The sequence below is a fragment of the Salvelinus alpinus genome, chromosome 22, assembly GCF_045679555.1.
Source record: "Salvelinus alpinus chromosome 22, SLU_Salpinus.1, whole genome shotgun sequence".
In the NCBI taxonomy this organism is placed as follows: domain Eukaryota; kingdom Metazoa; phylum Chordata; class Actinopteri; order Salmoniformes; family Salmonidae; genus Salvelinus; species Salvelinus alpinus.
The window spans coordinates 46,585,952-46,658,040 of NC_092107.1; the positions used below are offsets into that span (position 1 = coordinate 46,585,952).

Genomic DNA, 72,089 nt, shown 5'->3' on the forward strand with positions numbered 1-72,089 from the left:
AGTATTAAGCCTTATAACTGAAACTGGGAATAAAGAGAGACAAACATTGGATTTCACAAAGCTCTACTCTATCCAACCCTTGATGAAAAGACATTACCCAAAATGCCACAATTACTGACACTGGCCATTAAGCAATCGACAGAGAACAGAAAAGGGGGTTTATATATGAAAGGTTTGAATTCCCAGGGCCCATTTCAATGCTTTACAAACATGGGAAGAAAGTCATTAGGGCTGAAAGCTTTTTCTGTCTGTTTGCCTGTTGGTTGGATTTCCATTAAGGTTTTTAATAAGACTTGGTGCTCCTCTCCCTGCCTCCCTCTCTCCTCCCTGCCTGCCTCCATCCCTCCGTCCCTCCCTGCCTGCCTGCCTCCGTGCCTCCCTCCTTCCCTGCCTCCGTCCCTCCCTCCATCCCTCCGTCCCTCCCTCCCTGCCTCCCTGCCTCCCTCCCTCCCTCCCTCCCTGCCTCCCTGCCTCTGTCCCTCCCTCCATCCCTCCCTCCCTCCCTCCCTGCCTCCCTCCCTCCCTGCCTCCCTGCCTCTGTCCCTCCCTCCCTCCCTCCCTCCCTCCCTCCCTCCCTCCCTGCCTCCCTCCCTCCCTGCCTCCCTGCCTCTGTCCCTCCCTCCCTCCCTCCCTCCCTCCCTCCCTCCCTCCTCTGCCTCCCTCCCTCCCTGCCTCTGTCCCTCCCTCCCTCCCTCTGTCCCTCCCTCCCTGCCTCCCTGCCTCCCCCTCCCTCCCTCTCCCTCCCTGCCTCTGTCCCTCCCTCCTTGCCTCTGTCCCTCCCTCCCTGCCTGCCTGCCTCCCTGCCTCCCTCCCTCCCTCCCTGCCTCCCTCCCTGCCTCTGTCCCTCCCTGCCTGCCTCCCTGCCCCCCTCCCTTCACAAAAGTGAAATAAACACAGTAAACAGTACACACGCTCCAAAAGAATAAAGGATATCATATCTACATGCAGTGTTGTAACGATGTGCAAATAGTTCAAGTACAAAAGGGAAAATAAATAAACATAAATATGTGTATTTACAAATGTGTATGTTCTTCACTGGTTGCAATTTTTCTTGTGGCAACTCTCTCTCTCTCTCTCTCTCTCTCTCTCTCAATTTCAATTTCAATTCAAGGGGCTTTATTGGCATGGGAAACATGTTAACATTGCCAAAGCAAGTGAGGTAGATAATATACAAAAGTGAAATAAACAATAAAAATTAACAGTAAACATTACACATACAGAAGTTTCAAAGCAATAAAGACATTACAAATGTCATATTATATATATACAGTGTTGTAGCAATGTATAAATGGTTAATTCTTGGAACTATAGGGGGTGCTGTTCCGCATTAGCATATTTGGGTCTCCAAATTAAACTGCCTCGTGCTAAATTCTTGATCGTACAATATGCATATTATTGTTATTATTGGATAGAAAACACTTTCTAGTTTCTATAAGCGTTGGAATTTTGTCTCTGAGTGGTACAGAACAATATCTACAGCACTTTTCATGACAGGGGTCAGATTTCAGAAATTTTTACCCCTGATCTGGAGTCTGTTTTTAAGGCGACAGTGAATGCTATGAAGAAACCGACACTGCCTACGTCTTCCTCTGGGTGTCTGTACGTCATCACGTTTTGAATGGAATCGATTGCACAATCACAGCCATTATAAAAGAACAAAACGTATAGGTACCTCCCTTTCTCGTCGCGCGCCTGAAGCGTGAAGGACATCGGACTTGCCTCATTCCAAATCGTTGTCTAACCAGCAATATTTCTCCGGTCATGTTTTCAGTCGTTATAGTTGTTAAAAACATCATAATGTAGTTAATTTGAACCGTTTTATAGCAATTTATATCCGTTTAGTGCGATTCTGAGGAATTTATTTGTCGTGCACTCTGAAACTTTGGACACGTTTTGTGGTCCCGTTCGATCGTTAGTGGATATTTCGAAGGACAGAGGACATCTATCGACCAAAAGAAGATTACAACTTAGAAAGGATACATTGCCCAAGAATCTGATGGAAGAACAGCTCAAAGTAAGCAATATTTAATATGATAAATCGTTGTTCTGTCGAAATATTTTAAACGCATATTTCGCCATTTTGTTTGTTATCGCGTCACTTGGCGAACCCTGTATTGAAAAGTAAGGATAATTTTAAAAATGTAAGTCAGCGGTTGCATTAAGAACTAATTTGTCTTTCGATTCCTGTCAACCCTGTATTTTTTAGTCAAGTATATGATTAGCTTTCAATTAAACTAGATCACTCTGATAGATGACGTCAGACATATTGAGGCTTGATTTCCTAGTATTTTTATTGTGTAACCACGGTTTTGTATGGCTAAATATGCACCTTTTCGAACAAACTGTATATGTATGTTGTAAAATGATGTTACAGGAGTGTCATCGGAAGAATTCTGAGAAGGTTAGTGAAAAAATTAATATATTTTGGCGGTGATTACGTTATAGCGCTCTTTGGCTGGAATCGATGCTCTGGTAACGTTTTCACATGTGGTATGCTAACTTATCGATTTATTGTGTTTTCGCTGTAAAACGCTTAGAAAATCTGAAATATTGTCTGGAATCACAAGATCTGGGTCTTTCCATTGCTATGCTTTGTCTATTCTTATGAAATGTTTTATTAAGAGTAAATTGGTCATACACGTTGCTCTCTATAGTAATTCTAGTCGTGTTGTGATGGTCGGTGCAATTGTAAACTGTGATTTCTACCTGAAATATGCACTTTTTTCTAAGAACACCTATCCTATACCATAAATATGTTATCAGACTGTCATCTGATGAGTTTCTTTCTTGGTTTGTGGCTATCAATATCTTAGTTTAGCCTAATTGGTGATAGCTAGTGGTGGAGAGAGAAAATGGTGGACAAAGAAAGATGGTGTATTTTGCTAACGTGGTTAGCTAATAGATTTACATATTGTGTCTTCCCTGTAAAACATTTTAAAAAACAGAAATGATGGGTTTATTCACAAGATCTGTATCTTTCATCTGGTGTCTTGGACTTGTGATTTAATGATATTTAGATGCTACTATTTACTTGTGAAGCTATGCTAGCTATGCTAATCAGTGTGGGGGGGGTGGGGGGTGCTCCCGGATCCGGGTTTCTGAGGCAGTAGAGGTTAAAGCACACAAGTTAAAATAAATAAACATAAATATGGGTTGTATTTACAATGGTGTTTGTTCTTCACTGGTTGCCCTTTTCTTGTGGCAACAGGTCACAAATCTTGCTGCTGTGATGGCACACTGTGGAATTTCACCCAGTAGATATGGGAGTTTATCAAAATTGGATTTGTTTTCGAATTCTTTGTGGATCTGTGTGATCTGAGGGAAATATGTGTCTCTAATATGGTCATACATTGGGCAGGAGGTTAGGAAGTGCAGCTCAGTTTCCACCTCATTTTGTGGGCAGTGAGCACATAGCCTGTCTTCTCTTGAGAGCCATGTCTGCCTACGGCGGCCTTTCTCAATAGCAAGGCTATGCTCACTGAGTCTGTACATAGTCAAAGCTTTCCTTAAGTTTGGGTCAGTCACAGTGGTCAGGTATTCTGCCACTGTGTACTCTCTGTTTAGGGCCAAATAGCATTCTAGTTTGCTCTGTTTGTTTGTTAATTCTTTCCAATGTGTCAAGTAATTATCTTTTTGTTTTCTCATGATTTGGTTGGGTCTAATTGTGCTGTTGTCCTGGGGCTCTGTGGGGTGTGTTTGTGTTGTGAACAGAGCCCCAGGACCAGCTTGCTTAGGGGACTCTTCTCCAGGTTCATCTCTCTGTAGGTGATTGCTTTGTTATGGAAGGTTTGGGAATCGCTTCCTTTTAGGTGGTTGTAGAATTTAACGGCTCTTTTCTGGATTTTGATAATTAGTGGGTATCGGCCTAATTCTGCTCTGCATGCATTATTTGGTGTTCTACGTTGTACACGGAGGATATTTTTGCAGAATTCTGCATGCAGAGTCTCAATTTGGTGTTTGTCCCATTTTGTGAAATCTTGGTTGGTGAGCGGACCCCAGACCTCACAACCATAAAGGGCAATGGGCTCTATGACTGATTCAAGTATTTTTAGCCAGATCCTAATTGGTATGTTGAAATTTATGTTCCTTTTGATGGCATAGAATGCCCTTCTTGCCTTGTCTCTCAGATCGTTCACAGCTTTGTGGAAGTTACCTGTGGTGCTGAGGTTTAGGCCGAGGTATGTATAGTTTTTTGTGTGCTCTAGGGCAACGGTGTCTAGATGGAATTTGTGGTCCTGGCGACTGGACCTTTTTTGGAACACCATTATTTTGGTCTTACTGAGATTTACTGTCAGGGCCCAGGTCTGACAGAATCTGTGCAGAAGATCTAGGTGCTGCTGTAGGCCCTCCTTGGTTGGTGACAGAAGCACCAGATCATCAGCAAACAGTAGACATTTGACTTCGGATTCTAGTAGGGTGAGGCCAGGTGCTGCAGACTGTTCTAATGCCCTCGCCAATTCGTTGATATATATGTTGAAGAGGGTGGGGCTTAAGCTGCATCCCTGTCTCACCCCACGACCCTGTGTGAAGAAATGTGTGTGTTTTTTGCCAATTTTAACCGCACACTTGTTGTTTGTGTACATGGATTTTATAATGTCGTATGTTTTTCCCCCAACACCACTTTCCATCAATTTGTATAGCAGACCCTCATGCCAAATTGAGTCGAAGGCTTTTTTGAAATCAACAAAGCATGAGAAGACTTTGCCTTTGTTTTGGTTTGTTTGGTTGTCAATTAGGGTGTGTAGGGTGAATACATGGTCTGTTGTACGGTAATTTGGTAAAAAGCCAATTTGACATTTGCTCAGTACATTGTTTTCATTGAGGAAATGTACGAGTCTGCTGTTAATGATAATGCAGAGTATTTTCCCAAGGTTACTGTTGACGCATATTCCACGGTAGTTATTGGGGTCAAATTTGTCTCCACTTTTGTGGATTGGGGTGATCAGTCCTTGGTTCCAAATATTGGGGAAGATGCCAGAGATAAGGACGATGTTAAAGAGTTTTAGTATAGCCAATTGGAATTTGTTGTCTGTATATTTGATCATTTCATTAAGGATACCATCAACACCACAGGCCTTTTTGGGTTGGAGGGTTTTTATTTTGTCCTGTAACTCGTTCAAGGTAATCTCTCTCTCTCTCTCAAATTCAAATTCAAATTCAAGCTGCTTTATTGGCATGAAAAACATTGTGTCAATATTGCCAAAGCAACAATGTATACAATATACATTGTAATACAATTAAAACAATGACAAATAATAATATAGAATGGCAGTAAATAATAATACAAAATTAAATATAAAAATAGTAACAATAAAATGGTAACAGTCAATAGTCGAATGTTATGTATGGTGTAATGCACCACTACCACCACCACCATCATTAAACTGCTATCATTACCATTACCACCCATACCATTACTATTTGGAATGATAAACAACAATAATAATACTAATAACAATAACAGTAAAAACAATAACAGTCATAATAAGTAAGTTACTGCTTACTATGCAGATGTTATTTTTCAGTGTCCCTCAGGCTATGGCAGGCAAATACATATTTGGCTGTAAGAGGAGCCATTGCTCCTTCGCCCATGAGTATTTTTAGTTTTTCCTCTGGGTTTAATAAGTTAAAATTTGGAATAAATGTAGTCATTTCTGTGAATAATGAATCTCTTGGTGAGGAATATTTATCACAGTAAAGGAGAAAGTGCATCTCTGTTTCTACCTCCCCTGTCGTGCAGTGACCACATACACGCTCCTCTTTGGGTAGCCATGTCTTTTTATGTCTGCCGGTTTCTATTGCCAATCGGTGGTCACTCAGCCTGTACTTGGTAAGGATCTGTCTCTGCTTCGAATCTCTGACAGAGTAGAGATATTCAGCCAATTCATATTCTCTGTTTAGGGTCAGATAGCAATTTAGTCGGCTTTGGGATTTTGTTTCGTTTTTCCAATGTTGTAAATATGAGTCCTTTGATTGGTTCATGATTTTGTTTATTGGAATTCTTTGTTTTGAAGCAGTGCTGGTGTCAGCTTGGTTGGTTAGGTCCAACACCAGCTGACTGAGAGGGCTCGTTTCTGGGCTCAGCTCTTGGGTTTGAAGTGCTTTAAATTGCAGACTCGAATTTGGGCTTGAATTTAGATGTAGCCAAAATTTTAATGATCTTTTCTGTATTTTCATTATTACTGGAAAGCGGCCCAATTCTGCCCTACATGCATTAGTTGGTGTATTTCTCTGGACTTGTAGGATTTTCCGACAGAATTCTGCATGTAGGGTTTCAATTGGATGTTTGTCCCACATTTTAAAGTCCAGTTTATTGAGTGGCCCCCAAACCTCACTTCCGTAAAGAGCTATTGGTAGGATTACACTGTCAAATATTTTGGTCCAAATTCTAATTGGGATGTTGATTTTGAATAATTTCATTTTTATTGCATACAATGCTCTGCGGGCTTTTTCTTTGAGTGCATTCACTGCCATATTAAAGTTTCCCGATGCAGATATGGTCAGACCAAGGTAGGTGTAATTTTTTGTGTGTTCAATTATGGTGTTGTTCAGGGTGAATTTATATTTGTGTTTCTGACATCTGTTTTGTTTTTGGAAAATCATGATTTTAGTTTTTGGGAAATTTACTGCCAGGGCCCAATTATGGCAATATTGCTCTAGAATATTAATGTTCTGTTGAAGACCTTCTTTGGTTGGTGATAGAAGTACCAAGTCATCAGCATATAGCAGGTATTTCACCTCTGTGTCAAATAGTGTGAGTCCTGGGGCTGGAGAATGGTCCAACATGTCTGCTAATTCATTGATATAAATGTTGAAAAGATTTGGACTCAAACTACAGCCTTGTCTCACACCTCGACATTGTGAAAAGAATTCTGTTCTTTGGTTTTTGATTTTTATTGCACACTTGTTTTCTGTGTACATACATTTTATTAAGTCATACACCTTACCACCAAGCCCACTTTGTAGAATTTTGTAGAATAGCCCTTCGTGCCAAATAGAATCAAATGCTTTTTTAAAGTCAATAAAGCAAGCAAAGATTTTGCCCTCTTTTTTTTGGTGGACGTGTTTATTAATTAGTGTGTGTAAGGTGTATATATGGTCAGTAGTGCGATGGTTAGGGAGAAAGCCAATTTGACATTTAGTTATTACATTTTTTTCTTGAAGAAAGGTTTGGATTCTTGAATTCAAAATGCTACAGAAAACCTTTCCCAAGTTACTGTTTACACAAATTCCCCTGTAATTATTGGGGTCTGATTTGTCTCCACTTTTGTGGATAGGGGAGATGAGCCCCTGGTTCCAGACATCAGGGAAGCAGCCAGAAGTTAAAACCATGTTGAACAATTTAAGCACAGCATTTTGCAACTCAGGTGTGCTGTTTTTCAGCATTTCATTTCTGATGTTGTCTAGACCACAAGCCTTCTTTGATTTAATAGATTTGAGCTTTTCATTTAGTTCTTGTTGGGTTATTGGGTAATCTAATGGATTTTGGTTATTTTTAATGACTGATTCAAGGATGTTCAATTTTTCTTTAATTTCTAATTGGTTCTGTTTTAAGTCTTTTTGTGGGATGTTTTTGTATAGATTATCAAAATAAGTTTTCCAAATTCCTACATCTTGTATGGCTAATTCTTGTGGCTTTGTTGTGCTTAAATTGTTCCACATGTCCCAGAACTGATTTTGGTCAATTGCGTTTTCAATTTCATCAAGTGTCTTGTTGGTATAATTCAGTTTCTTGCGTTTCAGTGTATGTTTATACTGTTTCAGAGTTTCAAAGTATTCATATCGTAGCTCTGGGTTGTTTTGCTGCTTATGTTTTTTGTTTGACATTTGTCTTAGGTGTTTTCTAATTGTTTTACATTCATTATCAAACCATTTGTCAGAAACATTTTGTTTTTTGTTTCTGATGTTGCATTTCTTTGGTTTTCTCAAATTTGCTTTCGATGCTGCTTTTTGGAATATGCAGTTGATGTTTAGAGTAGCCGAATTGACACCATCTTTATTGTTTTGGTATTGTGAGTTATTGAAAAACTGTATAGAGTTCATCATTTCTTTTGAGTTCAATGTTTCAATGAATCTCTCTGCACTGTTTGGAGCCCATCTGTATGATTGGTTTATGTTGAATAGTTTATTGGGCAGTTTTTTTGAATGAATATTGCCGGTTAATTTCTTCAAGAACACGTTGATCTGACTGTGATCTGACAATGGTGTCTGTGGTCTGACAGTGAATGCACTAATGGAGGAGGGGTCAATGTCCGTGATGGCATAATCGACTACACTTGTCCCAAGAGCTGAGCAGTAAGTAAACTGACCTAAAGAGTCCCCTCTGATTCTACCATTAAGCATGTACAGGCCTAAGGCTCGACAGAGATGCACTAACTCCTTCCCATTTTTGTTCAGTATTTGGTCAGGACTGTTTCTATTATTTATAATAGGGCTGCTGTACAAGGAGGGGTGACCAAATATGTGGTGGTTACCTCCCGCATCAGTGTAGTCAGGCTCAGAACCTGTTCTTGCATTGAAATCTCCACAAAGAAGCACTTTACCCTCTGCCTGAAATGTAATGATTTCTGTATGGAGATTGTCAAAAAACTGATCATCATAATATGGTGAATCTGAAGGAGGAGCATAAGCTGCACATATGTACACATCATTGTCACAATAGATTGTACCTTTGTTAAGTTTTAGCCAAATGTGACTGGTACCTTTTTTCATTTCATTCAGTGCCAAGTCCTGCTTATGCCAAATGATGATTCCACCTGAGTCTCGGCCCCGTTTAACATTTTTATGTTTGATTGATGGTAGTAAGCTTTCTCTATACCCTGAGGGACACTGAGTATCTATGTCTCCACGACACCATGTTTCCAGTAGGATTATGATGTCCTGTCCCTGGATGTTTTTAATAAATTCTGGATTTGTTGTTTTATAACCAAAATGTGAAGAGTAAAGTCCCTGGATATTCCAAGAGCTGATAGTTAATGATCTCATTTATAATAAGTGATATTCACTGGTTTGAGTAAAGTACATTGAAAACAATACAAAATAATATATATATATATATATATATACATATACATACATATATATATACATATACATACACACACACACACACACACACACACACACACACACACACACACACACACACACACACACACACACACACACAACAACATACATACATACATACATACATACATACATACATACATACATACATACATACATACATACATACATACATACATACATACATACATACATACACACACACACCATTATATATAAATATTATTATTATACCGGTGCCAATAAAAAATTAAGAATAGTTGTAAACAAATGAATAAGAATGGAATAAGACTGCATAAAAAATAAGTACAATGCAATCTGCAACCCTGTGTGTGTGTGTGTGCGCGTGCGTGTGTGTGCGTGCCCGTCTAGCCCAGTAGTCTGCATATTAGTTGCAGTAGTTGGCGCACCTCTCCTATCTCTGATTGTTCTAGGTGTCTTTTGCCAGAGGTTACCTCAGCATATGTAGGCTGATGATCTGAATGATACATGGTGTGGACTGCATCATGTGGTGTACTTCTCTGAAGGACAGTGTTCTGTCCGACCCTGGAGTAGTGGTCAGAGCTGTGTTGTGATGGGCCAGGTCCAGTAGAGATGTGTTGTGACGGGCCAGGTCCAGTAGAGCTGTGTTGTGATGGGCCAGGTGTAGTAGAGATGTGTTGTGATGGGCCAGGTCTAGTAGAGATGTGTTGTGATGGGCCTGGTCCAGTAGAGCTGTGTTCTGATGGGCCTGGTCCAGTAGAGCTGTGTTGTGATGGGCCTGGTCCAGTAGAGCTGTGTTGTGATGGGCCTGGTCTAGTAGAGCTGTGTTGTGAAGGCCCTGGTCTAGTAGAGCTGTGTTGTGATGGGCCGGGTCTAGTCGTGCTGTCCTGAGACGGGTCTGGTCTCGTAAATCTGTGTTGTGATGGGCCTGGTCTAGTAGAGCTGTGTTCTGATGGGCCTGGTCCAGTAGAGCTGTGTTGTGATGGGCCTGGTCCAGTAGAGCTGTGTTGTGATGGGCCTGGTCTAGTAGAGCTGTGTTGTGATGGGCCTGGTCTAGTAGAGCTGTGTTGTGTTGGGCCTGGTCTAGTCGTGTTGTCCTGATGCGGGTCTGGTCTCGTAAATCTGTGTTGTGATGGGCCTGGTCTAGTAGAGCTGTGTTGTGAAGGCCCTGGTCTCGTAAATCTGTGTTGTGTTGGGCCTGGTCTAGTAGAGCTGTGCTGTAATAAGCCGTGTCTCGCTCTTTTCTCCTGGGGATGGTGGAGGTACTGTTGTTTCAGAAGGTGGGGCGGGGGACCTCTGTTGCTGGGGTGATGGGTGTGTGGGTCCCTGCCAAGTGTTGCATCTTTTAGGTCCTTGGCAAAGGTTCTGACACTGTCCTGATCAAGATGTACATCATCGTATAAGTGTTGACATGTCAGAGTGGGGTGGTGAGCCGTTCTGACGTTGAGTAGTGAGGCACAGTCCACAGTGATCTGTTGATTTATTTTGTCGATCAACTGTCCTGGGAAGTCTTTTCTTGGTAGGAGGGTGGACACAACTATATTGGTTGTTGGGAACACAGCCTGTGCCCGTTCTGCCACTCTTCTCACTGCCCCAGATACATCTTCACCTTTGGCATGAAGGTCGTTTGTGCCAGTGTGGATGATGATGTTGTCGAGGGTGTCAATCCTGGTCTGACTGAGTAGCTGCATTGCACTGTCAGTTGTAGGACACCAGAACTTATACACCTGGTGTCTAGGGAATAATCTTTCCTGGACTAAGAACTTCCCATTTGAATCAATAAGGATTGCAGTTGTGGGTGACTGTCTGGCTGGAGCAGACTGGGAGGATGGTATTCTGACCTTGGCTGGAGCACACTGTGTTGGAGCAGACTGAGAGGCTGGTTGGCTGACCTGGGCTGGAGCAGACTGAGAGGCTGGTTGGCTGACCTGGGCTGGAGCAGACTGAGAGGCTGGTAGGTTGACTTGTGCTGGAGCACACTGTGCTGGAGCAGACTGGGAGGATGGTATTCTGACCTTGGCTGGAGCACACTGTGTTGGAGCAGACTGAGAGGCAGACTGAGAGGCTGGTAGGTTGACCTGGGCTGGAGCACACTGTGCTGGAGCAGACTGGGAGACTGGTATTCTGACCTGTGCTGGAGCAGACTGGGAGACTGGTATTCTGACCTGTGCTGGAGCAGACTGAGAGGCTGGTTGGCTGACCTGGGCTGGAGCAGACTGGTAGGCTGGTGCAGTGTCATCAGGCTGTGTGGTGGAGGCCATGCTGGTCTCGGGTTCTGCTTGTGTTATGCCAAGCTGGTGGACATGTTCTCCAGATGCAGAGGACATAATGACTCGCTGCTGGTTGAGGAGGTCAATGTACCTCTCTCTCTGCTCTAGCTGCTTTCTTGTTGTGCTCAGATGGTCTCTGAGGTCATCATTTGTCTGACTCAGTTTGTCCATTCTGCTTTCTAGTTTAGCAATAGATGCTCTGCTCTCCTCCTTGAACTGTTTCATCTCTTCTTTAAGTTTCTGGACAGTGTCCTCCTCTTGAAGCATGTTCTCTCGGAGTTCTATGACCTCTGCTTCAACTAGAGAGAGGGTGTTGTGGAAACGTTGCATAGCAGGTGTTCTTGGTGTTGTAGGCATGTCCTTGGCTCTGTCTGCTGCAGGTGAGGTAGGTAGAGGGACACTGAGGGCTTCTTGCTGGGTCACAGAGACCGCTGGGGCCTGCTTTTCACCGTCATCTCCCTCCTTGACTTTTTCCTCAGTTTCTGAGATGATTTCAGCTTCTGCTTTTAGGGTAGTAAACCTATTCTCAAAAGCCTGGAGGCTTGAATCATTGCCTTGTATCAATACAGTTCCATTATTATATACGTTTACTGTTTGATATGTGTTGCTATGGTCAGCTTCTTCAAAAATGCTGATCTGACATCCTTGGCTGATGCCTCTCTTTTTTGAAAAAGGGAAATGGTTGCAAATAACCCTTTTCCATATGTGCCCTCGTTTGGTATTAAAAATTAAATTTGCTCTTGTTTTGCAACTGGTAAGATCTGCAAACAGGCATTCATGGTTCTGTCCCATCAACAAACCTTTGAAACTTTTCTTAGCTTTCTCTGTTTTGATGTCTGGTGGGTAAACAACTTCCATAGCAACGCTGGTAATGTTGGCTGATGTTGCAATAGAAGTGTTGTTTCTTGTTTAATTGTCTTTTATGTCTTTAGAGGACTGCTTCACCTTGATGTCCCCTTTCCCTTTTCTTCTGTCCTTATTTTGTCCCACTTTGTCCCTTCTTCTCTTCTGTCAACTAGACACTCCTTGTTAGCTAGCTAGCTTCTTTTCAGGAGAGTCCTTAGCAACTGCCTAGCAACAGGTAAACAACTTAGCTAGCTAAGAAAACTGTATAATTGTATGAAAAATTGTTACTTTTTCAGAATCCTTTCTTCTTTGTTTGCTGCTTGTTTGGTCTCCTATTCTGTCTAGCAGTTTTCTTTTGTTTTTTTCAATGTACTTTACTCTAAAAACCATATAAATCTCAATATTTTTAGGAGCTCATCTTTTCAGCTGCTGCTGCTTAATTTGGAACTCCGGAACTCTCTCTCTCTCTCTCTCTCTCTCTCTCTCTCTCTCTCTCTCTCTCTCTCTCTCTCTCTCTCTCTCTCTCTCTCTCTCTCTCTCTCTGTCTCTGTCTCTCTCTCTCTCTCTCTCTGTCTCTGTCTCTGTCTCTGTCTCTGTCTCTGTCTCTGTCTCTCTCTCTCTCTCTCTCTCTCTCTCTCTCTGTCTCTCTCTCTCTCTCTCGGTCTCTCTCTCTCTCTGTCTGTCTCTCTCTCTCTCTCTCTCTGTCTCTCTCTCTCTCGGTCTCGGTCTCTCTCTCTCTCTCTCTCTGTCTCGGTCTCTCTCTCTCTCTCTCTGTCTCTCTCTCTCTCTCTCTCTCTCTCTCTCTCTCTCTCTCTCTCTCTCTCTCTCTCTCTCTCTGTCTCTCTATTTGTTTGTGTATCATAATTCGTTGGCAGGAGGAGATAGACAGCTAATCCTATTTATCTCTGCTTCTGTTCCTAATTTGTCTCTCGTGGAGACCCAGAAGAAAGATAGAAGGGAAAGGAAAGAGTGAGATTAGAGGGAGGGAGAAAGAAAGAGGGAGGGAAGCATGACAATGAGCCGGAGGAAGAGATGAAAAAGAGATGGAATAATGATCTTGTCACCCTCTGTTTGAGTCCAGCTCCAAGGTCATGTTCTGTGTCCTGAATGTTTAGATGTTTTATGTATTCTCTCTCTCTCTCTCTCTCTCTCTCTCTCTCTCTCTCTCTCTCTCTCTCTCTCTCTCTCTCTCTCTCTGTCTCTCTCTCTCTCTCTCTCTCTCTCTCTCTCTGTCTCTCTCTCTCTCTCTGTCTCTCTCTCTCTCTCTCTCTCTCTCTCTCTCTCTCTCTCTCTCTCTCTCTCTCTCTCTCTCTCTCTCTCTCTCTCTCTCTCTCTCTCTCTCTCTCTCTCTCTCTCTCTCTCTCTCTCAGGGTCGTTGTTCCAGGGACAACTGTAAGTACCTACACCCTCCTCCCCACCTGAAGACCCAGCTGGAGATCAACGGCAGGAACAACCTGATCCAACAGAAGAACATGACCATGCTGGCACAGCAGATGCAGCTGGCCAACGCCATGATGCCCGGCACACAGCTACATCCTACATGTATGGTGAGATAACACACACCCATGGACGCACACACACACACACACACACACACACACACACACACACACACACACACACACACACACACACACACACACACACACACACACACACACACACACACACACACACACACACACACACACACACACACACACACACTGGATCCAAGCCCAGCATATAGTGCAACCAGACCCAGCCAGGCAATGATACCAAACAGATTCAAAGAGACCTGCCATTGTCCTCTGAGAAACATCCAGTCGTTTACCACTCACCTTTCATCCATTCCTCTTTTGTTCTGTTCTCATCCATTCCTCTTCTGTTCTCATCCCTTCCTCTTCTGTTCTGTTCTCTTCCCTTCCTCTTCTGTTCTCATCCCTTCCTCTTCTGTTCTGTTCTCATCCATTCCTCTTCTGTTCTGTTCTCATCCCTTCCTCTTCTGTTCTCATCCCATCTTCTTCTGTTCTCGTCCTACCTCTTCTGTTCTGTTCTCATCCATTCCTCTTCTGTTCTCGTCCCTTCTTCTTCTGTTCTCATCCCTTCCTCTTCTGTTCTCGTCCCTTCTTCTTCTGTTCTCATCCCTTCCTCTTCTGTTCTGTTCTCATCCATTCCTCTTCTGTTCTGTTCTCATCCCTTCCTCTTCTGTTCTCGTCCCTTCTTCTTCTGTTCTCATCCCTTCCTCTTCTGTTCCTGTCCCTTCTTCTTCTGTTCTCATCCCTTCCTCTTCTGTTCTCGTCCCTTCCTCTTCTGTTCTCGTCCCTTGCTCTTCTGTTCTCATCCCTTGCTCTTCTGTTCTCGTCCATTCCTCTTCTGTTCTGTTCTCGTCCCTTCCTCTTCTGTTCTGTTCTCGTCCCTTCCTCTTCTGTTCTCATCCCTTCCTCTTCTGTTCTCATCCCACCTCTTCTGTTCTCATCCCTTCCTCTTCTGTTCTGTTCTCGTCCCTTCCTTTTCTGTTCTCGTCCCTTGCTCTTCTGTTCTCATCCCTTGCTCTTCTGTTCTCGTCCCTTCCTCTTCTGTTCTCATCCCTTCCTCTTCTGTTCTCGTCCCTTGCTCTTCTGTTCTCATCCCTTGCTCTTCTGTTCTCATCCCTTGCTCTTCTGTTCTCATCCCTTCCTCTTCTGTTCTCATCCCTTCTCTCTGGGTGGGAAAGGAAAGCAGAGAATGGAGAGGTGGTGGACAGAGAAGAGACAGCAGGATGAAACAGAGGAGATTGGAGGTGGTGGACAGAGAAGAGACAGCAGGATGAAACAGAGGAGATTGGAGGTGGTGGACAGAGAAGAGACAGCAGGATGAAACAGAGGAGATTGGAGGTGGTGGACAGAGAAGAGACAGCAGGATGAAACAGAGGAGATTGGAGGTGGTGGACAGGGAAGAGACAGCAGGATGAAACAGAGGAGATTGGAGGTGGTGGACAGGGAAGAGACAGCAGGATAAAACAGAGGAGATTGAAGGTGGTGGACAGGGAAGAGACAGCAGGATGAAACAGAGGAGATTGGAGGTGGTGGACAGGGAAGAGACAGCAGGATGAAACAGAGGAGATTGGAGGTGGTGGACAGGGAAGAGACAGCAGGATGAAACAGAGGAGATTGGAGGTGGTGGACAGGGAAGAGACAGCAGGATGAAACAGAGGAGATTGGAGGTGGTGGACAGGGAAGAGACAGCAGGATGAAACAGAGGAGATTGGAGGTGATGGACAGGGAAGAGACAGCAGGATGAAACAGAGGAGATTGGAGGTGGTGGACAGGGAAGAGACAGCAGGATGAAACAGAGGAGATTGGAGGTGGTGGACAGGGAAGAGACAGCAGGATGAAACAGAGGAGATTGGAGGTGGTGGACAGGGAAGAGACAGCAGGATGAAACAGAGGAGATTGGAGGTGGTGGACAGGGAAGAGACAGCAGGATGAAACAGAGGAGATTGGAGGTGGTGGACAGGGAAGAGACAGCAGGATGAAACAGAGGAGATTGGAGGTGATGGACAGGGAAGAGACAGCAGGATGAAACAGAGGAGATTGGAGGTGGTGGACAGGGAAGAGACAGCAGGATGAAACAGAGGAGATTGGAGGTGGTGGACAGGGAAGAGACAGCAGGATGAAACAGAGGAGATTGGAGGTGGTGGACAGGGAAGAGACAGCAGGATGAAACAGAGGAGATTGGAGGTGGTGGACAGGGAAGAGACAGCAGGATGAAACAGAGGAGATTGGAGGAGAGGTGGTGGACAGAGAAGAGACAGCAGGATGAAACAGAGGAGATTGGAGGTGGTGGACAGGGAAGAGACAGCAGGATGAAACAGAGGAGATTGGAGGTGGTGGACAGGGAAGAGACAGCAGGATGAAACAGAGGAGATTGGAGGTGGTGGACAGGGAAGAGACAGCAGGATGAAACAGAGGAGATTGGAGGTGGTGGACAGGGAAGAGACAGCAGGATGAAACAGAGGAGATTGAAGGTGGTGGACAGGGAAGAGACAGCAGGATGAAACAGAGGAGATTGGAGGTGGTGGACAGGGAAGAGACAGCAGGATGAAACAGAGGAGATTGGAGGTGGTGGACAGGGAAGAGACAGCAGGATGAAACAGAGGAGATTGAAGGTGGTGGACAGGGAAGAGACAGCAGGATGAAACAGAGGAGATTGGAGGTGATGGACAGGGAAGAGACAGCAGGATGAAACAGATGAGATTGGAGGTGGTGGACAGGGAAGAGACAGCAGGATGAAACAGAGGAGATTGGAGGTGGTGGACAGGGAAGAGACAGCAGGATGAAACAGAGGAGATTGGAGGTGGTGGACAGGGAAGAGACAGCAGGATGAAACAGAGGAGATTGGAGGAGAGGTGGTGGACAGAGAAGAGACAGCAGGATGAAAAAGAGGAGATTGGAGGAGGTGGACAGAGTTAGCTGTAGATACAGTATATACTGTAGTAGAGGCTGAAAAACAGACAGGAAAAATGGACACAAAGAGAGGAGCCAGGTCACCCATGATATAAGTCAGTAGTCGACGTCCATCCATGTGTGAGGATGTCGGGAGATGACGTGGAAACCGTCCACTAGGGGCGACAGTGAGCGCTTTTTACCTTCGAGTAGGTTTGGGTTTTGCTAAGGCATTGTTGATGGGGATGGCGGTTGGGCCTAATCATCTGCCTCTGATATTGATGTCTGTTCAGAGTTAATACCTAATCCTTAAAAATTAGGAGATAATGCCTAAACTTTACCTGAACACTTTGAAATTTGACATTTGAACCAAGTTCAAAATGTAACGTTTGCGAAACATGGACGGACGTCTAATTCGGACGTGAGACTGTGAGAGATGGTTGAAGAGAGACACAGGGAGTCAAGGTGCTCACCTTTTCTTTCTCTTAAACTCTCTCCACTTCTCACCCCCTCTCTTCTTCCTACTTCTCCCCCTCTCTTCTTCTTCCCCAGTTCTCCCTCTTCACCTCCCTCTCCTCTCAGCGTTGGCATGTGTTTTAATTTCAGGCAAGTTGCTCAGCCGAGGAGGATGTAAATTAAAGCTTACTATAGCCTGGGCCTGACTGCTGATGCTGATGATGCTTTATATTAGACAGAGAAAACGCTAACGGACGGCCCACGTCACAATGGGTTAGGAGCCAGGCTACAGTACATTCTCTCTCTTTCCTTCCTTCCTTATTTTTCTCTCTATGTATCTCTCTATGTATTCTCCCCTCCCCCCTCTCTCTCTCTCTCTCTCTCTCTCTCTCTCTCTCTCTCTCTCTCTCTCTCTCTCTCTCTCTCTCTCTCTCTCTCCCTCTCTCTCTCTCTCTCTCTCTCTCTCTCTCTCTCTCTTGTTCTCTCTCTCTCTTTCTCTCTTTCTCTCCCTCTTTCTCTTTCATTCTTTCTTTCTCTCTCCGTCTCTCTATCCCTATTTCTTTGCAGTTCTTTATGACATTATTAATTTGGTAGCCACGACAATGACATGTTTATGACATAACGACATTGCTGTTATCTATGGTATTCCATGACATCATTTTGTAGAAGTGAATGGTGTCTTCCGTATTAGAAGGAGAGGTCTCCAGAGGCCCTGAGCAACGGCAGGTGATGAACAAAATGAAGCCTATCTGCAGTAAGAGTCAGTTAGCCTGGGTGCCAGTCTGATTCTGGACTCTTTAATATAGCCTGGGCGCCAGTCTGTTTCTGGTCTCTTTAATATAGCCTGGGCGCCAGTCTGTTTCTGGTCTTATTAATATAGCCTGGGTGCCAGTCTGTTTCTGGTCTCTTTAATATAGCCTGGGCGCCAGCCTGTTTCTGGTCTCTTTAATATAGCCTGGGTGCCAGTCTGATTATTGTCTCTTTAATATAGCCTGGGTGCCAGTCTGTTTCTGGTGTCTTTAATATAGCCTGGGTGACAGTCTGTTTCTGGTCTCTTTAATATAGCCTGGGTGCCAGTCTGATTATTGTCTCTTTAATATAGCCTGGGTGCCAGTCTGTTTCTGGTGTCTTTAATATAGCCTGGGTTCCAGTCTGTTTCTGTTCTCTTTAATATAGCCTGGGCGCCAGTCTGTTCCTGGTCTCTTTAATATAGCCTGGGTTCCAGTCTGTTTCTGGTCTCTTTAATATAGCCTGGGTGTTTCTGGTCTCTTGACAACTCTTTTGGCCTGACAATGACAGTAGGCAAAATCACAAACAGATCTGGGACCAGGCTAGTGAGGTCAAATCTGGGACCGGGCTAGTGAGATCAGATCTGGGACCAGGCTAGTGAGATCAGATCTAAGACCAGGCTAGTGAGATCAGATCTGGGACCAGGCTAGTGAGATCAGATCTGGGACCAGGCTAGTGAGATCAGATCTGGGACCAGGTTAGTGAGGTCAGATCTGGGACCAGGCTAGTGAGATCAGATCTAGGACCAGGCTAGTGAGATCAGATCTGGGACCAGGCTAGTGAGATCAGATCTAAGACCAGGCTAGTGAGATCAGATCTAAGACCAGGCTAGTGAGATCAGATCTGGGACCAGGCTAGTGAGGTCAGATCTAAGACCAGGCTAGTGAGATCAGATCTGGGACCAGGCTAGTGAGATCAGATCTGGGACCAGGCTAGTGAGATCAGTTCTGGGACCAGGCTAGTGAGGTCAGATCTGGGAACAGGCTAGTGAGATCAGATCTAAGACCAGGCTAGTGAGATCAGATCTAAGACCAGGCTAGTGAGATCAGATCTAGGACCAGGCTAGTGAGATCAGATCTAAGATCAGGCTAGTGAGATCAGATCTAGGACCAGGCTAGTGAGATTAGATCTAAGACCAGGCTAGTGAGATCAGATCTAAGACCAGGCTAGTGAGATCAGATCTAGGACCAGGCTAGTGAGATTAGTGGGATGTGGGATGTTTCAGTGGGATATTTCCTCCTGGTCGAGACGTTTTCTAATGAAATCAAATCAAACTTTATTTGTCACATGCTCCAAATACAACAAGTGTAGACCTTAGCGTGAAATACTTACTTACAAGCCCTTAACCAACAGTGCAGTTCAAGAATAGTTAATAAAATATTTACCAAATAAACTAAAGTAAAAAAATATAAACAGTAACACAATAAAATAACAATGACAAGGTTATATACAGGGGGTACCTGTCACGGCCGTCAAAGGAAGTAGACCAAAGTGTAGCGTGGTGAGAGTACATATTCCTTTTTATTAGGATGACGCCGACAAAAACAATAAACAATACAAAAACGACCTTGAAGCTTAAGGGCTATGTGCCACAAACAAAGTTAACTTCCCACACTGAAAGGAGGGAAAAGGGCTACCTAAGTATGGTTCCCAATCAGAGACAACGATAGACAGCTGTCCCTGATTGAGAACCATACCCGGCCAAAACATAGAAATACAAAATCATAGAAAACAAAAACATAGAATGCCCACCCCAAATCACACCCTGACCAAACCAAATAGAGACATAAAAAGGCTCTCTAAGGTCAGTGCGTGACAGTACCGGTACCGAGTCAGTGTGCGGGTTACAGGTTAGTCCAGGTAATTTGTACATGTAGGTAGAGGTAAAGTGACTATGCATAGATAATAAACAGGGAGTAGCAGCAGTGTACAAAATAAATTGAGGGGGGGGTGTCAATGTAAATAGTCCGGAGTCTCTGACAATTTTATGGGCTTTCCTCTGACACCGCCTTATTATATAGGTCCTGGATGGCAGGAAGCTTGGCTCCAGTGATATACTGGGCCGTACACACCACCCTCTGTAGCGCCTTACAGTCAGATACCGAGCAGTTGCCATACCAGGTGGTGATGCAACCGGTCAGGATGCTCTCGATGGTGCAGCTGTAGAACTTTTTGAGGATCTGGGACCCATGCCAAAACTTTTCAGTCTCCTGATGGGGAAAAGGTTTTGTCGTGCCCTCTTCACAACTGTCATGGTGTGTTTGGACCATGATAGCTCGTTGGTGATGTGGACACCAAGGAACTTGAAGCTCTCGACCCGCTCCACTACAGCCCCGCCGATGTTAATGGGGGCCTGTTCGGCCCGCCTTCTCCTGTAGTCCACGATCAGTTCCTTTTAAAGAACTCTCTTGGTAGATAGTGTGGCTTATCATAAGTTACTCTACCTCAGGTGAGCAATACCTCAATACTTTTAAAATATTAAATAGACACACAACCCGACCCCTCGTTTTAACAGATGTAGCTTCTTCTCTGTTCTGCCGGTGCATTGAAAATCCTTCCAGCTCTATATTACTCTTGTCTTCCTTCAGCCACGACTCGGTGAAACATAAGATATTACAGTTTTTAATGTCCCGTTGGTATGATAATCTTAATTGTAGGTCATCAATTTTATTTTCCAATGATTGTAAGTTAGACAGTCGGACGGATTGCAGTGGGAGTTTACTCACTGGCCTACGGATTCTCAGAAGGCAGTCCGATCTGCGCCCTCTTTTCCTCTGCCTTCTCTTCATGCAAATGACAGCGATTTGGGCTTGTTCCCGGGAAAGCAGTATATCGTTCTCGTTAGACTCGTTAAAGGAATAAGCTTCTTCCAGTTTGTGGTGAGTAGTCGCTGTTCTGATGTCCAGAAGTTATTTTGTGTCATAAGCAACGGTAGCAGCAACATTATGAAGAAAATAAGTTTAAAAAACAAGTTACAAACAACGCAAAAAAATAAATAAATAGCACAGTTCGTTAGGAGCATGTAAAACGTCAGACATCCTCTTCGGGGCCTCCTGGCTGAGGTGAACTTTCTCTGAAAAGGTCTCCCTCTCCTCCTGGATGAGACTGTCTCCCTCTCCTCCTGGATGAGACTGTCTCCCTCTCCTCCTCCTGGATGAGACTGTCTCCCTCTCCTCCTGGATGAGGCTGTCTCCCTCTCCTCCTGGATGAGACTGTCTCCCTCTCCTCCTCCTGGATGAGACTGTCTCCCTCTCCCTCCTGGATGAGACTGTCTCCCTCTCCTCCTCCTGGATGAGACTGTCTCCCTCTCCTCCTGGATGAGACTGTCTCCCTCTCCTCCTGGATGAGGCTGTCTCCCTCTCCTCCTGGATGAGACTGTCTCCCTCTCCTCCTGAAAGAGACTGTCTCCCTCTCCTCCTGGATGAGACTGGCTCCCTCTCCTCCTGGATGAGACTGGCTCCCTCTCCTCCTGGATGAGGCTGTCTCCCTCTCCTCCTGGATGAGACTGTCTCCCTCTCCTCCTGGATGAGGCTGTCTCCCTCTCTCCTCCTGGATGAGACTGTCTCCCTCTCCTCCTGGATGAGACTGTCTCCCTCTCCTCCTGGTGGAGACGGTCTGTCTCACCGAGGACTCTGTGGCTGAAGTCAGAGAGAACCTGCTATGTCAGCCAGTACTAAGACACACACATACACACACACACACACAAACACACACACACACACACACACACACACACACACACACACACACACACACACACACACACACACACACACACACACACACACACACACACACACACACACACACACACACACACACACACACACAATAAATATCACCACACAGATAGAGATGAGACTCATCCCACTATGTGTGAGTGAATAGCATACTGTAGGAAACAGGAGCAGGCATCTAGAGAACACTGTCCCTTTCTCTCCTTCTGTCTCCCTTTCTCTATCTCTTGTTCTGTCTCTCTCCGTCTGTCTCCCTTTCTCTATCTCTTGTTCTGTCTCTCTCCTTCTGTCTCCTTTTCTCTATCTCTTGTTCTGTCTCTCTCCTTCTGTCTCCCTTTCTCTATCTCTTGTTCTGTCTCTCTCCTTCTGTCTCCCTTTCTCTATCTCTTGTTCTGTCTCTCTCCTTCTGTCTCCCTTTCTCTATCTCTTGTTCTGTCTCTCTCCTTCTGTCTCCTTTTCTCTATCTCCTGTTCTGTCTCTCTCCTTCTGTCTCCCTTTCTTTCTTGTTCTGTCTCTCTTTCTCTTTCTGTCTCCCCTTCTCTGTTGTTCTGTCCCTCTCTCTCTCTCTCTCTCTCTCTCTCTCTCTCTCTCTCTCTCTCTCTCTATCTCTCTCTCTCTCTCTCTCTCTCTCTCTCCCTTTCTCTAACTCTTGTTCTGTCTCTCTCTGTATTTCACTTCTATTCAGTCCTCACCTTGGTCACACTTCATTTGGATAGTCTGGATAGTCCTTTAGATGCTCCAACGATTGTCAAACTATCAAAAAAATGTATCTGTTTGCTAAGGTTACAATTAAGGTTGTGGTAAGTTTAGAATAAGGGATAGGTTTATAATGAAGCTTAGGGTTAGGTTTAGAACAAGGGTTAGGGTTAAGCTTAGGGTTAGGTTTAGAACAAGGGAAAGGGTTAAACTTCTTATGGCTAGCGGAACCCCTTCGACAACATTCCGCTGAAAAGGCAGCGCGCGAAATTCTAAAATATATTTTTAGAAACATGTAACTTTCATACATTCACAAGTGCAATACACCAAATGAAAGATTAACTTCTTGTTAATCTACCCATCGTGTCTGATTTCAACAAGGCTTTACAGCGAAAGCACAAAATATGATTATGTTAGGTCAGAGCCTAGTCACAAAAACACACACAGCCATTTTCCAGCCAGAGAGGAGTCACAAAAAGCAGATATATAGATAAAATTAATCACTAACCTTTGATGATCTTCATCAGATGACACTCATAGGACTTCATGTTACACAATACATGTATGTTTTGTTCAATAAAGTGCATATTTATATCCTAAAATCTCAGTTTACACCGGTGATTTTGCAGAGAGCCACATCAATTTACAGAAATACTCATAATAAACATTGATAAAAGATAGAAGTGTTATTCACAGAATTAGAGATATACTTCTCCTTAATGCAACCGCTGTGTCAGATTTCAAAAAAACTTTAGGGAAAAAGCAAACCATGCAATTATCTGAGTACGGCGCTAAGACAACAAAAGCAAAGCCAAAGAGATATCCACTATGTTGGAGTCAACAGAAGTCAGAAATAGCATTAGAAATATTCACTTACCTTTGATGATCTTCATCAGAATGCACTCACAGGAATCCCAGTTCCACAATTAATGTTTGATTTGTTCTATAAAGTCCATCATTTATGTCCAAATACCTCCTTGTTGTTCGCATATATAGCCACTAACCAAGAAACAACTTCATAAGATGACAGTCTGATAACATATTTATGGTATAGCATATGTTTTTTTAGAAAAATGTGCATTTTTCAGGTATAAATCACAGTTCTACATTGCAGCTGCAATCTGAAATAGTGCCGAAGCTGCCAGAATAATTACAGAGACCAACGTCAAATAACTAATTACTCATCTTAAAACATTTCTGAAAAATACACAGCGTACAGCAAATGAAAGCCCAACATCTTGTGAATCCAGCCAATATGTCAGATTTTTTAAGTGTTTTACAGCGAAAACACAATATAGCATTATATGAGCTTACCACAATAGCCAGAATCACAACCGCATTTACCAGCAGTAAATGTTAGCGATCGTAACAACCCAGCAAAAGATATACACTGCTCAAAAAAATAAAGGGAACACTTAAACAACACAATGTAACTCCAAGTCAATCACACTTCTGTGAAATCAAACTGTCCACTTAGGAAGCAACACTGATTGACAATAAATTTCACATGCTGTTGTGCAAATGGAATAGACAAAAGGTGGAAATTATAGGCAATTAGCCAGACACCCCCAATAAAGGAGTGATTCTGCAGGTGGTGACCACAGACCACTTCTCAGTTCCTATGCTTCCTGGCTGATGTTTTAGTCACTTTTGAATGCTGGCGGTGCTCTCACTCTAGTGGTAGCATGAGACGGAGTCTACAACCCACACAAGTGGCTCAGGTAGTACAGCTCGTCCAGGATGGCACATCAATGTGGCCTGCTGGAGGTCATTTTGCAGGGCTCTGGCAGTGCTCCTCCTGCTCAAAGGCGGAGGTAGCGGTCCTGCTGCTGGGTTGTTGCCCTCCTACAGCCTCCTCCACGTCTCCTGATGTACTGGCCTGTCTCCTGGTAGTGCCTCCATGCTCTGGACACTACGCTGACAGACACAGCAAACCTTCTTGCCACAGCTCGCATTGATGTGCCATCAATTGGAAGCATTGGAACTGAGAAGTGGTCTGTGGTCACCACCTGCAGAATCACTCCTTTATTGGGGGTGTCTGGCTAATTGCCTATAATTTCCACCTTTTGTCTATTCCATTTGCACAACAGCATGTGAAATTTATTGTCAATCAGTGTTGCTTCCTAAGTGGACAGTTTGATTTCACAGAAGTGTGATTGACTTGGAGTTACATTGTGTTGTTTAAGTGTTCCCTTTATTTTTTTGAGCAGTGTATAATTTTACTAACCTTGATATACTTCATCAGGTGACAGTCCTGTAACATCATATTACACAATGCATATAGCTTTTGTTCGAAAATGTGCATATTTAGCAGCACAAATCGTGGTTATGCAATGTAATCAGTAAAAACATGGCATGCATTCTGGCCGGCGCCATCTTGGAAAGGCACCTAATCTAATCAATAAATAATCGAAAACTTGACTAAAAAAATACAGGTTGGACAGCAATTGAAAGATGCATTAGTTATTAATGCAACCGCTGTGTTAGATTTTTAAAATTAACGTTACTAGACATACAGTGTGCGTTACAGCCAGACCAGTGCCGCAATAATGGCCAAAAAATACTTTTACATTTTTCCACAGAACAACAAATTAACATCATAAATAGTTCTTATTATTAGTTGAGCTTCCATCAGAATCTTGGGCAAGGTGTCCTTTGTCCAAAAGAATCGTTGCTTTGTTGTAAAACGTCCTCTTCAACTTCGGAATTAGCAGCTAACAATAGCTACGTGGCACACACATGTCCAAATCCTCCAAACGCAATACTACGAAAATTCCGAAAATAGCAATATACTCGCATAAACTGATATAAATCGGTTTAAAATAACTTCGTTATGATGTTTCTAACACCTATATCGAATTAAATCACAGACGGATATATCTTAGGCCGATAACGAGAGCTTTTGAGCATGCCATTCTGATGTCCTCTCTTGCGTCTTGACGAGCGTCGGAAAGAACGGACCTTCCACTCCATGGCCTTTTATAAAGTCTGAGAAATACGTAGAGACTCCATTCCACTTCTCATTGGTTACTGACATCCAGGGGAAGGCGGGTGCAGTTCATTTCGACCCATAGGACACATACAGAGCTTTAAACTGATCCGAGATCAGAGCCTAGTTTTCAGACCTTCGCAGTTCCTGTCATGATTTTCGCTGCAGAAAGACTTCTGGTTCACCCACAGACATAATTCAAACGGTTTTAGAAACTAGAGATTGTTTTCTATCCAATAGTAATAATAATATGCATATTGTACGAGCAAGAATTGAGTACGAGGCAGTTTAATTTGGGAACGCAAAATGTCGAAGTTGAAACAGCACACCCTGTATTCTCAAGAGGTTAAACAGTTGTAGAGACTTCAGAGTGTTTTCTATCCAAATCGACTAATAATATGCATATATTAGCAACTGGGACTGAGTAGCAGGCAGTTTACTCTGGGCACGCTTTTCATATAAAGGTGAAAATGCTGCCCCCTATCCCAAACAGGTTTTACGGTTAGGGTTAGGTTTAGAACAAGGGTTAGGGTTAAGGTTAGGGTTTGTAGATAGTTAGTTGAAATGTTACAGCATCTACAGATGGACTATCCAAATAAAGTGTTACCTATCTCTGTTCTCTAAGACTGGTTGAATATCTCAACATTGTGTTTGTCTTGTCTCCGTACAGCCGGTCCCCATGTTCTCTGTGACGCCCAGCCTTGCCAGTCCTGCTGCGGTGGCCGCTGCGTTTAACCCCTACATGGGCCCGGTGTCGCCCGGCCTGATGCCTTCTGAGATCATGTCCAGCGCCCCGGTCCTGGTGACCAGTAACCCCAACGCCTCCATGTCTGCTGCTGCCGCTGCTGCTGCTGCCGCACAGAAACTCATGAGGACAGACAGACTGGAGGTGAGTTGTACAAACAAATACACAGAGACTCATGAGGACAGACAGACTGGAGGTGAGTTGTACAAACAAATACACAGAAACTCATGAGGACAGACAGACTGGAGGTGAGTTGTACAAACAAATACACAGAGACTCATGAGGACAGACAGACTGGAGGTGAGTTGTACAAACAAATACACAGAAACTCTGACTCAACCTGATGCTGTTATACAGTGAAAGGATGGCCACTAGCAGTCAATGAGTACTGAGTATCTCTCACTGCTTTCACCAAAGTAGATGTTCTGGTGTGGCTTGTGTCTCTTAAATTGTTAAAAGGAGCAGAGTTGAAAAGTGTTGCTTAAAGAGTTGTTGCTTAGGTAATTAATTAATTAACTAATACGGTTCAATTACGTACATCTAATACACAGCAGTCTGTTACCCTAACTAACCCCCTGTTACCATTATGTAGTAATGATGAGTCTGTCTGTTACAGTAACTAAACCTCTGTTACCATTATATAGTAATGATGTATCAGTCTGTTACAGTAACTAACCCTCTGTTACCATTATATAGTAATGATGTATCAGTCTGTTACAGTAACTAAACCTCTGTTACCATTATATAGTAATGATGTGTCAGTCTGTTACAGTAACTAAACCTCTGTTACCATTATATAGTAATGATGTATCAGTCTGTTACAGTAACTAAACCTCTGTTACCATTATATAGTAATGATGTATCAGTCTGTTACAGTAACTAACCCTCTGTTACCATTATATAGTAATGATGTATCAGTCTGTTACAGTAACTAACCCTCTGTTACCATGTGTCAGTCTGTTACAGTAACTAACCCTCTGTTACCATTATGCAGTAATGATGTGTCAGTCTGTTACAGTAACTAACCCCCTGTTACCATTATATAGTAACGATGTTTCAGTCTGTTACAGTAACTAAACCTCTGTTACCATTATATAGTAACGATGTATCAGTATGTTACAGTAACTAAACCCTCTGTTACCATTATATAGTAATGATGTGTCAGTCTGTTACAGTAACTAACCCTCTGTTACCATGTGTCAGTCTGTTACAGTAACTAAACCTCTGTTACCATTATATAGTAATGATGTGTCAGTCTGTTACAGTAACTAAACCTCTGTTACCATTATATAGTAATGATGTATCAGTCTGTTACAGTAACTAAACCTCTGTTACCATTATATAGTAATGATGTGTCAGTCTGTTACAGTAACTAACCCTCTGTTACCATTATATAGTAATGATGTGTCAGTCTGTTACAGTAACTAACCCTCTGTTACCATTATATAGTAATGATGTGTCAGTCTGTTACAGTAACTAACCCTCTGTTACCATGTGTCAGTCTGTTACAGTAACTAAACCCTCTGTTACCATTATATAGTAATGATGTGTCAGTCTGTTTGTCACGGCCGTTTAAAGGACCAAGGTGCAGCGTTTTGAGCGTACATAGTTGTTTATTTAACGATGTCGCCAACAAAAAACAATAAATATCACAAAGACACGTGAAGCCAACGTAGTGCATCCAGGCAACTAACAAGGACAACTACCCACAAAACCAACATGGAAAATGGCAACCTAAATAGGCTCCCCAATCAGAGACAACGATAAACAGCTGTCTCTGATTGGGAACCCATTCAGGCCACCATAAACCTACATATCCCTAGACAATTCAAAATCCCCATAGATAACCAAAAAACCCTAGACAAGGCAAACCCCTAGACAATACAAAAACTAACCAAACCACCCTTGTCACACCCTGACCTAGCCAAATAATAAAGAAAGCAAAAATAACTAAAGTCAGGGCTTGACACTGTTACTATATTTTGCTCATCAGAAACACAGAGGGATGCAAATTAGCATATCGCTCTCTTCAGTTCCCTTACATTAATCCCTGCCATTATTACACACACACACACACGCACACGCACACGCACACGCACACGCACACGCACACGCACACGCACACGCACACACACACACACACACTGAGACTGTTGTGGTGTGCTGGATCTTATATCATAACATATTTTCTTCTCCAAATCAGAGTCATCACTCATAGGAAAACCTGATGCTCACCTGTGCTTCTCAGGACTCACTGCATCACAATAGTTATTCATTGGACAGTAAGTCAATGTAATGCATTATGCAGCGGTGCCTAGGATACACTAGTAACCAAATAATAGGAAAATCATTGGGGGAGGAGAGAGGGGGAGGAGAGGAGGAGGGAGGGAGGGAGGGAGGGAGGGAGGGGCAGAGGAGAGGAGGAGGGGAGAGGGGAGGAGGGGAGGAGGGAGGGAGGGGAGGAGGAGGAGGAGGGGAGACAGGGAGGAGAGGAGGAGGAGGAGGAAGGGAGGGAGGGAGGGAGGAGAGGAGAAGGGAGGGAAGAGGGGCGGAGGAGGAGGAGAGGAGGAGTGGAGATGGGAGGAGGGAGGGGGAAGGAGGAGGGAGTGGAGAGGGAGGGAGGGGAGGGGAGAGAAGTGGAGGAACGTTGGGAGGTTAATGTTGGGAGGGAGTCTCAGGGCGACTGGACAGCTCTGTGAATGAGGGAAAGGGTCGATAACAGGAAAGAAAGATTTAGGGAGAGATGAGAAATCAATGACCAGCAGACTTGTTAAAGTCATCAGGGAAGGAGAGGAGAGGAGTAGGCAGGGGGATGTGGCAAGGGGGAGGAAGGGGTTGAGGAGCGATTTGGATTTCACTGACGAGGGGTGATTTCACTGACAAGGGGTGATTTTACTGACGAGGGGTGATTTTACTGACGAGGGGAGATTTTACTGACGAGGGGAGATTTTACTGACGAGGGGTGATTTTACTGACGAGGGGTGATTTTACTAATGAGGGGTGATATTACTGACGAGGGGAGATTTTACTGACGAGGGGTGATTTTACTAATGAGGGTGATTTTACTGACGAGGGGTGATTTTACTGATGAGGGGTGATTTTACTGACGAGGGGAGATTTTACTAATGAGGGGTGGTTTTACTGATGAGGGGTGATTTTACTAATGAGGGGTGATTTTATTGACGAGGGGTGATTTTATTGATGAGGGGTGATTTTATTGACGAGGGGTGATTTTACTAATGAGTTGTGATTTTACTAATGAGGGGTGATTTTATTGACGAGGGGTGATTTTATTGACGAGGGGTGATTTTACTGATGAGGGGTGATTTTACTGACGATGGGTGATTTTACTGACGAGGGGTGATTTTACTGATGAGGGGTAATTTCACGGAAATAATGGGTGAATCTGTCCAATCCCTGATTAGTTTGTTTCCATGAGGAAATGTGCTTTTGCCTCAATAACGTCTACTGGTGTTACATTATGGAACCAAACCACTAGCCTCGTTGGCCAAGAAGTGGGTTTGCTATAAATACCCTTCAGAAAAAGGCCAGACATATTTTAGCGTCTGTCAAAGTGTGTCATTAAAAATGAACAGCTGCAGGATTCTGTTTTCATGCTTGACATACAACTGTAGGACCCTCCACATATTACCTGCATGATGATGACACAGCTGGCCTGTAGGGATGGTAACCATTAGGTAGAAATAGGATTATCAGCCTCTTCTTCTTTTTGGCCAACCAGGACCTTTCCCAGGGTTTAATTTCCCTCGGAGGTATAGTAAAGCTGTTAGATCAGGGCTAATAACTCTTATTGAGAGAGTGAGACAGATCAGGGCACACAGCTCACCTGTCTTCTCCTCCCACTCACCCTTTCATCTTTCCCTCCACCCTGTCTCTCCTCTCCCTCCACCCTGTCTGTCCTCTCCCTCCACCCTGTCTCTCCTCTCCCTCCACCCTGTCTGTCCTCTCCCTCCACCCTGTCTCTCCTCTCCCTCCACCCTGTCTGTCCTCTCCCTCCACCCTGTCTGTCCTCTCCCTCCACCCTGTCTCTCCTCTCCATCCACCCTGTCTGTCCTCTCCCTCCACCCTGTCTCTCCTCTCCATCCACCCTGTCGCTCCTCTCCCTCCACCCTGTCTGTCCTCTCCATCCACCCTGTCTGTCCTCTCCATCCACCCTGTCTCTCCTCTCCCTCCACCCTGTCTCTCCTCTCCCTCCACCCTGTCTCTCCTCTCCCTCCACCCTGTTTCTCCTCTCCCTCCACCCTGTCTGTCCTCTCCCTCCTGCCTGTCTGTCCTCTCCCTCCACCCTGTCTGTCCTCTCCCTCAACCCTGTCTGTCCTCTCCCTCCACCCTCTCTGTCCTCTCCCTCAACCCTGTCTGTCCTCTCCCTCCACCCTGTCTGTCCTCTCCCTCAACCCTGTCTGTCCTCTCCCTCCACCCTGTCTCTCCTCTCCCTCTCTCAAGAGACTGTAATTTCAATCCCCTTGATCTTCATTCTCTCTCTCTCTATTTCTTTCTCTCTCTCTCTCTCTCTTGTGCCCTCCCTCCCCCTCTTTCCTGAACATCTGCCTGACAACAAGGCAGCCTCTTTTTAAAAAGAGCCTTGCTGTTTTCGACGAGGCATGGCCAGTGAAGACAGGAGGCAGAGACGGTTAACTCTGTCTAGACACAGGTCTGAGAAGCTAGTGTCTTCATACACACACAATACACACACAATACACACACACACACACACAAAACACACAAAACCAGTCCAGTAGAAAGAGAGGAGAGGAGAAAAGGAAGCAGCTGTAGACTATTGAGATGCGCCCCAGGTCTTGTCTGGACGTGAGCTCGACACATTGTCAACCTGGGCCATGCATTTACTGCCCCCTGCTGGAAAACTCAGGAATATATGAATCTTGTTTTCACGTCATCGATTTAAAAAACTAAATATTTATACTTGAATGATTAAATGAGAGAAGGCAAATATTAGGAGATTGATGAGTGTTTATGCTGCTGATTGATCATTCTGACCTGTAATTAGCAGGTATTTGTTCATTTTGATACGTTCATGAGGCATTTATATTCATTTATTCCCATTGGTTAATATTCCCATTGCTTATTATTCCCATTGCTTATTATTGCTGTTGCTTATTATTCCCATTGCTTATTATTCCCATTGCTTATTATTCCCATTGCTTAATATTCCCATTGGTTAATATTCCAATTGCTTATTATTCCCATTGCTTATTATTCCCATTGCTTATTATTCCCATTGCTTATTATTCCCATTGCTTATTATTCCCATTGCTTATTATTCCCATTGGTTAATATTCCCATTGCTTATTATTGCCATTGCTTATTATTCCCATTGCTTATTATTCCCATTGCTTATTATTCTCATTGCTTATTATTCCCATTGCTTATTATTCGCATTGCTTATTATTCGCATTGGTTAATATTCCCATTGGTTATTATTCCCATTGCTTATTATTGCTGTTGCTTATTATTCCCATTGCTTATTATTCCCATTGCTTATTATTCCCATTGCTTAATATTCCCATTGGTTAATATTCCAATTGCTTATTATTCCCATTGCTTATTATTCCCATTGCTTATTATTCCCATTGCTTATTATTCCCATTGCTTATTATTCCCATTGCTTATTATTCCCATTGGTTAATATTCCCATTGCTTATTATTGCCATTGCTTATTATTCCCATTGCTTATTATTCCCATTGCTTATTATTCTCATTGCTTATTATTCCCATTGCTTATTATTCGCATTGCTTATTATTCGCATTGGTTAATATTCCCATTGGTTAATATTCCCATTGGTTAATATTCCCGTTGCTTATTATTCCCATTGCTTATTATTCCCATTGCTTATTATTCTCATTTCTTATTATTCCCATTGCTTATTATTCCCATTGCTTATTATTCCCATTGGTTAATATTCCAATTGCTTATTATTCCCATTGGTTAATATTCCCATTGTCTATTATTCCCATTGCTTATTATTCTCATTGCTTATTATTCCCATCGGTTAATATTCCCATTGCTTATTATTCCCATTGCTTATTATTCCCATTGCTTATTATTCCCGTTGCTTATTATTCCCATTGCTTATTATTCCCATTGCTTATTATTCCCATTGCTTATTATTCCCATTGCTTATTATTCCCATTGCTTATTATTCCCATTGCTTATTATTCCCGTTGCTTATTATTCCCGTTGCTTATTATTCCCGTTGCTTATTATTCCCATTGGTTAATGATAGGCTGAGGTGGAGGGCCCTTTCTGCCCATGACAGTGATATATATATAAATAGACCTCAGATATAAATAGACCTCAGATACAGTCTGTCTGTCTGTCTGTCTGTCTTTGTGTTTCTCTATCCACCCCTCCTTCCTTTCCCCAGGTGTGTCGGGAGTACCAGAGAGGTAACTGTACGCGGGGGGAGAATGACTGTCGCTTCGCCCACCCCTCAGACAGCACCATGATAGACACCAACGACAACACAGTGACGGTGTGTATGGACTACATCAAGGGCCGCTGCTCCAGGGAGAAGTGTAAATACTTCCACCCTCCAGCCCACCTGCAGGCCAAGATAAAGGCTGGCCAACACCAGGTCAACCAGGCTGCCGCCGCAGCAGCCATGGTAGGTATCTCTCTGTAACACCCCCACAGCCACTCCTCTCCAACCCCAACTACGTCTGAAAACCTTCCCCCCGCCAATCCCCCCCCCCCCCCCCCCGTCATCTCTCTCAACCCTCTCCCGTCCTCTCTCATCCCTCTCCCGTCCTCTGTCATCCCTCTCCCGTCCTCTCTCAACCCTCTCCCGTCCTCTCTCATCCCTCTCCCGTCCCCTCTCATCCCTCTCCCGTCCTCTCTCATCCCTCTCCCATCCTCTCTCATCCCTCTCCCGTCCTCTCTCATCCCTCTCCCGTCCCCTCTCATCCCTCTCCCGTCCTCTCTCATCCCTCTCCCGTCCTCTCTCATCCCTCTCCCGTCCTCTCTCATCCCTCTCCCGTCCCCTCTCATCCCTCTCCCGTCCTCTCTCATCCCTCTCCCGTCCTCTCTCAACCCTCTCCCGTCCTCTCTCATCCCTCTCCCGTCCTCTCTCAACCCTCTCCCGTCCTCTCTCAACCCTCTCCCGTCCTCTCTCATCCCTCTCCCGTCCTCTGTCATCCCTCTCCCATCCTCTCTCATCCCTCTCCCGTCCTCTCTCATCCCTCTCCCGTCCTCTCTCAACCCTCTCCCGTCCTCTCTCAACCCTCTCCCGTCCTCTCTCATCCCTCTCCCGTCCTCTCTCATCCCTCTCCCGTCCTCTCTCATCCCTTTCCCTCACACCATCTAGACATGTGTTATAACTGGATATATTGTTATATAACATGTATTATAACTAGATATATTGTTATATAACATGTGTTATAACTAGATATATTGTTATATAATGTGTTGTAACTGGATATATTGTTATATAACATGTGTTATAACTAGATATATTGTTATATAATGTGTTATAACTGGATATATTGTTATATAACATATGTTATAACTAGATATATTGTTATAGAATGTGTTATAACTGGATATATTGTTATATAACATGTGTTATAACTAGATATATTGTTATATAATGTGTTGTAACTGGATATATTGTTATATAACATGTGTTATAACTAGATATATTGTTATATAATGTGTTATAACTGGATATCTTGTTATATAACATGTGTTATAACTAGATATATTGTTATATAATGTGTTATAACTGGATATCTTGTTATATAACATGTGTTATAACTGGTGATATTGTTATGCTTATTAGAGCTAATGGACTTGTGTAGCAATGCTTCCTCTTATTATATTTAGGACATGTTGAGTGTCAACTAAACAGCGTTGGTACGTCTCCCTATAGAAACATCATGGCATCGCTAAAATACCAAGTAGTCCTGGATGTATTAGCATTGAACGTACTATATGACTCACAGTAAAGCATTGTGTAGTTTCCTGAAACCAGGAAGTGTCTAATGATGAATGCAGTAACAGTGTTTGGCTTAATCCAGTGACAGTGAATAGCAAGTAAAGCAAGATTCCTGTGTAAGTAAAGGATGTCAAGACCATAGTGTTTACAGTAACAACCCTACAGCTGTAAATGATGTCAAGGCCGTCGTGTTTACAGTAACAACCCTACAGCTGTTAATGATGTCAAGGCCGTCGTGTTTACAGTAACAACCCTACAGCTGTTAATGATGTCAAGGCCGTCGTGTTTACAGTAACAACCCTACAGCTGTTAATGATGTCAAGGCCGTCGTGTTTACAGTAACAACCCTACAGCTGTAAATGATGTCAAGGCCGTCGTGTTTACAGTAACAACCCTACAGCTGTTAATGATGTCAAGGCCGTAGTGTTTACAGTAACAACCCTACAGCTGTAAATGATGTCAAGGCCGTCGTGTTTACAGTAACAACCCTACAGCTGTTAATGATGTCAAGGCCGTCGTGTTTACAGTAACAACCCTACAGCTGTAAATGATGTCAAGGGCATTGTGTTTACAGTAACAACCCTACAGCTGTTAATGATGTCAAGGGCATTGTGTTTACAGTAACAACCCTACAGCTGTTAATGATGTCAAGGCCGTCGTGTTTACAGTAACAACCCTACAGCTGTTAATGATGTCAAGGCCATAGTGTTTACAGTAACAACCCTACAGCTGTAAATGATGTCAAGGCCGTCGTGTTTACAGTAACAACCCTACAGCTGTTAATGATGTCAAGGGCATCGTGTTTACAGTAACAACCCTACAGCTGTTAATGATGTCAAGGCCATTGTGTTTACAGTAACAACCCTACAGCTGTTAATGATGTCAAGGCCATAGTGTTTACAGTAACAACCCTACAGCTGTAAATGATGTCAAGGCCGTCGTGTTTACAGTAACAACCCTACAGCTGTTAATGATGTCAAGGGCATCATGTTTACAGTAACAACCCTACAGCTGTTAATGATGTCAAGGGCATCGTGTTTACAGTAACAACCCTACAGCCATTAATGTCAAGACCATAGTGTTTACAGTAACAACCCTACAGCTGTTAATGGTCAAGGGCATCGTGTACAGTCAACCCTACAGCTGTAAATGATGTCAAGGCCGTCGTGTTTACAGTAACAACCCTACAGCTGTTAATGATGTCAAGGCCGTCGTGTTTACAGTAACAACCCTACAGCTGTTAATGATGTCAAGGCCATTGTGTTTACAGTAACAACCCTACAGCTGTTAATGATGTCAAGGCCATTGTGTACAGTAACAACCCTACAGCTGTAAATGATGTCAAGGCCGTCGTGTTTACAGTAACAACCCTACAGCTGTTAATGATGTCAAGGGCATCGTGTTTACAGTAACAACCCTACAGCTGTTAATGATGTCAAGGCCGTAGTGTTTACAGTAACAACCCTACAGCCGTTAATGATGTCAAGGCCGTCGTGTTTACAGTAACAACCCTACAGCTGTTAATGATGTCAAGGCCGTAGTGTTTACAGTAACAACCCTACAGCTGTTAATGATGTCAAGGGCATCGTGTTTACAGTAACAACCCTACAGCTGTTAATGATGTCAAGGCCATTGTGTTTACAGTAACAACCCTACAGCTGTTAATGATGTCAAGGCCATAGTGTTTACAGTAACAACCCTACAGCTGTAAATGATGTCAAGGCCGTCGTGTTTACAGTAACAACCCTACAGCTGTTAATGATGTCAAGGGCATCGTGTTTACAGTAACAACCCTACAGCTGTTAATGATGTCAAGGGCATCGTGTTTACAGTAACAACCCTACAGCCATTAATGTCAAGACCATAGTGTTTACAGTAACAACCCTACAGCTGTTAATGATGTCAAGGGCATCGTGTTTACAGTAACAACCCTACAGCTGTAAATGATGTCAAGGCCGTCGTGTTTACAGTAACAACCCTACAGCTGTTAATGATGTCAAGGCCGTCGTGTTTACAGTAACAACCCTACAGCTGTTAATGATGTCAAGGCCATTGTGTTTACAGTAACAACCCTACAGCTGTTAATGATGTCAAGGCCATTGTGTTTACAGTAACAACCCTACAGCTGTAAATGATGTCAAGGCCGTCGTGTTTACAGTAACAACCCTACAGCTGTTAATGATGTCAAGGGCATCGTGTTTACAGTAACAACCCTACAGCTGTTAATGATGTCAAGGCCGTAGTGTTTACAGTAACAACCCTACAGCTGTTAATGATGTCAAGGCCGTCGTGTTTACAGTAACAACCCTACAGCTGTTAATGATGTCAAGGCCGTAGTGTTTACAGTAACAACCCTACAGCTGTTAATGATGTCAAGGCCGTAGTGTTTACAGTAACAACCCTACAGCTGTTAATGATGTCAAGGCCATCGTGTTTACAGTAACAACCCTACAGCCATTAATGATGTCAAGGCCATCGTGTTTACAGTAACAACCCTACAGCCGTTAATGATGTCAAGGCCGTAGTGTTTACAGTAACAACCCTACAGCTGTTAATGATGTCAAGGCCGTCGTGTTTACAGTAACAACCCTACAGCTGTTAATGATGTCAAGGCCGTCGTGTTTACAGTAACAACCCTACAGCTGTTAATGATGTCAAGGCCATTGTGTTTACAGTAACAACCCTACAGCTGTTAATGATGTCAAGGCCGTAGTGTTTACAGTAACAACCCTACAGCTGTTAATGATGTCAAGGCCGTAGTGTTTACAGTAACAACCCTACAGCCATTAATGTGCATCCTCTAGCTATGTTATTTGTTGTATATTGTATTCCAATGATTTGTTGTTTTGTTAGTTTTTTTCTTTTGTTTTTTTTTCTCACCAACCCAAACTGCACTGCTGTCTCCATGATGCACCTCTGCTTGCTGGTTTATGTTAATGCACTTGAACCTCATTGGCCCATTTCCACCTTGTGCTCGCTGCCTGCTAATTAAGGCTCAGTCGGCTGTCAAATCACTGAAACGACCCCTCGACGCAACCTTTGACCTGGTACTATGACCTTTCACCTTTTAGCTTGGCATGCAGCTCTGTTATACTAGTTTCTAACTAAATACATCTTAGTAAGTTACTGTTTACTAACCATTTCATTGCTGGGGTGATACATTGATTTTGGCATTACTGTTTACTAAACATTTCATTGATGGGGTGATGAATTGATTGTGGTATAGTGGTTCCCCGTTAATTAACCTAAATATCCCTTTACATTACCATTCTATCTCTATGTCAACGAGGGAATGAGGCGGGATTTGCAAAACACTTGCAGTGCCTAAGAAGCTTTATTAGAATTTTGTCTATTTTGTCAGTTCATCCCTTCTAGTCTATTCATCCTTAATAACATGGTTTGAACGTTAATCTGGAATTAATTTAGTTAACGCAGCAGCTAAAACCATGTCTAACCATGTAAAACCGTGTCTATTCAGGAGTATTCAAGTATAAATATATTGCATGGTTATGATATATTTTCTTATTATTACCAGTTTTGCATTTCTAATTCTAGTGGATGGGTGGGCTTCTAGAGGGACTTCAGAATGAACAAGGCTTCTACTGTTAATCATGGAGCTAGAAGTGCAGCTTTTCTCTGTTAACATCATCTCTGTTAACATGCTCTCTGTTAATTAACATCCTCTCTGTTAACATCATCTCTGTTAACGCCCTCTCTATTAACATCCTCTCTGTTAACATCCTCTCTGTTAACATCATCTCTGTTAACATCCTCTCTGTTAACATCATCTCTGTTAACATCATCTCTGTTAACATGCTCTCTGTTAATTAACACCCTCTCTGTTAACATCATCTCTGTTAACACCCTCTCTATTAACATCATCTCTATTAATATCCTCTCTGTTAATATCATCTCTGTTAACATCATCTCTGTTAACATCATCTCTGTTAACATCATCTCTGTTAACATGCTCTCTGTTAACATGCTCTCTGTTAATTAACATGCTCTCTATTAACATCATCTCTATTAACATCCTCTCTATTAACATCCTCTCTGTTAACATCATCTCTGTTAACATCCTCTCTGTTAACATCCTCTCTATTAACATCATCTCTGTTAACATGCTCTCTGTTAATTAACACCCTCTCTATTAACATCATCTATATTAACATCCTCTCTGTTAACATCATCTCTGTTAACATCATCTCTGTTAACATCCTCTCTGTTAACATCATCTCTGTTAACATCCTCTCTGTTTACACCATCTCTGTTAATATCCTCTCTGTTAACACCCTCTCTGTTAATATCCTCTCTGTTAACATCATCTCTGTTAATATCCTCTCTGTTAAAATCATCTCTGTTAACATCATCTCTGTTAACATCATCTCTGTTAACATCATCTCTGTTAACATCATCTCTGTTAACATCCTCTCTGTTAACATCATCTCTGTTAACATCATCTCTGTTAACATCCTCTCTGTTAACATCCTCTCTGTTAACATCCTCTCTGTTAACATCATCTCTGTTAACATCCTCTCTGTTAACATCATCTCTGTTAACATCCTCTCTGTTGACTCCTGGTTACTAGTACAATCATTATTATCTTTATTTTAATATGTATGTTAATATGTATGTTATATGTTAATATGTATGTTAATATGTTATCAATGATGTGTTATAAAAGCTGATTTACTTTTGCAGTATTCATATTTTACATATTTCTGTGTATATTGTCTGTATGTTGGTAACTACTTTTCTCTATTGTGACAATCTCACAATTCATAGACAAGCACCACTGTCTTGAAGGACTAGTGTAGAATAGACCACTGTCTTGTTATAGATGGACTAGTGTAACATAGACCAATGTCTTGTTATAGATGGACTAGTGTAACATAGACCACTGTCTTGTTATAGATGGACTAGTGTAACATAGACCAATGTCTTGTTATAGATGGACTAGTGTAACATAGACCATTGTCTTGTTATAGATGGACTAGTGTAACATAGACCATTGATTTCTTTAGAAAGACTTAATTTTTCCGAGGTAGAAGCCTTTCATCTAATGAAAATCTTTATTTTCTCTATCTTTTATTCCAACACCCCCACCACCACTAAAATCCCCACCACCACCACTACAACCCCCACCACCACCCCTAAAACCACCACCACCACCCCTAAAACCACCACCACCACCCCTAAAACCACCACCACCACCACTACAACCCCCACCACCACCCCTAAAACCACCACCACCCCTAAAACCACCACCACCCCTAAAACCACCACCACCCCCAAAACCACCACCACCACCCCTAAAACCATCACCACCACCCCTAAAACCACCACCACCCCTAAAACCACCACCACCCCTAAAACCACCACCACCCCTAAAACCACCACCACCACCACCCCTAAAACCACCACCACCCCCAAAACCACCACCACCACCCCTAAAACCATCACCACCACCCCTAAAACCACCACCACCACCCCTAAAACCACCACCACCACCCCTACCACCACCACCACCCCCAAAACCCCCACCACCACCCGTAAAACCACCACCACCCCTAAAACCACCACCACCCTTAAAACCACTACCACCACCCCTAAAACCACCACCACCCCCAAAACCACCACCACCACCCCTAAAACCATCACCACCACCCCTAAAACCACCACCACCACCCCTAAAACCACCACCCCTAAAACCACCACCACCACCCCTAAAACCACCACCACCACCCCTAAAACCACCACCCCTAAAACCACCACCACCACCCCTAAAACCACCACCCCTAAAACCACCACCACCACCCCTACAACCACCACCACCACCCCTACAACCACCACCACCACCCCCAAAACCACCACCACCACCCCCAAAACCACCACCACCACCCCCAAAACCACAACCACCACCCCTAAAACCCCCACCACCACCCCCAAAACCACAACCACCACCACCACCACCACTACAACCACCACCACCACCACAACCACCCCCAAAACCACCACCACCCCTAAAACCACCACCACCCCTAAAACCACCACCACCCTTAAAACCACCACCACCACCCCTAAAACCACCACCACCCCCAAAACCACCACCACCACCCCTAAAACCATCACCACCACCCCTAAAACCACCACCACCACCCCTAAAACCACCACCCCTAAAACCCCCACCACCACCCCTAAAACCACCACCACCACCCCTAAAACCACCACCCCTAAAACCACCAACACCACCCCTAAAACCACCACCACCACCACAACCACCCCCAAAACCACCACCACCACCCCTAAAACCACCACCACCACCCCCAAAACCACAACCACCACCCCTAAAACCACCACCACCACCCCCAAAACCACAACCACCACCACCACCACCACTACAACCACCACCACCACCACAACCACCCCCAAAACCACCACCACCCCTAAAACCACCACCCCTAAAACCACCACCACCACCACAACCACCCCCAAAACCACCACCACCCCAAAACCACCACCACCACCCCCAAAACCACCACCACCACCACTACAACCACCACCACCACCCCTAAAACCACCACCACCACCACAACCACCCCCAAAACCACCACCACCCCAAAACCACCACCACCACCCCCAAAACCACCACCACCACCACTACAACCACCACCACCACCCCTAAAACCACCACCACCACCACAACCACCCCCAAAACCACCACCACCCCAAAACCACCACCACCACCCCCAAAACCACCACCACCACCCCTAAAACCACTACCACCCCTAAAACCACCACCACCACCCCTAAAACCACCACCACCCCCAAAACCACCACCACCACCCCTAAAACCATCACCACCACCCCTAAAACCACCACCACCACCCCTAAAACCACCACCCCTAAAACCACCACCACCACCCCTAAAACCACCACCACCACCCCTAAAACCACCACCCCTAAAACCACCACCACCACCCCTAAAACCACCACCCCTAAAACCACCACCACCACCCCCTAAAACCACCACCACCACCCCTAAAACCACCACCCCCAAAACCACCCTCACCACCCCCAAAACCACCACCACCACCCCCAAAACCACAACCACCACCCCTAAAACCACCACCACCACCCCTAAAACCACCACCACCACCACAACCACCCCCAAAACCACCACCACCACCCCTAAAACCACCACCACCACCCCCAAAACCACAACCACCACCCCTAAAACCACCACCACCACCCCCAAAACCACAACCACCACCACCACCACCACTACAACCACCACCACCACCACAACCACCCCCAAAACCACCACCACCCCTAAAACCACCACCACCCCTAAAACCACCACCACCCTTAAAACCACCACCACCACCCCTAAAACCACCACCACCCCCAAAACCACCACCACCACCCCTAAAACCATCACCACCACCCCTAAAACCACCACCACCACCCCTAAAACCACCACCCCTAAAACCCCCACCACCACCCCTAAAACCACCACCACCACCCCTAAAACCACCACCCCTAAAACCACCACCACCACCCCTAAAACCACCACCACCACCACAACCACCCCCAAAACCACCACCACCACCCCTAAAACCACCACCACCACCCCCAAAACCACAACCACCACCCCTAAAACCACCACCACCACCCCCAAAACCACAACCACCACCACCACCACCACTACAACCACCACCACCACCACAACCACCCCCAAAACCACCACCACCCCTAAAACCACCACCACCCCTAAAACCACCACCACCCTTAAAACCACCACCACCACCCCTAAAACCACCACCACCCCCAAAACCACCACCACCACCCCTAAAACCATCACCACCACCCCTAAAACCACCACCACCACCCCTAACACCACCACCACCCCTAAAACCCCCACCACCACCCCTAAAACCACCACCACCACCCCTAAAACCACCACCCCCTAAAACCACCACCACCACCCCTAAAACCACCACCACCACCACAACCACCCCCAAAACCACCACCACCACCCCTAAAACCACCACTACCACCCCCAAAACCACAACCACCACCCCGAAAACCACCACCACCACCCCCAAAACCACAACCACCACCACCACCACCACTACAACCACCACCACCACCACAACCACCCCCAAAACCACCACCACCCCTAAAAATACCACCCCTAAAACCACCACCACCACCACAACCACCCCCAAAACCACCACCACCCCAAAACCACCACCACCACCCCCAAAACCACCACCACCACCACTACAACCACCACCACCACCCCTAAAACCACCACCACCACCACAACCACCCCCAAAACCACCACCACCCCAAAACCACCACCACCACCCCCAAAACCACCACCACCACCACTACAACCACCACCACCACCCCTAAAACCACCACCACCACCACAACCACCCCCAAAACCACCACCACCCCAAAACCACCACCACCACCCCCAAAACCACCACCACCACCCCTAAAACCACCACCACCCCTAAAACCACCACCACCACCCCTAAAACCACCACCACCCCCAAAACCACCACCACCACCCCTACAACCACCACCACCACCACCACCACCACCACCACCACCACAACAACCACCACCACTTCCACCACCATCACCACCATCACAACAACCACCATTACCACTACATCCACCACCATCACTTCCATCACCACCACCACCACCACCACCACCATCACTACTACAACCACCACCACAACTACACCACCACCACCACCACCACCACTACAACCACCATCACCACCACCACCACTACTACACCACCACTACCATCTCCACCACCACCACCATCACCACTACAACCACCACCACTACCATTACCACCTCCTCCACCACCACCCCTACCTCCTCCACCACCACCACCACTACTACACCACCACTACCATCTCCACCACCACCACCATCACCACTACAACCACCACCACTACCATTACCACCTCCTCCACCACCACCCCTACCTCCTCCACCACCACCTCTATCAGGGGCTCCCACCTGTTTTACCTCCATTACCAAAGAGACCCACACTTGAAAAATCCACCGGTGCCACCGCCATGTTCAACGTCGCTGGGTTCCAGTACCAACAGGCCCTGGCCAACATGCCGTTTCAGCAGCAGTTCATCCCGTCAGGTAGGTTTTAACCTTTTACCTTTCACCTCTCAACTCATCACAACCCCTGAAGTCAAATCTGATCCTGCTTACCTCCATTCACAAACCTCAAACCTTACCAGTTAAACCTCTGGCTTCAGGCTCTTTACCCATAAAACCTCTGGCTTCAGGCTCCTTACCTATAAAACCTCTGGCTTCAGACTCCTTACCCATAAAACCTCTGGCTTCAGACTCCTTACACATAAAACCTCTGGCTTCAGGCTCCTTACCCATAAAACCTCTGGCTTCAGGCTCCTTACCTATAAAACCTCTGGCTTCAGACTCCTTACCCATAAAACCTCTGGCTTCAGACTCCTTACACATAAAACCTCTGGCTTCAGGCTCCTTACCCATAAAACCTCTGGCTTCAGGCTCTTTACCCATAAAACCTCTGGCTTCAGACTTCTTACCCATAAAACCTCTGGCTTCAGACTCCTTACACATAAAACCTCTGGCTTCAGGCTCCTTACCCATAAAACCTCTGGCTTCAGGCTCCTTACCCATAAAACCTCTGGCTTCAGGCTCCTTACCCATAAAACCTCTGGCTTCAGACTCCTTACCAATAAAACCTATGGCTTCATGCTCCTTGCCCATAAAATCTCTGGTTTTAGGCTCCTTACACATACAACCTCTGGCTTCAGGCTCCTTACCCATAAAAACCTCTGACTTCGGTTTCCTTACCCATAAAACCTCTTTCTTCAGACTCCTTACCCATAAAACCTCTGGATTCAGGCTCCTTGCCAATAAAACCTATGGCTTCATGCTCCTTGCCCATAAAATCTCTTGTTTTAGGCTTCTTACACATACAACCTCTGGCTTCGGGCTCCTTACCCATAAAACCTCTGGCTTCAGACTCCTTACCCATAAAACGTCTGGCTTCAGGCTCCTTACCTAAAAACCTCTGCCTCCAAGCACCTTACCCATAAAACCTTTTGCTTCGGTCTTGCACAGCATACATAGTTCTGATTGGACATGCATTCATTTTGCAGTATTCCTCTTATTGCAATAACAATTTGAAACACGAACACAAACTCACACACACATACACCAGTCTGAGAACATTGGCACCACCTTGGTCCAACCACATACGTCAGAATACTGGCACCACCCTGGTCCGACCACATACGCCAGAATACTGGCACCACCCTGGTCCAACCACATACACCAGAACACTGGCACCACCCTGATCCAACCACATACACCAGAATACTGGCACCACCCTGGTCCAACCACATACACCAGAACACTGGCACCACCCTGATCCAACCACATACACCAGAATACTGGCACCACCCTGGTCCGACCACATACGCCAGAACACTGGCACCACCCTGGTCCGACCACATACGTCAGAATACTGGCACCACCCTGGTCCGACCACATACACCAGAACACTGGCACCACCCTGGTCCAACCACATACACCAGAACATTGGCACCATCCTGGTCCGACTACATACACCAGAACATTGGCGCCACCCTGGTCCGATCCACATACACCAGTGAGGGTCCAGTGAGTGTTACTGTTGCTCAGATCCTGTAGTCTATACCTCCTCTCCAATTATTGAACTGTCTGACAGAGATGGATCGGCTGGCTTTCAGACAGTTCAGGCAAATGCCAGACGGGGTGGTCTATTTTAACCTAGTGTGTCTGTATACATCAGAGGTTTGGAACAGAATGATCTTTATTTTGACTAACAGTGGGAAAAGAGAAAAAGTGATCTGGTGTTTTAGAAAGAACCAAGCTGATTTCTGTTCCCAGTCCATCCCTGCTGTCAAGCCACAGTAGTCCAAGTCCTCACTGAGGAACTGGAGACAGCTTGTCCATAACCACAGTAGTCCAAGTCCTCACTGAGGAACTGGAGACAGCTTGTCCATAACCACAGTAGTCCAAGTCCTCACTGAGGAACTGGAGACAGCTCGTCCATAACCGCAGTAGTCCAAGTCCTCACTGAGGAACTGGAGACAGCTTGTCCATAACCACAGTAGTCCAAGTCCTCACTGAGAGAACTGGAGACAGCTCGTCCATAACCGCAGTAGTCCAAGTCCTCACTGAGAGAACTGCAGACAGCTCGTCCATAACCACAGTAGTTCAAGTCCTCACTGAGAGAACTGGAGACAGCTCGTCCATAACCACAGTAGTCCAAGTCCTCACTGAGAGAACTGGAGACAGCTCGTCCATAACCGCAGTAGTCCAAGTCCTCACTGACAGAACTGCAGACAGCTCGTCCATAACCACAGTAGTCCAAGTCCTCACTGAGAGAACTGGAGACAGCTCGTCCATAACCGCAGTAGTCCAAGTCCTCACTGAGGAACTGGAGACAGCTCGTCGATAACCACAGTAGTCCAAGTCCTCACTGAGAGAACTGCAGACAGCTCGTCCATAACCACAGTAGTCCAAGTCCTCACTGAGAGAACTGGGGACAGCTCGTCCATAACCACAGTAGTCCAAGTCCTCACTGAGGAACTGGAGACAGCTTGTCCATAACCACAGTAGTCCAAGTCCTCACTGAGAGAACTGGAGACAGCTCGTCCATAACCACAGTAGTCCAAGTCCTCACTGAGAGAACTGCAGACAGCTCGTCCATAACCACAGTAGTCCAAGTCCTCACTGAGAGAACTGCAGACAGCTCGTCCATAACCACAGTAGTCCAAGTCCTCACTGAGAGAACTGGAGACAGCTCGTCCATAACCACAGTAGTCCAAGTCCTCACTGAGAGAACTGCAGACAGCTCGTCCATAACCACAGTAGTCCAAGTCCTCACTGAGAGAACTGCAGACAGCTCGTCCATAACCACAGTAGTCCAAGTCCTCACTGAGAGAACTGCAGACAGCTCGTCCATAACCACAGTAGTCCAAGTCCACACTGAGAGAACTGCAGACAGCTCGTCCATAACCACAGCAGTCCAAGTCCATAACCACTCTGGGCCAGAAACCTTTAAATAAATTAGTAGGAGTATTGCAAGATAGCCAGTTTCCTATTTGCCCTGGCACATAATTGATCTTGGGAAGTTATTGGCTGATGTGACTGGCTATTCACCTTTTTCTCTTTTTTAAGACATGTTTTAATCTGGAAGACTGGTGCTAAAACAACATAGTTACTGATGCTCACATCAAGATACATACCATCTCTGTGTTCTTTAGCTCTCGGTATGTTTAATGAGTCTTAACAGTAATAATTATCATTAATGAATGATTAATGGCAGTAGATGCAACTTAAATCTGTCTTAATTCACTGCGTTGTAGTTGACGTACGGGGCCTTCGGAAAGTATTCAGACCTCTTCACTTTTTCCACATTTTGTTACGTTACAGCCTTTTCCTAAAATGGATTAAATAAAACATTTCCCTCATCAATCTACACACAATACCCCATAATGACATCACAATACCCCATAATGACATCACAATACCCCATAATGACATCACAATACCCCATAATGACATCACAATACCACATGATGACAGTGCAAAAACATGTTTTTAGAAGTGTACATAAGTATTCAGACCCTGTGCTATGAGACTCGAAATTGAGCTCATACCCAAGAAGACTCTATGCTGTAATCACTGCCAAAGGTGCTTCAACAAAGTACTGAGTAAAGGGTCTGAATACTTATGTAAATGTGATATTTCCTTATTTTTTTATATATATATATATATACATTTGCAAAAATGTCTAAAAACATGTTTTTGCTCTGTCATTATGAGGTATTGTGTGTAGATTGATGAGGGGGGAAAAAAACTATTTCATCCATTTCAGAATAAGCCTGTAACGTAATAACATGTGGGAAAAGTAAAGGGGTCTGAATACTGCACTGTATCACCTGTGTAATTCTTTGTAGCCATTTCATGCAGTCAAATGACCTAGTGGTCTCAACAGTGGAATGTTATGCTTACTTTTCATAATTTCATAATCAATCAATTGTTATAACGCCGGAAATCTGGTGTTTCTATGTTATTTTTCAGACTTCTGTATATATAAAGTGTAATATTGGGATGCAAACTCCAAATTGAATACATTTCAACTCGATATCGGACATGGTACAGGTGTCTTCTTTTATTAAGCCCATAACCATGTGTGTGAGGTATGTAGATTTATTTAAGACTACCAATGAACCCTGATTTAGCCCACTGCAGTAGAAAGTGAAAGTACTGTATCCTTCTGTACCCATAACAACACTGTCTCCCTCTAATGACACTGTCTTTTTGTGTTGATTTCTTCTCCCCATCTCCCTTTCCAATCCACTTCCTGTTGCAATGCATGATGGGCAGGCTCAATATTGTGCATGACACCTGCAACAACTGTTGGTAGGTGCAAGCTTTCCATCCTGATTACCTTTAAGCCTTTTCAGTCCCTCATACTCCATCTCAAGCCATCAAGGTGGCCATTTTCCACTCTTGAGGCCAAGGGGGCATCTCAATAGTCCAAAGTTACTTAATCTCCTCATCTCCATCCCTTGATAGATAGATAGATAGATAGATAGATAGATAGATAGATAGATAGATAGATAGATAGATAGATAGATAGATAGATAGATAGATAGATAGATAGATAGATAGATAGATAGATAGATAGATAGATAGATAGATAGATAGATAGATAGATAGATAGATAGATAGATAGATAGATAGATAGATAGATAGATAGATAGATAGATAGATAGATAGATAGATAGATAGATAGATAGATAGATAGTTTTATTTACACATACAAATACATGTGTCGCAATCCTGCATTTTGGCAGTTTACAATTGAGAAAACTGAATTGTAGTGCAGTTTACATAAGATAATAGGAACATGAACAAGATCAAAATATAAACATATTAATACAAATATTTAAATGTGAATATCTTCCGCATCTAGTGTCCGCAATACATACCACCGCATACCAATACATACCACCGCATACCAATACATACCAACGCATATCAATACATACCAACGCATATCAATACATACCAACGCATACCAATACATACCAACGCATATCAATACATACCAACGCATATCAATACATACCAACGCATACCAATACATACCAACGCATATCAATACATACCACCGCATACCAATACATACCAACCCATACCAAAACATACCAACGCATACCAATACATACCAGTACATACCAATGCATACCAATACATACCAATACATACCAATGCATACCAATACATACCAAGGTATACCAATACATATCAATACATACCAACGCATATCAATACATACCAACGCATATCAATACATACCAACGCATATCAATACATACCAACGCATATCAATACATACCAACGCATATCAATACATACCAACGCATATCAATACATACCAATGCATACCAATGCATACCAATACATACCAATACATACCAATGCATACCAATACATACCAAGGTATACCAATACATACCACTGCATACCAATACATGCCAATGCATACCAATACATACCAATGCATACCAATGCATACCAACCCATACCAACACATACCAACACATACCAATACATACCAATGTATACCAATAAATACCAATAAATACCAATACATACCAATGTATACCAATACATACCAATGCATACCAATACATACCAATGTATACCAATGCATACCAATGCATACCAATACATACCAATACATACCAACCCATACCAACCCATACCACGCATACCAATGCATACCAATGCATACCAACCCATACCAATGCATACCAATACATACCAATACATACCAATGTATACCAATACATACCAATGCATACCAATACATACCAATGCATACCAACCCATACCAATGCATACCAATGATTTAGTTGTCACTTGGACAGGTGTTTCCTGATGATAGAGAAAAGATGGATAGGAATTTGTGGTGAACAATTGCGATGTGGTACAGTGTTGCAGCCCTCTGTTATTAACTGCTGTCGCTTAAATAGATTGCAGGGATTCCATAGTTACACAATTGATTATCTTGCATTATTTGTGTTTAATTAAAGGGAAATTATTTGTAGTAGAATATGACATATAATTGTCATTTAGATTCACAGCTTGGAGAAAAAAAATACAGAGCTTTTAATCTTCTATTTCCTGACAGAGTGGGACTGGACTGGACTGGGACGGACTGTGGGTTGCAGACAGGGTTAGTTATAGTATTATCATCTTATTGGTGGTGGTGGTGGAGGGTCAGTTATGAGACGTGTATAGTTCTGGAAATATGAATTAAGTATATGAGTAATTTTGAAGCACATTTTGAGAATATTATGAGCAGTGAAATGTTGTTTTACTGTAGGCTAGTTGTTTCACCTGTTTCCCTGTGTGTCACCCCTATACCTATACCCCGGTACCTATGCGGTATGAACGCATGATGTCACGTTGCTAATATTTGTCTGTCATATGACGTGCCACATAGCTTGATGCTTTAACAACCCACTCTGACACACTCATTGTCCTGACCCTCATCCCAAACCTCAGTAACCCTGTTAGCTAACACCTTATGTAAAGGTCAGTTTAGAATCTGTTTTAAATGGCATCATCAGTAATAGAGAATAAGAAATACACAAACAAATGATTTACTAACGGTTGACAATCAACAAGCTAGTCTTTAAGGTTTAGAAGTGGCTTTAGAAGAGAATGAACATGTATAATACAACATCATATCTGCCTGCTCCAGTTCATGTGCCTGTCTGATTTGTCTCTCCCCAAAGTACCCATGATGCACGGTGCCACGCCCGCCACTGTGTCTGCAGCCACCTCCTCTGCCACAAGCGTTCCCTTTGCAACCGCAACAGCCAATCAGGTTTGCTCCTCTTCTGCTTCCTCTCTCTCGCTCCACTTCCTGTGATGGAAGTAGGTCACTTCCGGGGGGGTGATGTTTTGAGAGTACCGTTCTATAGGCAGCATCTTACTCATTGAAGGGTTATGAACTTCCCGTAATGGAAGTAAGTCACTTCCGGGTTGAAGGGTTATGAATGGCCATCAGAAGAGGAGGATGGATGCGTGGTGACTGATTACACCTCTAACTGTTCCCCTGAGGCGTTTAAAGACGCTGACCAACATTCAGGAAAACGACGACATCGTTTCCTCCTCAGTGGTCAGTGTTGTTTTATTTGTAATGGATATTCGCCGTTCGTTTAAATACGATTGATTGTGTATTCAGCGATGTAAAGTACTTAAGTCCAATTTGTAAGTCGCTCTGGATAAGAGCGTCTGCTAAATGACTTAAATGTAAATGTAAGTAAAAATACTTTAAAGTACTACATAAGTCGTTTTTTGGGGTATCTGTACTTTACTTTACTATTTATATTTTTGACAACTTTTGCTTCTATTTCACTGCATTCCTAAAGAAAAGTATGTACTTTTTACTTCATACATTTTCTCTGACACCCAAAGGTACTCCTTACGTTTTGAATGCTTAGCAGGACAGAAAATGGTCCAATTCGCACACTTATCAAGAGAACATCCCTGGTCATCCCTACTACCTCTGATCTGGAGGACTCACTAAACAGAGAACATCCCTGGTCATCTACTGCCTCTGATCTGGAGGACTCACTAAACAGAGAACATCCCTGGTTATCCCTACTGCCTCTGATCTGGTGGACTCACTAAACAGAGAACATCCCTGGTCATCTACTGCCTCTGATCTGGAGGACTCACTAAACAGAGAACATCCCTGGTCATCTACTGCCTCTGATCTGGAGGACTCACTAAACAGAGAACATCCCTGGTTATCCCTACTGCCTCTGATCTGGTGGACTCACTAAACAGAGAACATCCCTACTGCCTCTGATCTGGTGGACTCACTAAACAGAGAACATCCCTGGTCATCCCTACTGCCTCTGATCTGGTGGACTCACTAAACAGAGAACATCCCTGGTCATCCCTACTGCCTCTGATCTGGTGGACTCACTAAACAGAGAACATCCCTGGTCATCCCTACTGCCTCTGATCTGGCGGATTCACTAAACACAAATGCTTTGTGTTTAAATGATGTCTGAGTGTTGGAGTGTGACCCTGGGTATCCGTAAATACAAAAAAATGTGCCGTTTGGTTTGCTTAATAAAATAAAATTTTAATTATTCGTACTTTTACTTTTACTTAAGTATATTTTATCAACTACATTTACTTTTGATTCTTAATCGGGATCGGTGTCCCTTCCACGGGACGGTTGAGCTAACGAAGGCTAATGTGATTAGCATGAGGTTGTAAGTAACGAGAACATTTCCCAGGACATAGACATATCTGATATTGGCAGAAAGCTTAAATTCTTGTAAATCTAACTGCACTGTCCAATTTACAATAGTTATTACAGTGAAATAATACCGTGCTATTGTTTGAGGAGAAAGCACAATTTTGAACATGAAAAGTTGCAATAAATTGCACATATTAATATGCAAATTAGGCACATTTGGGTAGTCTTGATACAACATTTTGAACAGAAATGCTCAGTCTAAAACTTTGCACATAAACTGATGCCATCTAGTGGCCAAAATCTAAATTGCACCTGGGCTGGAATAATACATTATGGCCTTCTCTTGCATTTCAAAGATGATGGTACAAAACAAATACAAAAGAACGGTTGTTTTTTTCTTTGTATTATCTTTTACCAGATCTATTGTGTTATATTCTCCTACATTCCTTTCACAATTCCACAAAATTCAAAGTGTTACCTTTCAAATGGTACCAAGAATATGCATATCCTTGCTTCAGGTCCTGAGTTACAGGCAGTTAGATTTGGGTATGTCATTTTAGGCTAATTTTTTTTTTTTAAAGGGGCGGATCCTTAAGAGTTAAGTGTTTTTAAAACCGAATGCTTTCATACTTTTACGGAAGTAGTATTTTACTGGGTGACTTTCACTTATTACTTGAGTCATTTTCTACTAATGTATCTTTACTTTTACTCAAGTATGAGAATGTAGTACTTTTTCCACCACTGTGTGTATTTAGCACCGTCTGTAAGTGATGAAAAGTAAAAAGAAAATAGCCCATTGAGAGTGTTGTGTTGTAAAAGCTAAACTTACCAGTAAAGTTTTTTTTTCTTCGGTTTTCTCTCTATCTCTCATGTTCTTCCCCAGATTCCATTAATATCTACAGATCATCTTACTAGGCACAAGTATGTAACTCAGATCTAGACATCTCAAGCAGAACAGTAAGACTAATTTTCATACAGACGTACAGTATGTCTATGCAATCTCTTTTGATTATGTTCCTCAAATTCTTCTGTAATTCATTATTTTTTACTATTCTCTTCTGATCTATACATTTTTCTCCTGCAGAGTGCCGGTGTCCCACAGTTCCCCACCCTTCATGCCTGTAAACGTACAAATCTGAGATGATATTGATAGAGATTGTAACATCCGACCACCTGTAAGCTGTAGTGGTACTGACATGCCGCGCTGCTCTAGGAGGGTTTCAGTTGACCATAAACGTGGTGAACATATGCATTCCACACACACACACAACACTGGTGGGCCTCGTACAGAGAAGAACTATTGCCATCTACAGAACGTTATCAGCCATGCCTTTACGTCTGTGGAGGCATCATCCATTAAAACACAGGACACACTTTGAATGTCACCACGAGGAGATAGTCACTCCCACTAGTTTGTCAGAAGACCAAGATTCTCTTATATGTTGTTTTCAGTTGGGTTTCTTTAATTGATATCATTTTTTCACGGTTTGCACAAAGAAAAGGTACATCTTGTATTTTAAATGAGAGGGGGGTGAACAGGAAAAGTACCTCATAGACATATTAGACTGAATTAATTATGACTTGTATGAATTATGACTTGTATGTAGATGACTTGGTCCTTACAAGGCAAACCTGGTTGAAATGGGTTAGTGGGCTTGGTGCCAAAATGACAGCTGAATGTTTTGTGTTTATTAAGCCTTTTGTGTTTTTAATCACATTCCCGTTTTTTCTAGATCTGCTGCAAACTCTACGTAAAGTACCATAGACTCTATGTATGTACACCCCTCCCCTCCCCGCCCATTTAAACATGGACAATTATGATGTCATTAGAGCCGTGTCACAGTGTTAATGGGCGACACCTTCAAAGTCTCTAGTGTCCTAGGTTCCTACAATGTTTGTCTGAAGTTTGTTGTCATTACCCATTCATGGTCTTCACCTCTTGGGCACGCAGATACCGACCTTCGACCTTAGGTTGTCTGATTTACCTCTGGTCTTCTGTTGGTCTTCTTTTGACTTGCCTTGAGCAAATTCCATGGTGTGAATCAGACAGAGAAGGGGTCTTGGTTCTGTTAGGACCCGGTCCTCTCTGGGTATAGTCTATAGACTCTAGTTGGTTCTGTTAGGACCCGGTCCTCTCTGGGTATAGTCTATAGACTCTAGTTGGTTCTGTTAGGACCCGGTCCTCTCTGGGTATAGTCTTTAGACTCTAGTTGGTTCTGTTAGGACCCGGTCCTCTCTGGGTATAGTCTATAGACTCTAGTTGGTTCTGTTAGGACCCGGTCCTCTCTGGGTATAGTCTATAGACTCTAGTTGGTTCTGTTAGGATCCGGTCCTCTCTGGGTATAGTCTTTAGACTCTAGTTGGTTCTGTTAGGACCCGGTCCTCTCTGGGTATAGTCTATAGACTCTAGTTGGTTCTGTTAGGACCCGGTCCTCTCTGGGTATAGTCTATAGACTCTAGTTGGTTCTGTTAGGACCCGGTCCTCTCTGGGTATAGTCTATAGACTCTAGTTGGTTCTGTTAGGACCCGGTCCTCTCTGGGTGTAGTCTATAGGCTCTAGTTGGTTCTTTTAGGACCCGGTCCTCTCTGGGTATAGTCTATAGACTCTAGTTGGTTCTGTTAGGACCCGGTCCTCTCTGGGTATAGTCTATAGACTCTAGTGAATGAAAAAGGGTAACTACTCTAGAAAAGGGATGATAGAATGAAGAACTGTTGAAAGTTGCATGATAAACCAAATCACTGTGAAGAGTGAGAAGTTTCAAAGAGTTGCAGAGGGGCCAGTGGTGGAAAAAGGACCCAATTGTCATACTTGAGTAAAAGTATAGATAGAAAGTTACTGAAGTAAAAATGAAAGCCACCCAGTAAAATACAACTTGAGTAAAAATCTAAAAGTATTTGGTTTTAAATATACTTAAGTATAAAAAGTAAATGTAATTGCTAAAATATACTTACGTATCAAAAGTCAAAGTAAAATCATAAATATTAAAAAATGTCCTTATTATTTAGCAAAGCAGATGGCACCATTTTTGTTTTTCATAATTAATGGATAACGAGGGGCACTAAGACATTATTTACAAAATGTGCATTTGTGTTGAGTCGTCCTCCAGGCCGGACGCAGTAGGGATGACCACGTGTTCTCTTGATAAGTGCGTGAATTTGACCATTTTCCTGTCCCGCTAAGCATTCAAAATGGAACGAGTACTTTCGGTTGTCAGGGAAAATGTATGGAGTAAAAAGTACAATATTTTCTTTAGGAATGTAGTGGAGTAAAAGTAAAAGTTGTCAAATATATAAATAGTAAAATAAAGTACAGATACCCCCCAAAAATGTAGTAATTTCAAGTGTTTTTACTTAAGTACTTTACAGCACTGAGGGTGGCTTATGGTTGTTGCTATGTCAACAGAGTTGAGTTGCTATGTCAGTTTTAATGTGGTGTTGTTTGTATTTTATTACAATTATTACAATTTATTACAACAAAAAAATCATATAAAGTGCATTGCATATGGTCTATGACATAAGAGAACTTGTGAAAACCACATTACGTGTAATTACATGTGAGATAGTAGGTATAATTTTGGATAGTTACAGCCAAAGTTTTTATTTTTCTCTTGTGTGTTTTATTTTTCTCTCTCTGTTGCTTTTCAATTACATCTGTGGTAGGGCTAGACGAGCCTAAATCACAGATACACTTCTGGATGGATGGACGCGTGGGGGAGTGTAGAGCTACTTATGGAAGCAATGAGGGAGTGTAGAGCTGTTTATGGAAGCAATGGGGGAGTGTAGAGCTGTTTATGGAAGCAATGGGGGAGTGTAGAGCTGTTTATGGAAGCAATGGGGGAGTGTAGAGCTGTTTATGGAAGTAATGGGGGAGTGTAGCAATGGGGGAGCTGTTTTCTAAAAACTGCTTCTGCATGCCTTGTGGGTGTTGTTTGGAGCATGTTGATTGATGGCATGGTATAAAAGAGTTGGCAAAAGTTTGACCCTGATTGTATTACTCATCCAAAGCCTTAGAAAACACCACGAGCTCGGCAACAATGCAACATGCCATTTCGAATCGTCCTCTTGCCTAACCCTTGCCGTTTTGCCACCACACAGCGTGTATATGATTGTTGCTTATGTCTTTCCTTCACTGAAAACATGGTGTTTGTTGTTGAGTTATTAAGTCGGTGAGGAAGATGAGGAAGATGAATGTATTATTTCATTTTGTTTAGTGCACGGATGACATTTTTTATATTTTTGTTAAAGGTGTTTTGTCTTACTAGATTTCCACCTGTAACATTTGTAGGATGCTGAATATTAGGTAATATGTGTGTGTTTTTTGTGTTCTTCATACCGTATTTAGTTTTCTGAAATTTCATGTAACATTGATTTTAATATTTACTGTTAGTGTTATGATTGTAAACTACTTTTTTTTTTTTTTTTCCTGTGATCTGTAAGAATTGTGTTAATATCTTGTCTGTTTGAGTTCTTTGAACAAATATATTTTATATGGGTATCTGACATTGAGGAAATTAGAGATAAATGAGGCCTGCTGTGGTAACCATGGAAACCACGGAGTAATATTGTGATCATGATCTGGGTCGTACAGTAACTGGTGACTCTCACATGGGAAAAATATTACTAAGAAATCTCGTTCATTTCAAATAGTAACTATTGTTTGAATATTTTAAATGTCCCTGGATGTGAGGCCGTGTTGAAAACCTAGCTGCCTATTGGATCACTCTTAGAGGGGGGAGGGGCATTGTAGTCGAGGTCAGCTGTCGGAGGCGGGTCCAGCATGGAGTACATACTCTTTACTTAGCCACTAACAAATGAGGGGAAACCGTTGCACTTCTGTACATAGTCCCCCCAAAAAAAGAGAGAATGATGTATAATATTGAGATCTTATTTTGAATAAAAAATATCGATAACTACATGAAACTTTGTTAGGATAATAAAAAAGAATGAAATGATGAAACCTGCTCTCGCTCTGTAGCCCTTTCAGAAACGTCGGTCTTCTTCTTTGTTGTTGTCAGCGTCTTGTAGTTAGCCAGGACACCTTCAGGTGGATAGTAAGCCTCTGGAGCAAAATGGCCTGACTGGGTTGGTCCGGTGTCATGGCCACGCCCTTCCAGGCCCAACCAATTAAAACAAGTCCTGTTTTATCCAGGGAGGAACGCATGTTAAAGGAAATAACATATACATTTAAAGAGAACTAGTTCACGACAGAATAATATTGAATAAGTCAATGTGTTACACAGCATTACAGTATGCAGTATAATATCAACGTAATGGACTAAAATAAGAGACAAAAAAACACAAAAATAAAACAGTGGTTTATTAAAAAGATTCCTAAGAATATACTCGCTTCAAGAGTTATAACACCTGCAGTAAATACGTTACGTATAACACAAACACAATATATCTCAGTATGTTTCTTTCTGTTTAGAAACTATGCTTCTGGTTGATGAAATGGACAAAAACATACAAGTTGTTTGCCAGGTAAACTATCAAGAACCTGTAAACAGTTCTCCATTCCTGTGTTACTCATGAGGCTTCAACGTTAGTCCAAAACCGTGATGTAACTTTTCATCTGTCACGAGCACATGCCTGTGTTGTTATGTTATGATGCAATCTGAACTGTACGTTTTCTCAGCTTGTAGCTCCCTGATAGGATTTGTGCCTTGTAGCCAGATGGGCACCTCCTCTGCAAAGCACGTGCCATGTAAGTGCTGACCTAAAGCCACAATCTATAGCCATAATATATTTTCCCATAAAAAAATAAATCAATGTTGGGTTAACAGTATTCATAAGAATGAAGTTGCATGATTAGGTTGGCCAGGGACATTTTTTTGGTCTCCCGTTTTATAAAGCTGGTCTTAACAAAGTTGAGGGATTGATGAAGATGCACTGTGCTAACTGGGGATGGCTATCATGTGGGAATCCTTTTACCAGGGTTCTATCATGTGGGAATCCTTTCACCAAGGTTCTATCATGTGGGAATCCTTTCATCAGGGTTCTATCATGTGGGAATCCTTTCACCAAGGTTCTATCATGTGGGAATCCTTTACCAGGGTTCTATCATGTGGGAATCCTTTACCAGGGTTCTATCATGTGGGAATCCTTTACCAGGGTTCTATCATGTGGGAATCCTTTTACCAGGGTTCTATCATGTGGGAATCCTTTCATCAGGGTTCTATCATGTGGGAATCCTTTTACCAGGGTTCTATTATGTGGGAATCCTTTTACCAGGGTTCTATCATGTGGGAATCCTTTTACCAGGGTTCTATCATGTGGGAATCCTTTTACCAGGGTTCTATCATGTGGGAATCCTTTTACCAGGGTTCTATCATGTGGGAATCCTTTCATCAGGGTTCTATCATGTGGGAATCCTTTTACCAGGGTTCTATCATGTGGTAATCCTTTCATCAGGGTTCTATCATGTGGGAATCCTTTTACCAGGGTTCTATCATGTGGTAATCCTTTCATCAGGGTTCTATCATGTGGGAATCCTTTTACCAGGGTTCTATCATGTGGGAATCCTTTCATCAGGGTTCTATCATGTGGGAATCCTTTTACCAGGGTTCTATCATGTGGGAATCTTTTTACCAGGGTTCTATCATGTGGTAATCCTTTCATCAGGGTTCTATCATGTGGTAATCCTTTCATCAGGGTTCTATCATGTGGGAATCCTTTTACCAGGGTTCTATCATGTGGGAATCCTTTCATCAGGGTTCTATCATGTGGTAATCCTTTCATCAGGGTTCTATCATGTGGTAATCCTTTCATCAGGGTTCTATCATGTGGTAATCCTTTCATCAGGGTTCTATCATGTGGGAATCCTTTTACCAGGGTTCTATCATGTGGGAATCCTTTCATCAGGGTTCTATCATGTGGGAATCCTTTTACCAGGGTTCTATCATGTGGTAATCCTTTCATCAGGGTTCTATCATGTGGTAATCCTTTCATCAGGGTTCTATCATGTGGGAATCCTTTTACCAGGGTTCTTTCATGTGGGAATCCTTTCACCAGGATTCTAATGATTTATATGTGTCTTGCTGTTGAGAATAAAATAAATGAATAAAAACTCATAAATTCAATAAAATATAAGTGAATTTGCTCTAAAAGTTTGATCTCAAATTTCTTCTTTGGATACAGTTCCTGTTAACGTAAAGCCAGTGTATTATATTTCTCAAGCCAGAGAAAGGATCCATCAATTGTCTATAGTGCAATAACCCTCATAGGTTTTAATCATAGAGAAACTCGTCTCCCTCTAAATGGTGAAATGTGATACATTTCTAAAATTATATATTTTTTTAAAGTGACAAAGACTGGATGGAAATTAGAATAATGATCCTGGGTAGAGTGAGGAATGTCTAATGCTGTGTTATCAAGAGCAATGGACCAAAACTGTTTTAAATGTCATGCAAATTCAGACTATTCTAATTCGTTTTTTCTATTTGAACATAGCCATCCATCAAATAAGGTTTAAATTGCCCAAAATCATATATGGGCAAAAACACTTTCTGTTGTCACAATATGATTTATTTGTAAATTACATGCATAATCTCTGCATGAAGTTTACATATATTTATAAAGTTTATAATGTGATTTCATACAATAAAGTTTTTCTTGTTGATGTCCAAGATGCATAAATCGTTTTTATCAGTTACTGGTCAGATGAGTCCTAAACATATGACAGTAAAATGTTTTACAACGTCATCGATGTGCTTCACAGTGTTGCCACAAGATGGCGGTCTCTCCTTTAATAGCCCACTGGTACACTACACGAACACAAGTATGTGGAAACCTGCTTGTCCAACATCCCCCTTTGCTGCTATAACAGCCTCCACTCTTCTGGGAAGGCTTTCCACTAGATGTTGGAACATTGCTGCTATAACAGCCTCCACTCTTCTGGGAAGGCTTTCCGCCAGATGTTGGAACATTGGTGCTATAACAGCCTCCACTCTTCTGGGTAGGCTTTCCACTAGATGTTGGAACATTGCTGCTATAACAGCCTCCACTCTTCTGGGTAGGCTTTCCACTAGATGTTGGAACATTGCTGCGTGGACTTGCTTCCATTCAGCCACAAGAGTATTCGTGAGGTCAGGCACTGATGTTGGGCGATTAGGCCTGGCTCGCAGTCGGCATTCCAATTCTAGAAGGATCTAGGATCAGGTCCTCCTTGTGAACTTGTGTGGCTTTCCACTTCGCGGCTGAGCCATTGTTTCTCCTAGACGTTTCCAATTCTCAATAACAGCACTAGCAGTTGACCGTGACCAGCTCTAGCAGTGCAGAAATTTGACAAACTGACTTGTTGGAAAAGTGGCATCCTATGACGGTGACACGTTGAAAGTCACTGAGCTCTTCAGTAAGGGCCATTCTACTGCCAATGTTTGTCTATGGAGATTGCGTGGCTGTGTGCTCGATTGTATACAGCTGTCCGCAACGGTAGTGGCTGAAATAGCCGAACCCATGCATTTGAAGGGGTGTCCACATACTTTTGTATAAATAGTGTAGCTGTTGAGCCAGAGATGTCAAGGGCCTGTACTCATAAAGCCTCAGAGTAGGAGAGCTGGTCCAGGATCAGACCCTGTCCCCCGTCCATGCATTCTTATTCGTTGTGTTCAAAAATTCTAAACTGATCATAGATCAGCACTCTGAGACGCTTCGTGAATACGGACCCAGACCCACAACCTGACTGACATCCATTCAAAAAACATCAGGCTTATTAAAACCTATTCAGATGCTCTCCTGAATTACAGGCGAAATCCCAAAACAGATAACACATCACCAGAAATCCGTATGTATTCGCCGCACCTACAAGACACCTGTCTTACAACGCCTGTCCATCTCTACAGACACCATTATACTGTAGCTGAACCGGTTCACACAGCTCCACTCTGTCACCAGAGTGGAGGAAGAGAGATGATGGATGGGCATTTCCACCAATCAGATCTGAGTTGTCCCACCTCACACCCCCGCATACACACTTTAACCTGGTTACTAACACAAGGGTGTGATTGTTCAAGGAAATGTTGTTTTAAGGAGTGTCCCCACCCCCCTCCCACGCACTCTGATAATCTCCCTTCTAAAAATGGTCAAAGACTCCAGCCACCCTAGTCAAAGACTGTTCTCTCTGCTACCGCGCCAAGTCTAGGTCCAAGAGGCTTCTAAACAGATTCCAACCCCACACACTCTGCTTCCAGCTATTTGCATTGCCCCCCCCCCCCCCTCCTTTACACCGCTGCTGCTCTCTGTTGTTATCATCTATGCATAGTCACTTTATGTACATATTACCTCAACTAACCGGTACCTCCGCACATTGACTCTGTACCGGTACCCCCCTGTGTATAGTCTCACTATTGTTATTTTACTTCTGCTCTTTAATTATTTGTTACTTCTATTTATTATTCTTATTTTTTATTTTTGTATATATTGTTTTAAACTGCATTGTTGGTTAAGGGGATGTAAAGTAAGCATTTCACTCTAAGGTCTACACCAGTTGTATTCGGCGCATGTGACAAATAAAATGTGATTTGATTTGATTCTCTCCACTATCCAATCTTCTACAAGAAGTAACCAACAGACTCTTTCTCCCACTCTGTCCTATTTATCTCTTTCTCTAGCCCCGTTTACACACTGGTTCTGACATGTGTCGGTTGTCCTGTTCTTTTCCCACATTCTGATTGTGCCCACATTTGTGGACAGGTACAGACAATCAAAAGTCGCAGTGTGATCTGATTTGTGATTAGATCTTCCTGAGCATCTCCGGAGGTAGTCGAAGACCACAGAGAGATAACGGACTCTTTGTAGCTGTGTCATTACAGCGTATGTGACAGCGTGGGCAGCGCCACTGAGGCTATCTCCATTTTAAAGTAGTACATTTTCTTCGTCACGATTGGCTGATCCCTCCTGGTGACCCGATTGGACATGACTCCAACAGGGTCACCAAGACGGATCAGCCAATGAAGATGGAAGTCCCACTCAGTTGATTACATTCAAAATGGTGGAAGCTCACAATGGCGCTGCCCACGCTAATATGTCCTCTTGGCCACCAGAGGCGTCTCTCATTCTCTATATTGCAGATGCGTCTTGTACGTATATCCTTGAAGCGTAAACAAATCCGGACAACGAAAACTATACAGTCTTAAATCGTTGGATATTAAAAGCCGGCTCTGATGAAAACAGTATAAAACTATTGACTATAAAAGTATGCTGTTTTTTGTCGATTTATACTTGTGTCTTGTGTCATAACGGGAGGTACAAGACAGGTCGGATTAATTTGCATACAGGGAGGAACAAGGGAATCTGGTCACCATACGGACGACGAAGTAGGCAGATTAGAGACATATTTTATTACCGTGTGTAGACACAACAAATCTCAATCAGATAGTGATCGGATCACCTTGATCTGATGACAACAACCACATGTTAATGCAAGGTTTAACCACGGCTTCTCTTTCTCCCTCCATCTCTCCTTCTGACTACATCCTATTTCACTCCCATCTCTCCAACATCCTCTCTCTGTCCATCCTTTCCCTCCATCTATGCTCCCAACTTTCCCTCCCTCCTTCCATCCTTCCTCCACCTCTCTGTCCAGCGGCATTAGCAGTAGATAGTGACGTATGGAGATTTAACGAAGCAGTGCTGATTCAATAATGGCTACTTCTGTCGTGCCTCGTAGGGTGGGATGTACACCCCACATCCTCATCACCAGTCACACTCACCACTGCTGCCCCGCCGGCCGGCCCCTGTTCAAATCGGCCACACTGGAGGAGGGAGAAGGGACTTCGGAGTGTGTGTCTGTGCGTGTGTGTGTGTGTGTGTGTTTGTGTGTGTGTGTGTGTGTGTGTGTGTGTGTGTGTGTGTGTGTGTGTGTGTGTGTGTGTGTGTGTGTGTGTGTGTGTGTGTGTGTGTGTGTGTGTGTGTGTGTGTGATGGCCTGAGATGCATATGATTAGTGTTTGAAGGTTATTATGGAGCAGGGGCAACAACAGATCAATACTCTGTGTCTGGAGACAACAGATCAATACTCTGTGCCTGGAGACAATAGATCAATACTCTGTGTCTGGAGACAACAGATTGATACTCTGTGTCTGGAGACAACAGATCAATATTCTATGTCTGGAGACAACAGATCAATACTCTGTGTCTGGAGACAACAGATCAATATTCTATGTCTAGAGACAACAGATTGATACTCTGTGTCTGGAGACAACAGATCAATACTCTGTGTCTGAAGACAACAGATCAATACTCTGTGTCTGGAGACAACAGATTGATACTCTATGTCTAGAGACAACAGATCAATATTCTATGTCTAGAGACAACAGATTGATACTCTGTGTCTAGAGACAACAGATCAATATTCTATGCCTAGAGACAACAGATCAATACTCTGTGTCTAGAGACAACAGATCAATATTCTATGTCTAGAGACAACAGATCAATATTCTATGTCTAGAGACAACAGATTGATACTCTGTGTTTAGAGACAACAGATCAATATTCTGTGTCTAGAGACAACAGATCAATACTCTGTGTCTAGAGACAACAGATCAATATTCTATGTCTAGAGACAACAGATCAATATTCTATGTCTAGAGACAACAGATCAATATTCTATGTCTAGAGACAACAGATCAATATTCTATGTCTAGAGACAACAGATTGATACTCTGTGTCTAGAGACAACAGATCAATATTCTATGTCTAGAGACAACAGATTGATACTCTGTGTCTAGAGACAACAGATCAATATTCTGTGTCTAGAGACAACAGATCAATATTCTATGTCTAGAGACAACAGATCAATATTCTATGTCTAGAGACAACAGATTGATACTCTATGTCTAGAGACAACAGATCAATATTCTATGTCTAGAGACAACAGATTGATACTCTGTGTCTAGAGACAACAGATCAATATTCTATGCCTAGAGACAACAGATCAATACTCTGTGTCTAGAGACAACAGATCAATATTCTATGTCTAGAGACAACAGATCAATATTCTATGTCTAGAGACAACAGATTGATACTCTGTGTCTAGAGACAACAGATCAATATTCTGTGTCAGGAGAGACAACAGATCAATACTCTGTGTCTAGAGACAACAGATCAATATTCTATGTCTAGAGACAACAGATCAATATTCTATGTCTAGAGACAACAGATCAATATTCTATGTCTAGAGACAACAGATCAATATTCTATGTCTAGAGACAACAGATCAATATTCTATGTCTAGAGACAACAGATCAATATTCTATGTCTAGAGACAACAGATTGATACTCTGTGTCTAGAGACAACAGATCAATATTCTATGTCTAGAGACAACAGATTGATACTCTGTGTCTAGAGACAACAGATCAATATTCTATGTCTAGAGACAACAGATTGATACTCTGTGTCTAGAGACAACAGATCAATATTCTATGTCTAGAGACAACAGATCAATATTCTATGTCTAGAGACAACAGATCAATATTCTATGTCTAGAGACAACAGATTGATACTCTGTGTCTAGAGACAACAGATCAATATTCTATGTCTAGAGACAACAGATTGATACTCTGTGTCTAGAGACAACAGATCAATATTCTATGTCTAGAGACAACAGATTGATACTCTGTGTCTAGAGGAGCAGATCGTGGACTTCAGGAGACAGCAGAGGGAGCACGCCCCCGTCCACATTGACGGGACCCCAGTGAAAGTGAAAAGTTACAAGTTCCTTGGCGTACACATCACTGACAATCTGATATGGTCCATCCACACATACAGTGTTGTAAAGAAGACGCAACCGCTCCTCTTCAACCTCAGGAGGCTGAAGAAATTCCGCTTAGCCCCTAAGACCCTTACAAACTTTTGCAGATGAACCAATGAGAGCATCGTGTTGGGCTGTATCACCGCCTGGTACGGAAACTGCACCGCCTGTAACTGCAAGGCACCGCCACAATGCATCACCGGGGGCATACTGCCTGCCCTCCAGGACACCTACAGCACCCGAGCCACAACCTGTTCACAGCTCCAACATCCAGAAGGCGAGGTCAGTACAGGTGTATCATAGCTGGGAACGAAAGACTGAAAAACAGCTTCTATCTCAAGGCCATCAGACTGTTAAATAGTCAACACTTGCTGGCCTCTGCCCAGTACCCTGCCCTGAACTTAGTCACTTTCACTAGGCGGCTACCACCCAGCTACCCAACCCTGCACCTTAGAGGCTGCTGCCCTATGTACAGAGACATGGAACACTGGTCAGTTTAATAATGGAACACTGGTCACTTTAATAATGGAACACTGGTCACTTTAATAATGGAACACTGGTCACTTTAATAATAGAACACTGGTCACTTTAATAATGGAACACTGGTCACTTTAATAATGGAACACTGGTCACTTTAATAATAGAACACTGGTCACTTTAATAATGGAACACTGGTCACTTTAATAATGGAACACTAGTCACTTTAATAATAGAACACTGGTCACTTTAATAATAGAACACTGGTCACTTTAATAATAGAACACTGGTCACTTTAATAATAGAACACTGGTCACTTTAATAATGGAACACTAGTCACTTTAATAATAGAACACTGGTCACTTTAATAATAGAACACTGGTCACTTTAATAATAGAACACTGGTCACTTTAATAATGGAACACTGGTCACTTTAATAATGGAACACTGGTTACTTTAATAATGGAACTCTAGTCACTTTAGTAATGGAACACTGGTCACTTTAATAATGGAACACTGGTCACTTTAATAATGGAACACTAGTCACTTTAATAATGGAACACTAGTCACTTTAATAATGGAACACTGGTTACTTTAATAATGGAACACTAGTCACTTTAATAATGGAACTCTAGTCACTTTAGTAATGGAACACTGGTCACTTTAATAATGGAACACTGGTCACTTTAATAATGGAACACTAGTCACTTTAATAATGGAACACTAGTCACTTTAATAATGGAACACTGGTCACTTTAATAATGGAACACTGGTTACTTTAATAATGGAACACTAGTCACTTTAATAATGGAACTCTAGTCACTTTAGTAATGGAACACTGGTCACTTTAATAATGGAACACTGGTCACTTTAATAATGGAACACTAGTCACTTTAATAATGGAACACTAGTCACTTTAATAATGGAACACTGGTCACTTTAATAATGGAACACTGGTCACTTTAATAATGGAACACTGGTCACTTTAATAATGGAACACTAGTCACTTTAATAATGGAACACTGGACACTTTAATAATGGAACTCTAGTCACTTTAATAATGGAACTCTAGTCACTTTAATAATGGAACACTGGTCACTTTAATAATGGAACACTGGTCACTTTAATAATGGAACACTGGTCACTTTAATAATGGAACACTGGTCACTTTAATAATGGAACACTAGTCACTTTAATAATGGAACACTGGTCACTTTAATAATGGAACTCTAGTTACTTTAATAATGGAACACTGGTCACTTTAATAATGGAACACTGGTCACTTTAATAATGGAACACTGGTCACTTTAATAATGGAACACTAGTCACTTTAATAATGGAACTAGTCACTTTAATAATGGAACTCTAGTCACTTTAATAATGGAACACTGGACACTTTAATAATGGAACACTAGTCACTTTAATAATGGAACACTGGACACTTTAATAATGGAACACTGGTCACTTTAATAATGGAACTCTAGTTACTTTAATAATGGAACACTGGTCACTTTAATAATGGAACACTGGTCACTTTAATAATGGAACACTGGTCACTTTAATAATGGAACACTAGTCACTTTAATAATGGAACTAGTCACTTTAATAATGGAACTCTAGTCACTTTAATAATGGAACACTGGACACTTTAATAATGGAACACTAGTCACTTTAATAATGGAACATTGGACACTTTAAAAATGGAACACTAGTCACTTTAATAATGGAACTCTAGTCACTTTAATAATGGAACTCTGGTTGATCCTTGGGAGCAATTTCCAAACACCTGAAGGTACCACGTTCATCTGTAGAAACAATATTACGCAAGTATAAACACCATGGGACTACGCAGTCATCATACCGCTCAGGAAGGAGAACCGTTCTGTCTCCTAGAGATGAACGTACTTTGGTGCCAAAAGTGAAAATCAATCCCAGAACAGCAAAGGACCTTGTGAAGATGCTGGAGGAAACAGGTACAAAAGTATATTTTTCCACAGTAAAACGAGTCTTATATCGACATAACCTGAAAGGCCACTAAGCAAGGAAGAAGCCACTGCTCCAAAACCGCCATAAAAAAGCCAGACTACGGTTTGCAACTGCACATGGGGACCAAGATCGTACATTTTGGAGAAATGTCCTCTAGTCTGATGAAACAAAAATAGAATTGTGTTGCCATAATGACCACCATTATGTTTGGAGGAAAAAGGGAGATGCTTGCAAGCCGAAGAACACCATCCCAACTGTGAAGCACGGGGGTGGCAGCAACATGTTGTGGGGGTGCTTTGCTGCAGGAGGGATTGGTGTAATTCCCAAAATAGATGGCATCATGATGGAAGAAAATTATGTGGATACATTGAAGCACCATCTCAGGACATCAGTCAGGAAGTTAAAGCTTGGTTGCAAATTTGGTCTTCCAAATGGACAATGACCCCAAGCATACTTCCAAAGTCGTGGCAAAATGGCTTAAGGACAACAAAGTCAAGGTATTGGAGTGGCCATCACAAAGCCCTGACCTCAATCCTATAGAAAATGTGTGGGCAGAACTGAAAAAGCGTGTGCAAGCAAGGAGGCCTACAAACCTGACTCAGTTACACGAGCTCTGTCAGGAGGAATGTGCAAAAATTCACCCAACTTATTGTGGGAAGCTTGTGGAAGGCTACCCAAAATGTTTGACCCAACAATTTAAAAGGCAATGCTACCAAATGCTAATTGATTGTATGTAAACTTCTGACCCACTGGGAATGCGATGAAAGAAATAAAAGCTGAAATAAATCATTCTCTCTACTATTATTCTGACATTTCACATTCTTAAAATAAAGTGGTGATCCTAACTGACCTAAGACAGGACATTTTTACTAGGATCAAATGTCAGGATTGTGAAAAAGTGAGTTTAAATGTATTTGGCGAAGGTGTATGTAAACTTCCAACTTCAACTGTATATATTGTAATCTAGTCAAGTCCATCCTATTCAACTATTGCTGTATATATACTATTCTATCATACGTATTTATACTATATATTCTATCCACATACTGTCCATAATGTCTGTACTGTCTATACATCCCATCACATACAGTACCAGTCAAAAGTTTGGACACACCTACTAATTCAAGGGTTTTTCTTTATTTTTACTATTTTCTACATTGTAGAATAATAGTGAAGACATCAAAACTATGAAATAACACATATGGAATCATGTAGTAACCAAAAAATTGTTAATCAAAATATATTTGAGAATATTCAAGGTAGCCACCCTTTGCCTTGATGACAGCTTTGCACACTCCTGGCGTTCTCTGTAGTTATATATAATGTCGAGAAACCCCTCTACCTAGTTGTATATAATGTAGAGAAACCCCTCTACCTAGTTGTATATAATGTAGAGAAACCAATCTACCTAGTTGTATATAATGTAGAGAAACCACTCTACCTAGTTGTATATAATGTAGAGAAACCCCTCTACCTAGTTGTATATAATGTAGAGAAACCAATCTACGTAGTTGTATATAATGTAGAGAAACCACTCTACCTAGTTGTATATAATGTAGAGAAACCACTCTACCTAGTTGTATATAATGTAGAGAAACCCCTCTACCTAGTTGTCACGTTCCTGACCTGTTTTCTGTTTAGTTTTGTGTGTTAGTTGGTCAGGACGTGAGTTTGGGTGGGCATTCTATGTTGTCTGTTTCTATGTTGGTTTAGGGTTGCCTGGTATGGCTCTCAATTGGAGGCAGGTGTTTGGCGTTCCTCTAATTGAGAGTCATATTTAGGTAGGCTGTTCACAGTGTTTGTTTGTGGGTGGTTGTCTCCTGTGTCAGTGTTTGTCGCACCATACGGGACTGTTACGGTTTGTTCATTTCATGTAGGCTATTTTTCCCTGTTCGTGCGTTCTCGTGTTTATGTATGTTCGTCGTTCAGGTCTGTCTACTTTCGTTTTGTTATTTTGTATCATTATCAAGTATAGTTCGTTTTCGTCTTGTCTTTAATAAATATTATGTGTTCACAACCCGCTGCGCCTTGGTTCCCTCACTACTCCACCTCTTCTTATGAAGAGAGAGAGGACAGCCGTTACAGAACCACCCACCTATCCAGAGCCAAGCAGCGGTGTAAACGGAGTAAGGGACAGCGAAAGAAGGAGGAATGGACTTGGGACGATGTATTGGACGGTAAAGGTTGCTACACATGGGAGGAGATCCTGGCTGGAAGGGATCGCCTCCCATGGGAACAGGTGGAGGCACTGAGGAGAGCAGAGGCTACTGGGTTGAAGAACCGGAGTTATGAGGGGACGCGTCTTGCACGGAAGCCCGAAAAGCCCGTGAGTAACTCCCAAAAATTTCTTGGGGGGGGGCTAAGGGGTTGTGGGCCAAGGGCAGGTAGGAGACCTGCGCCCACTTCCCAGGCTAACCGTGGAGAGCGGGAGTACGGGCAGACACCGTGTTACGCAGTAGAGCGCACGGTGTCTCCTGTACGTGTGCATAGCCCGGTGCGGGTTATTCCACCTCCCCGCACTGGTAGGGCTAGATTGGGCATTGAGCCAGGTGTCATGAGGCCGGCTCAACGCGTCTGGTCTCCAGTGCGTCTCCTCGGGCCGGCATACATGGCACCTGCCTTACGCATGGTTTCCCCGGTTCGCCTACACAGCCCGGTGCGGGTTATTCCACCTCCCCGCACTGGTCGGGCGACCGGGAGCATTCAACCAGGTAAGGTTGGGCAGGCTCAATGCTCAAGAGAGCCAGTACGCCTGCACGGTCCGGTATTTCCGGCGCCACCTCCCCGCCCCAGCCTAGTACCTACAGTGCCTACACTACGCACTAGGCTACCAGTGCATTTCCAGAGCCCTGTTCCTCCTCCACGCACTCTCCCTATAGTGCGTGTATCCAGTTCGGTGCCTCCAGTTCCGGCACCACGCACTAAGCCTCCTGTGCGTCTCCAGAGCCCTGTACACACTGTTTCTTCTCCCCCTACTAATCCTGATGTGCTTGCCCTCAGCCCGGTGTCACCAGTGCCGGTACCTCGCACCAGGTATAGAGTGGGCTTTGAGAGTCCAGTGTGCCCTGTCCCTGCTCCCCGCACTAGTATGAAGGTGCGTGTCCTTAGCCCGGTGCCTCCAGTTCCGGCACCACGCACCAGGTCTACAGTGCGCCTTATCCGGCCAGAGCCATCCGTCTCCCCAGCGCTATCTGAGCCATCCGTCTCCCGAGCGCCATCTGAGCCATCCGTCTACCCAGCGCCGTCTGAGCCATCCGTCTACCCAGCGCCATCTGAGCCATCCGTCTCCCCAGCGCCGTCTGAGCCATCCGTCTGCAATGAGCCTGCAAAGCCGCCCGTCTGCCATGAGCCTGCAAAGCCGCCCGTCTGCCATGAGCCTACAGAGCCGTCCGCCAGACAGGAGCCGCTAGAGCCGTCCGCCAGACAGGAGCCGCTAGAGCCGCCCGTCAGACAGGATCTGCCAGAGCCGCCAACCAGACAGGATCTGCCAGAGCCGCCAACCAGACAGGATCTGCCAGAGCCGCCAATCAGACAGGATCTGCCAGAGCCGCCAATCAGACAGGATCTGCCAGAGCCGCCAGCCAGACAGGATCTGCCAGAGCCGCCAGCCAGACAGGATCTGCCAGAGCCGCCAGCCAGACAGGATCTGCCAGAGCCGTCAGCGAGCCATGAGCAGCCAGAGCCGTCAGCGAGCCATGAGCAGCCAGAGCCGTCAGAGAGCCATGAGCAGCCAGAGCCGTTAGAGAGCCATGAGCAGCCAGAGCCGTCAGCCTGCCATGAGCAGCCAGAGCCGTCAGCCTGCCATGAGCGTCCAGAGCCGTCAGCCTGCCATGAGCGTCCAGAGCCGTCAGCCTGCCATGAGCGTCCAGAGCCGTCAGCCTGCCATGAGCGTCCAGAGCCGTCAGCCTGCCATGAGCGTCCAGAGCCGTCAGCCTGCCATGAGCGTCCAGAGCCGTCAGCCTGCCATGAGCGTCCAGAGCCGTCAGCCTGCCATGAGCGTCCAGAGCCGTCAGTCAGCCATGAGCTGTCCCTCAGCCAGAAGCGGCTAGTAATTCAGAACTGCCCCTCAGTCCAGAGCTGTCTCTCTGTCCGGAGCTGCCCTTCAGTCCGGAGTTGCCCCTCTATCCTGAGCTACCTCTTTATCCTGAGCTACCTCTCTCTCCTAAGCTATCCCTCTGTCCTGAGCTATCCCTATGTCCTGAACTACCTTGTCCCAGAGCTGTCCTTGATTCTGGTGTTGCCCCTAAATTTAGGTGGGGTTATTTGGAGGGTGGTCATTGTGGGGAGGCTAAGGAAGCGGGGATTGATTATGGTGGGGTGGGAACCACGCCCGGAGCCTAAGCCACCACCGTGGTCAGATGCCCACCCAGACCCTCCCCTGGACTTTTTGGTGATGCGTTCGGAGTACGCATCTTGAGGGGGGGGTTATGTCACGTTCCTGACCTGTTTTCTGTTTAGTTTTGTGTGTTAGTTGGTCAGGACGTGAGTTTGGGTGGGCATTCTATGTTGTCTGTTTCTATGTTGGTTTAGGGTTGCCTGGTATGGCTCTCAATTGGAGGCAGGTGTTTGGCGTTCCTCTAATTGAGAGTCATATTTAGGTAGGCTGTTCACAGTGTTTGTTTGTGGGTGGTTGTCTCCTGTGTCAGTGTTTGTCGCACCATACGGGACTGTTACGGTTTGTTCATTTCATGTAGGCTATTTTTCCCTGTTCGTGCGTTCTCGTGTTTATGTATGTTCGTCGTTCAGGTCTGTCTACTTTCGTTTTGTTATTTTGTATCATTATCAAGTATAGTTCGTTTTCGTCTTGTCTTTAATAAATATTATGTGTTCACAACCCGCTGCGCCTTGGTTCCCTCACTACTCCACCTCTTCTTATGAAGAGAGAGAGGACAGCCGTTACACTAGTTGTATATAATGTAGAGAAACCACTCTACCTAGTTGTATATAATGTAGAGAAACCACTCTACCTAGTTGTATTTAATGTAGAGAAACCACTCTACCTAGTTGTATTTAATGTAGAGAAACCACTCTACCTAGTTGTATATGATGTAGAGAAACCCCTCTACCTAGTTGTATATAATGTAGAGAAACCACTCTACCTAGTTGTATATAATGTAGAGAAACCACTCTACCTAGTTGTATTTAATGTAGAGAAACCACTCTACCTAGTTGTATATAATGTAGAGAAACCACTCTACCTAGTTGTATATAATGTAGAGAAACCCCTCTACCTAGTTGTATATCATGTAACATTCTGAGTATGTTGTCTAACAGCACCATATCACCAGGTAACATTCTGAATATGTTGTCTATTACTAACAGCACCATATCACCAGGTAACATTCTGAGTATGTTGTCTATCACTAACAGCACCATATCACCAGGTAACATTCTGAATATGTTGTCTATTACTAACAGCACCATATCACCAGGTAACATTCTGAGTATGTCGTCTATCACTAACAGCACCATATCACCAGATAACATTCTGAGTATGTTGTCTAACAGCCACATATCACCAGGTAACATTCTGAGTA

General features: G+C 43.5%; 1 protein-coding gene across 3 annotated transcripts; it reads left to right on the forward strand.

Moving 5' to 3' along the window:
- Positions 1–13,557: 13,557 nt before the first annotated feature.
- On the forward strand, positions 13,558–56,298 carry LOC139549552 (muscleblind-like protein 1). 3 transcript variants are annotated; one of them, XM_071360165.1, is made up of 8 exons: positions 13,558–13,714; positions 25,911–26,129; positions 32,390–32,629; positions 43,000–43,144; positions 47,432–47,467; positions 49,248–49,292; positions 49,858–49,949; positions 52,225–56,298. In XM_071360165.1, the coding sequence occupies exons 1-8, from the start codon at positions 13,640–13,642 to the stop codon at positions 52,279–52,281; spliced, it is 909 nt and encodes a 302-aa protein (XP_071216266.1). In that variant the 5' UTR covers positions 13,558–13,639; the 3' UTR covers positions 52,282–56,298. The 3 variants fall into 3 exon arrangements, with proteins under 3 accessions (XP_071216266.1, XP_071216267.1, XP_071216269.1); XM_071360166.1 differs by having other exon boundaries at positions 43,033–43,144; XM_071360168.1 differs by lacking the exons at positions 47,432–47,467; positions 49,248–49,292.
- The last annotated feature ends 15,791 nt before the right edge of the window (positions 56,299–72,089 follow it).

Bases quoted from the DNA above. Each gene is read 5' to 3' on its own strand.
- LOC139549552 (XM_071360165.1), top strand. From the start codon at position 13,640: ATGACCATGCTGGCACAGCAGATGCAGCTGGCCAACGCCATGATGCCC. The intron at 43,145-47,431 runs GTAGGTTTTAAC...CATGATGGGCAG, and splicing joins GCAGCAGTTCATCCCGTCAG to GCTCAATATTGTGCATGACA. The intron at 49,950-52,224 runs GTTTGCTCCTCT...GTTCTTCCCCAG, and splicing joins CAACCGCAACAGCCAATCAG to ATTCCATTAATATCTACAGA.